The sequence below is a fragment of the Nannobrachium achirus genome, assembly GCF_963921795.1.
Source record: "Nannobrachium achirus genome assembly, chromosome: 4".
In the NCBI taxonomy this organism is placed as follows: domain Eukaryota; kingdom Metazoa; phylum Chordata; class Actinopteri; order Myctophiformes; family Myctophidae; genus Nannobrachium; species Nannobrachium achirus.
Window position 1 is genome coordinate 71477276 of NC_137813.1, and position 72089 is coordinate 71549364.

At 41.5% G+C, this 72089-nt stretch overlaps 1 protein-coding gene across 1 annotated transcript; it reads left to right on the plus strand.

Annotated features, from left to right (window-relative positions):
* Positions 1–30380: 30380 nt before the first annotated feature.
* On the plus strand, positions 30381–34061 carry LOC308283678 (uncharacterized protein). Its single transcript, XM_080724147.1, has 6 exons — positions 30381–30446; positions 30981–31052; positions 31493–31564; positions 31852–31926; positions 32059–32244; positions 33493–34061. The coding sequence occupies exons 4-6, from the start codon at positions 31857–31859 to the stop codon at positions 33666–33668; spliced, it is 432 nt and encodes a 143-aa protein (XP_080580273.1). The 5' UTR covers positions 30381–30446; positions 30981–31052; positions 31493–31564; positions 31852–31856; the 3' UTR covers positions 33669–34061.
* Positions 34062–72089: the final 38028 nt, after the last annotated feature.

The following is a 72089-nucleotide window of genomic DNA, read 5'->3' on the forward strand; positions in this document are numbered from 1 at the left end:
TTCTCCACCAAGCTCAGGTCTCCTTCAGTCAGGTTGCAGACGTCAGTAGCATTCTTTCTGACCTTTAAAGAAAGAACAGGACAGAGCAGAACAGAATGGAACTTCCATTAAAACCATTGTTAATAAAAATAAAGAACAGGACAGAACCCAATGGAACCTCCTTTAAAACCATTGTTAAAGAAAAATAAAATAGTAGTAATAATAGTAATATAATAGTATTAACATTTTATTATGTATTCTAAATTCATGTAAATTAGTATGTATTTAAATATAGTAGGCTGTTACTATTTATTTATTTATCTATTTATTAATATGTTAGGCTGTAACCTAATTATCACAATGTTCTAAACAACAAACATCACACATTATGGATGATTCATACAATTCATTCACAATATAGAATTAAGCAACTTACCTCTGGAGACAAGAGGGCAGCAGTGACAGCAGGCTGTTGCTCAAGGAACCTCTGGAGCATCTCATAGGCACTGTTCCAGCGGACAACAACATCAGTGATGAGCTTGTTGTGTTTAAGGCCAAGACAGGTCTGGTTCTTCTTCAGGGCTGCAGCTGATTGATTGAATACTGTATTAGTACTAGTTTGCATAGGAAAATACCTGACAGTACAGTTCAGTAAAGCCCTGCTTCATCACACAAGACTGTCACACAAAACTAGTGAAAATAGCAGATCTACAAGCACACAACGCCTCCTTTTCTTCCATTTTTAAAATGATAAAATACAAAACGTTTTTTATACATACATAAAATGATAGACATAGTGTGCCACTCCACTCTCGTTCAGAACAAGTGTTGATGTACTTTTGTACTATTAAGTATGCAGTATTACTTTATTTTGTGTATTTATTCGTTTTTGTGTCAGCTTGTTGGCACTGGGAAAAAAAACGTTATGTAAATTGTTTCTGAATAATAAGGATTGAGCTGCGAGGCAGCCAGACAAAATAAAATCATTCATTCATTCATTCATTCATTCATTCATTCATTCATACAATATTAAGAAAAATGTTAAATATATTAGGCCTTTTTTACCTGCTGGGGGGCTTCTGTGGAAGAAGGCTGTAATCCTCCGGACTTTCCCAAGCAGTTGAGCAATGTTAGGCAGCTTTAGGGCACGCTGGACGGCAAGATTCAACACATGAGCAAAGCACCGAATGTGTTGATAACCAGTAATCTCAACTGCGAGGCACATATTTGACGCGTTGTCGGTAACCACGGCTGGGTCTTTGTCTGTGAGCTTCCATTCTTCTGTAGCCTTCTTTAGCTCTCTTGCCAAGTTGACGCCAGAATGAGACTCGTCCATCTCCCGAGTTTGAAGGACGTAGTTTTGTAGCTGCCAGTCCACATCAATAAAGTGACCAGTAAGGGTTAGAAAAGACTCAGTGGCTCTTGAAGTCCAACCATCGCAGGTTAGTGAAACTCGCTCAGCAGACGTCATTTCTTCTTCCACCTTTTCTTTGGTTTCTGCATACAATGCGGGGATGACGGTTTCTGTGAAGTGTCTACGAGACGGGATCTCATATCTTGGCTCGAGTACCTTCATCATGTTGACAAAACCGTCGCATTCCACAACACTGTACGGACGTAGGTCCTTACAGATGAACACGCCGATAGCTTTGGTTATATCTTGATGCCTTGGAGACCCAAAGGGAAGCTTTGCTTTTGCTTTAAAGGAGTCAGTGATCGTAGGCTGATTTGGGCTAACTATTTTGACCCCCGTCGCTAGCTCGGGATGATGATGGTCAAGGTGGCTCTGCAGATTCGACGTGTTGCTGGTGTATTTTACCTTGTGATGGCAGTGCTTGCAGATTGCATGTGTTTTGTCCAGTGTTCCGTCATCATTCTCATAAAAGCCAAAGTGGGTCCAGACTTTACTATGAAACTTTGCCGGTGGATCTTTTATTTGCCTCTCGCTGTTCGCAGCCATCCTGTGTGTGTGTGTGTGTGTTCGCTCGTTCGTTCGTTCATTCAGTTAGCTTGCTACTTGATAGCTACACGCTGTTGTGTTTACTGTTGTGTTCACAAAGGCAGAAGCTGTAGTAGACGGTGTACTTCCGCCCGGCCGATTTGAGCCTTGTTTATTTGATTAGCGCCACCGGAGGACCAGCAGCAGCAAAGTACTGCACTCTGTGGCACCAGGCGAATTCATAGAGCTCATGGACGTTCTAATAAATTATCGATATTTGCCCGGCAATTTACCGATAATTATCGCGGGCGATAATACCGCGGTATATCGAAATATCGATATTTTGTCCCAGGCCTACTTTACAGGTCTGTAACTCTGAGAGTGTACGAATGCCTTTTAAATCAGTAGCTCTCAAACTGTTTTGTAATTTCATAAATCATTATACAAAGTTTTCAAACACTTTCACAATTTTTTCAAAATGTAATTGCCCATTACTTGGTAAAGAAACCTTTTATTAGCCAACAATAGCAAAGCAAAGCAAAGCAAAGCAAAGCACAGTACAGCACAGCACGGGGAAAAGCAAAGCACAGTACAGCACAACACACCACACAGCACAACTTGCCGTTGAGAATTTACAGCTGGCCTTCAATTCTCTACAGAATGCCCTGGTCAATCTAAGGCTTGCGCTTAATACAATTAAAACCAAATTTGTGTTGTTCTCTAGAGCTATTAACATTGATTTTAATAGTCTACTTCTAAAATCTACTAGTGGTTCCACGATTGAGAGGGTATCTGAATATAGGGAAATCTCGCTCTTTTGAACGTCCGTCATTTCGACAAAGGAGCGTCGGGAGGGTTAGCGACTCACCCCACAGAGGTTAGGTTTAGACACGTAACAGCGAAACGCTCCTTCTGAATATAAATAGCTTGGCATCTGGCTTGATGACAAACTCTCCTTTAAATTCCATATAGCCGATCTTGTTACTAAACTTAGACAAAAAATTGTTGGCTGGGCAAAGCAAAACACAGAACAGCACAGCTAGGGAGCAAAGCAAAGCACAGCACATCCCAACTGGCCAAAGCAAAGCAAAGCACAGCCCAACTGGCAAAGCAAAACACAGCACAGCACAGGGGGTCAAAGCACAGCACAGCCCAACTGGCAAAGCAAAACACAGCACAGCACAGGGGCAAAAGCATAGCAAGCACAGTACAGCACAGCCTAACTGGCAAAGCAAAGCACAGCACAGCCCAACTAGTAAAGCAAAGCAAAGCACAGTACAGTAGTAGTATGTATCAGGGATGCATCCTGGGGAAATATCTGGCCGTGTGTGACCCTTTGTCGGTGAGCAATCTTGTCTGTGAAAACGACAACGAGCCTATTTCAAGAAAGTCACTTGTGCAGTGTGAAATACTCTTAACGATCTGATGACTCGCCAACCACGGAATATCCTACAGTGAGTTCGAGCCCTATTGAGCAAAGCAAAGCACAGTACGGCACAGCACAGCCCAACTGGCAAAGCTAAACACAGCACAGCACAGGGGGCAAACAAAGCAAAGCACAGCACACAGCACAGGGGGCAAAGCAGAGCAAAGCAAAGGAAAACACAGCACAGCACAGGGGGCAAAGCATACAGCACACAGCACAGGGGGGAAAGCATAGCAAGCACAGTACAGCACAGCCTAACTGGCAAAGCAAAGCACAGCACAGCCCAACTAGTAAAGCAAAGCAAAGCAAAGCACAGTACAGTAGTAGTATGTATCGGGGATGCATCCTGGTGAAATATCTGGCCGTGTGTGACCCTTTGTCGGTGAGCAATCTTGTCTGTGAAAACGACAACGAGCGATTTCAAGAAAGTCACTTGTGCAGTGTGAAATACTCTTATGCTGCATTCACACTGAGAAAAGCCAAGCTAATGGTTTGCTTGGTAATTCAATGTAATCTCAATGCAAACCAGCTTTTAATGCTCAAGATACTCAAAACAAAGTTTGGAAATTTTAAAAGCTGGTTTGCATTGAGATTACATTGAATTACCAAGCAAACCATTAGCTTGGCTTTTCTCAGTGTGAATGCAGCATTAACGATCTGATGACTCGCCAACCACGGAATATCCTACAGTGAGTTTGAGCCCTAGGGAGCAAAGCAAAGCACAGTACAGCACAGCCCAACTGGCAAAGCAAAACACAGCACAGCACAGCACAGCACAGGGGGCAAAGCAGAGCAAAGCAAAGCACAGCACAGCCCATCTGGCAAAGCAAAGCAAAGTACAGCACAGCCCAACTGGCAAAGGAAAACACAGCACAGCACAGGGGGCAAAGTATACAGCACACAGCACAGGGGGGAAAGCATAGCAAAGCACAGTACAGCACAGCCCAACTAGTAAAGCAAAGCACAGCACAGCACAGGGGGGAAAGCATAGCAAAGCACAGTAAAGCACAGCCCAACTAGTAAAGCAAAGCACAGTACAGCACAGCACGGGGCAAAGCACAGCACAGGGGACCCGTTCAATGTTGCTGCCGTTCAAATGCACCAGCACAGGGGAGAGGCAAAGCACAGCACAGCACAGTACAGCACAGCACAGCACAGCACAGCACACAAAGTAGACTAGTCAATCTAAAGTTTGACCCAAAAGAAATTGCAATAGTAATGGTTCAAGGTTTTTGCCAGACCCAGGGGGTCGGCCTACATAAGGCTTTGTCGGTCGGTCTGTCGGTCTGTCGGTCCCACTTTTCCTCAGTGTGCCTGTCCCTCTTTTCCTCAGTGTGCCTGCTCATCTGCCCCTCCCTTCCCTTGCTCGGCTGATTGCCTTGAGTGCCGTCACCTGTACAGGACCAGCTGAGTTGAGTTGGCTGACGAGCTGCTGACACTATAAATTCCTCAGCCCATCTACAAGCTCACAAACATTTCCAGCTGCTCAGCCTATACAATCCTGTGTGTTCATGTGTTAGTTCAGTGCCATACTAGTCAAAACAGCCGATCTACAAGCTCACTACGCTTTGTTGCTGAGACTATAAAATCCTGTGTGTTCATGTGTTAGTTCAGTGCCATACTAGTTTTCATTGCGGGTCTGGCACGACCAGGTGACCTGGTCTAGTTTATGATCCTTAGGGTCATCCAAATAACATATTAAAAATTGTGAATTATATATTTAGTGGATCAAGGTAAATTCAGGTGGTTCATGTTTGAGTCCATTCACTTACTATACAGGAAAAAAGACCCCCCAAAACATCTTCTTTAAGTAGGATGTGAGGGGTCTAACTAGGGGTTTTTCACTGAATCCATTGCAAGCATTTGTTTTGCACAAAAAACATTCGTCAGGTTAAAAGCGGACACCACAAAACGGAGTTAGCCCGAGAAAAGTGATGACTCATCACTAATCCATGTTATGTTATGTTATGTTTTATTTATTTGAATATGGACATCACAATCACATTGGACGAACCAGATGCATTGATATAAGTGATTTTAGCACAAGTACTAATTCTCATCACCTGTCCACAGGAGGCTTTTCTATTTTACATTAGTCAAATCTGACACCCAATCAAGTACAGTAAACGTTAATACTAATCTAAAACCCAATCAAGTACAAAAACAATAATACTAATCTAAAACCCAGTCAAGTACAAAAAAATATAATATGTGGTTACCAATAAGAACAATCTGACCCTTCAGCTTGTGGGACATACAACATCATAAATAGCCATAATCAAACAAGTCACACAGCAAGTAGAAATTCAGAAACTATTCATGTGAACACAGTTGATTTGATTTCAACCATAACTTGAGTCCTCTGTAAAAGAATTTACCATCCATCTCTAGTTTTAAAACAGTAGGCAAGGAGTTCCAAAGGTCTACCCCCTTAACTGAGAAGGCAGACTGTCCAAATGAGTTACTGCAGGTGGGAACAATACAGTCACCATTTGTTGAAGCTCGTGTTGCTCTACCAGAGCTTGGACGTCTCTGTATCAGTCCAGAGAACAGAGGCGAGACATGATTATGTAGACATTTAAAAACCAGTTTGGTTGTACAGAAACTCACAAAATTTTCAAACGTAAAAAGGTTGTGTTTTCTTATAATGCCACAGTGGTGATATCTCATTGGTTTCTGATCCATGATTTTTATAGCTTGTTTGTATATTGATGTTAATGGTAGTAATGCAGTTTGGGAAGCTTGTGACCATGATGTAATGCAGTATGACAGATGTGAGAAAATCATAGCGTGCATGTGGGTGGGTGACGTGACGTAACGTTTTCGCTGTCCTCGGTGTCAAACATGTATAAATAAAAAATATATTTGTCAAAAACCTTCTGAATATTGTGCAGGACATTAAGCTTTATGTGAACTTACTCAAGATTCAAACATTTCATTCCTCATTTCTTCAGAATCTTCAACCAAACATGGCAAAACTCATATGGTGTGACTGTCCTGACCTTGTTTCTCAAAGTGGGAACTTGAATAAAACTAAGAAAAAGAATTGCTAAAAATCATTTGAAAATGAATTTAGGCTAAAAAGAATGTCTATTTTGAGCCTATATCTTTTCAAAGTCAAAGCATAATGTTTTCAGTCATTTCTGATCAAAAACATTTTGTCCCCCAACCCAAAATCATTTGGTGTGACACTAGTTTGGAAAAATTAAACAGGCAATTATTTGGACACCTATTGGCTAGAGAGGTCCTTCTTCTGTAAGGCTATTCAGCACTCCCAGCACAACTGCAAGACAGGTGTCTGAGGTGAGTTATGATTTTAACATTTTCATGAAATGCCATCTTGTTGAAACGTTGACAAACTCACCATTCTGGATGTCTTTTGGTGTGACACCTTTTCTTAAAAAAAAGCTTAAGTTATTTGAAGTTTTGGTCATATTTCCATGTAGATCTAGGCTGCTTTGTTATAGCTAGCATGCTGTTAGCATGCTAATGTGTACATAGTAGCCTCAAGGTAAACCTAAATGGAGAAAACAGTAATATGGTGTGACACTTAATCATATGGTGTGACATGTCTGCTTGTCACACCATATGACTTGACTGTCACACCATATGATTTATACTGTATTTAACTACAGATATAACAACAAATAACAAAGTTCCATGTTTCTTTTGTACATTTAAACATTTGTTTTAAACATTTTTACATAAAATGTAATTTAGCTTCATTCAGTGATACTTCAAATTCATCAGACAGAGCAGAAACCCCTTCACAGAAACCTTAACATATTGTTTCAATCTAAACAATATTTTCTCTTTGTCTTAAACTATACATTCCATTTTCTTTTGTCAGCTGGAAAATGACAAGTGCTGAGAGAACGAGAAAGTACAGGGAGAAACTAAACAATGACCCAGCAAGGAGAGAGGAGCCAAAGGGGCGAGACTGCATTTTCTACGAAGAGCAGGAGGTTGTCTGTGGCATAGCAGAACCGCAACAAGGCAGCCGGTTTGCTACCCTCACCAAATACGACTGGCTGATGTACAATACAGTCTAAATGTATAATCTAATCTGATCTAATACTTTTGTACTTTGACTCACTGGACTGGACAGTGGACAGTGTTAAGGTAGGACCCAAGACAAAACTAGCGAAAATAGCTGATCTACAAGCTCTCAACACGTTGTGCTGCGAGAGCTTGTAGATCAGCTATTTTCAGAGTTGCGCAACCCAGCACTCTTTAGCTAGTGGAGATGTGGTGTAATGTCATGATTCCTAATTACATTTGTTCAACACAAAATGCTGTGTTCAAGTTCAGGAGACTTCGGAAAAAAGCAATTTACCTGAATGCTGAGTTCTGTTTCCACTAATTGGTGTTAATAAAATGTTGCCTTCAATGCCTTGGCTCCAAGTGTGGCTATGCGCCTTATTGTCCCTTTAGGATCCTTCTGCCGTGGGCCGGCAGAAGACTTAGGTGTGCGTAGCATTCCTGTGCACATCCTCATCATCCATCTACTACTACAATTCTTTCTTATCCCATGTTAAAGCCCTACAATAATATCCTGTTCAGAAATATTAAGGCCATGTTATCCTGGGTAATTGTTTAATCAATCAGTAAAGTTCAGTACTCACTAATAGGTAGGTTAAAACACAGTTTGCTTTGACACATGAAGATATGATCATACGGTGTGACACTAAATCATTTGGTGTGACATTCCAAATAGTGAGAAATCATACCTTTATTAATGATTAAACCAAAAAAATGTTTATGGATTACATAGAGAATATTATCAGGAAGAGTCACAAATATTTGTGTAATTTTAGAGAAAGTTTTGACAGAATACATTTAAAATATGTTGTAAGATCATGAACATGGGCCTCACACAGAGTGTCGATTATGAAAAAAATATACAGATATAATTAATTTTCAAAAAACTATAGTGGATCACTGGTTAGTTATGATAAAGGACTTTGATAAAGTGAGTAACTTAAGAAAGATGTACTCCATTTTCATTTTATGAACAATTATTTTCATGTCACACCATATGACGATTTTAGGCACAAGTACAACAAACTGCTGAATAAAGTCTGATTCCAATAAAATATCTAAAAACAAAATGTATTTCCATAAGGTTGAGAGTGAGTAGAACAAAAGTAAATAACTTTTATGCCTGCAATTTAAAGTTTTTTTAAAAACACATTTTTTGGGGCGTCACGTCACTGACCCATATACAGCTGTGCAGTTTGACATGTTAAATCCCTTCTTATGTGACGGAAACAGTTTAAATTTGGTTTGACCTTCTTGCATATATGCTTTATCTGTTTTTCAAATTTTAAATGTTTGTCCAGTATAATGCCTAAATATTTGACTTCACTCATTTCAGAGATTGTTTCATTTTTGATTATTACCTCAAAAGTATCTGTAACAGGCCTGTTACGTATTGAGATACACATTGACACTGTTTTCTTTACGTTTAAGGTTAATTCTGATGACTCAAGCCAATTAGAGATGTTTTCTAGTTCCTTTGTCAATTGTGCAGCTGCTATGCTGGCTGTTTTGGCAGACACGTATATGACAGTATCGTCTGCATACATCTGACAGCTAACACCTGGGCAGGTTTTGGGAAGATCATTTATGTACATTGTAAACAACAGTGGTCCAAGTACCGATCCCTGAGGCACTCCCATACTATTGGGAAGCAGTGACGATTTCTCCCCATTTACCCTCACACACTGTTGTCTGCCCCCTAAGTATGACTCCAGCCACTGTAGGGCGCCTGCTGACATGTGGAAGTGCTTCAGTTTTGTCAGTAACACTCTATGATTGACAGTGTCGAAGGCCTTCTTCAGGTCCAGGAACACTGTCCCCACAACATGTCCCTTCACCAGTAGACTCTTGATCCTGTCAATTAAATAGCAATTGGCTATTTCTGTGGAGTATTTGGGTCTAAATCCAAACTGCTGTGGATGCAGCAGATTGTTAGACTCCAAATGCTCAGTCAGTTGCGCAGCAACAGTTTTCTCCAATATTTTGGAAACCACAGGAAGGATAGCAATAGGCCTATAATTGCTCGCCATGTCCTTGTCTCCTGATTTCTAAATCGGGGCAATTATTGCCGTTTTCCAGCTCTCTGGGAACCGATTTGTTTTTATCGATAAATTTACTAGGTGTGTAATGGGCTCCAACAGACAGTTCTGATTTCTCTTGATTAATTCTGCATATAAACTATGTATATCTTTCGACATCGAGTTGCTCATATTTGCAATGTATTTTTTCACTGTGTTGCTTGATACTTCTTTGATTTGGAAATCATCTGGGTGGACAGTTTCATGCTGCTCAGAGGATAGCTTTCCTGATTTAAATTTACTGGACAGTTCCTTTACGGACTCAATGAAAAAATTATTGAAGACATTTGCCATGGCCTCATTGTTTTCAATAATGACATTATCTACTTTTAGATTATTTAGTTTTGGGTGCTTGTGTCTGCTCGAGTCTGTTACTCTGTTAATATGCTGCCATAGTTTTGTAGTGTCCGTTTCTACCCCAAGGAATGTTTTTCGTGCAAAACAAATGCTTGCAATGGATTCAGAATCATGAAAAACCCCTAGTTAGACCCCTCACATGCTACTTAAATAAGATTTTTTTGGGGTCTTTTTTTCCTGTATAGTAAGTGAATGGACCTAAACTTGAACCCCCTGAATTCACCTTGATCCACTAAATATATAATTCACAATTTTTAATATGTTATTTGGATGACCCTAAGGATCATAAAAAACCTTGAACCATTACTATTGCAATTTCTTTTGGGTCAGGCCCTTTTTTAGCTTACTGTAGATTGACTGGCCTAAAGCACAGCACAGCACAGCACAGCACAGCACAGCACAGCACAGCTAGGGAGCAAAGCAAAGCAAAGCAAAGCAAAGCACAGCTTGGGAGCAGAGCAAAGCAAAGCACAGCACAGCTAGGAAGCAAAGCAAAGCAAAGCACAGCACAGAAATTGTAGCTCTACTTAACTACTGTATCAATGTTTGCTAAACAGACATAAGGCTTGGTAATCTATTTTCAAGTAGATTGTGTTTTATTTTTTCCATCCCCATATATCTTTTTACAGGTCTGTAACTCTTAGAGTGTACAAATGGAACCAAATGGACCTTTACAGGTCTGTAACTCTGAGAGTGTACGAATGCCTTTTAAATCAGTAGCTCTCAAACTGTTTTGGAATTTCATAAATCATTATACAAAGTTTTCAAACACTTTCACAACTTTTTCAAAATGTAATTGCCCATTACTTGGTAAAGAAACCTTTTATTAGCCAACAATAGCAAAGCAAAGCAAAGCAAAGCAAAGCACAGTACAGCACAGCACAGCACGGGGAAAAGCAAAGCACAGTACAGCACAACACACCACACAGCACAACTTGCCGTTGAGAATTTACAGCTGGCCTTCAATTCTCTACAGAATGCCCTGGTCAATCTAAGGCTTGCGCTTAATACAATTAAAACCACATTTGTGTTGTTCTCTAGAGCTATTAACTAGTTCACAGCCAAATCGCCAAACGTCGCCATTTTGAGGAGGCCCAGCCAGCCAGATCGCCAAACGTCGCCTTCCTGATGATTTTCTGATTTTTTGGGTATTTTTTTGACATTTTTAGAGCCATAAATGACCATTCTAGCTTCATTTAAGCTTCAGCAATGATAATGCGATGGAAATGATGTCATCGATGACGTAACCCGGAAGTCATTTGCATATAGCATAGCATATGCAAATTTTAGCATTGAAAGCCAACGTTTTTCTTATCAAACTTTACCATATGTAGACGGATTTTCATTCAGAAAAAAATGAGAGGCTGACAGAGTGGTCACCCAGCATCATGGTCGAGTGTTTGAAATAAACTGATTGCGCCCGTGAGGGCGTGCACGATGCTGTTTGTTTGGGCGCTCCGGCCGGCCGTCAGTTCCATTATAAACACAGGCTGCAGGTCATTCTCATTCAGTCTAATGAGTCAGCCTGATCACTTAGTCGTTGGCGCACTCTTGTGGTATACAAATAGACTGCAGTTTACAATTATATTCTGCGCATTGATTGTTGTATTGTAGGACTGAAAAAATAATAATAATCCTGGCAGTATAGGCGCACAAGCATATTGTAAATGGCTGGGAGAGTTAACATTGATTTTAATAGTCTACTTCTAAAATCTACTAGTGGTTCCACGATTGAGAGGGTATCTGAATATAGGGAAATCTCGCTCTTTTGAACGTCCGTCATTTCGACAAAGGAGCGTCGGGAGGGTTAGCGACTCACCCCACAGAGGTTAGGTTTAGACATTAACAGCGAAACGCTCCCTCTGAATATAAATAACTTGGCATCTGACTTGATGACAAACTCTCCTTTAAATTCCATATAGCCGATCTTGTTACTAAACTTAGACAAAAAATTGTTGGCTGGGCAAAGCAAAACACAGAACAGCACAGCTAGGGAGCAAAGCAAAGCACAGCACATCCCAACTGGCCAAAGCAAAGCAAAGCAAAGCACAGCCCAACTGGCAAAGCAAAACACAGCACAGCACAGGGGGTCAAAGCACAGCACAGCCCAACTGGCAAAGCAAAACACAGCACAGCACAGGGGCAAAAGCATAGCAAGCACAGTACAGCACAGCCTAACTGGCAAAGCAAAGCACAGCACAGCCCAACTAGTAAAGCAAAGCAAAGCACAGTACAGTAGTAGTATGTATCAGGGATGCATCCTGGGGAAATATCTGTCCGTGTGTGACCCTTTGTCGGTGAGCAATCTTGTCTGTGAAAACGACAACGAGCCTATTTCAAGAAAGTCACTTGTGCAGTGTGAAATACTCTTAACGATCTGATGACTCGCCAACCACGGAATATCCTACAGTGAGTTCGAGCCCTAAGGAGCAAAGCAAAGCACAGTACGGCACAGCACAGCCCAACTGGCAAAGCTAAACACAGCACAGCACAGGGGGCAAACAAAGCAAAGCACAGCACACAGCACAGGGGGCAAAGCAGAGCAAAGCAAAGGAAAACACAGCACAGCACAGGGGGAAAAGCATAGCAAGCACAGTACAGCACAGCCTAACTGGCAAAGCAAAGCACAGCACAGTGCAGTAGTAGTATGTATCGGGGATGCATCCTGGTGAAATATCTGGCCGTGTGTGACCCTTTGTCGGTGAGCAATCTTGTCTGTGAAAACGACAACGAGCGATTTCAAGAAAGTCACTTGTGCAGTATGAAATACTCTTATGCTGCATTCACACTGAGAAAAGCCAAGCTAATGGTTTGCTTGGTAATTCAATGTAATCTCAATGCAAACCAGCTTTTAATTCTCAAGATACTCAAAACAAAGTTTGGAAATTTTAAAAGCTGGTTTGCATTGAGATTACATTGAATTACCAAGCAAACCATTAGCTTGGCTTTTCTCAGTGTGAATGCAGCATTAACGATCTGATGACTCGCCAACCACGGAATATCCTACAGTGAGTTTGAGCCCTAGGGAGCAAAGCAAAGCACAGTACAGCACAGCCCAACTGGCAAAGCAAAACACAGCACAGCACAGCACAGGGGGCAAAACAGAGCAAAGCAAAGCACAGCACAGCCCATCTGGCAAAGCAAAGCAAAGTACAGCACAGCCCAACTGGCAAAGGAAAACACAGCACAGCACAGGGGGCAAAGTATACAGCACACAGCACAGGGGGGAAAGCATAGCAAAGCACAGTAAAGCACAGCCCAACTAGTAAAGCAAAGCACAGTACAGCACAGCACGGGCCAAAGCACAGCACAGGGGACCCGTTCAATGTTGCTGCCGTTCAAATGCACACAGCACAGAGGGGGGAGGCAAAGCACAGCACAGCACAGCACAGCACAGCACAGGGGACACAGTAGGCTAGTCAATCTAAAGTTTGACCCAAAATAAATTGCAATAGTAATGGTTCAAGGTTTTTTATGATCCTTAGGGTCATCCAAATAACATATTAAAAATTGTGAATTATATATTTAGTGGATCAAGGTAAATTCAGGTGGTTCATGTTTGAGTCCATTCACTTACTATACAGGAAAAAAGACCCCCCAAAACATCTTCTTTAAGTAGGATGTGAGGGGTCTAACTAGGGTTTTTTCACTGAATCCATTGCAAGCATTTGTTTTGCACAAAAACATTCGTCAGGTTAAAAGCGGACACCACAAAACGGAGTTGGCCCCAGAAAAGTGATGACTCATCACTAATCCATAGTTTTGTAGTGTCCGTTTCTACCCCAAGGAATGTTTTTCGTGCAAAACAAATGCTTGCAATGGATTCAGAATCATGAAAAACCCCTAGTTAGACCCCTCACATGCTACTTAAATAAGATTTTTTGGGGGTCTTTTTTTCCTGTATAGTAAGTGAATGGACCTAAACTTGAACCCCCTGAATTCACTTTGATCCACTAAATATATAATTCACAATTTTTAATATGTTATTTGGATGACCCTAAGGATCATAAAAAACCTTGAACCATTACTATTGCAATTTCTTTTGGGTCAGGCCCTTTTTTAGCTTAGATTGACTGGCCTACTGTGCTTTGCTTTGCTTTGCTTCCTAGCTGTGCTGTGCTTTGCTTTGCTCTGCTCCCAAGCTGTGCTTTGCTTTGCTTTGCTTTGCTTTGCTTTGCTTTGCTTTGCGTTGCTCCCTAGCTGTGCTGTGCTGTGCTGTGCTGTGCTGTGCTGTGCTGTGCTTTAGGCCAGTCAATCTAAGCTAAAAAAGGGCCTGACCCAAAAGAAATTGCAATAGTAATGGTTCAAGTTTTTTTATGATCCTTAGGGTCATCCAAATAACATATTAAAAATTGTGAATTATATATTTAGTGGATCAAGGTGAATTCAGGGGGTTCAAGTTTAGGTCAATTCACTTACTATACAGGAAAAAAAGACCCCCAAAAAAATCTTATTTAAGTAGCATGTGAGGGGTCTAACTAGGGGTTTTTCATGATTCTGAATCCATTGCAAGCATTTGTTTTGCACGAAAAACATTCCTTGGGGTAGAAACGGACACTACAAAACTATGGATTAGTGATGAGTCATCACTTTTCTGGGGCCAACTCCGTTTTGTGGTGTCCGCTTTTAACCTGACGAATGTTTTTGTGCAAAACAAATGCTTGCAATGGATTCAGTGAAAAACCCCTAGTTAGACCCCTCACATCCTACTTAAAGAAGATGTTTTGGGGGGTCTTTTTTTCCTGTATAGTAAGTGAATGGACTCAAACATGAACCACCTGAATTTACCTTGATCCACTAAATATATAATTCACAATTTTTAATATGTTATTTGGATGACCCTAAGGATCATAAAAAACCTTGAACCATTACTATTGCAATTTATTTTGGGTCAAACTTTAGATTGACTAGCCTACAGCACAGAAATTGTAGCTCTACTTAACTACTGTATCAATGTTTGCTAAACAGACATAAGGCTTGGTAATCTATTTTCAAGTAGATTGTGTTTTATTTTTTCCATCGCCATATATCTTTTTACAGGTCTGTAACTCTTAGAGTGTACAAATGGAACCAAATGGACCTTTACAGGTCTGTAACTCTGAGAGTGTACGAATGCCTTTTAAATCAGTAGCTCTCAAACTGTTTTGTAATTTCATAAATCATTATACAAAGTTTTCAAACACTTTCACAACTTTTTCAAAATGTAATTGCCCATTACTTGGTAAAGAAACCTTTTATTAGCCAACAATAGCAAAGCAAAGCAAAGCAAAGCAAAGCACAGTACAGCACAGCACAGCACGGGGAAAAGCAAAGCACAGTACAGCACAACACACCACACAGCACAACTTGCCGTTGAGAATTTACAGCTGGCCTTCAATTCTCTACAGAATGCCCTGGTCAATCTAAGGCTTGTGCTTAATACAATTAAAACCAAATTTGTGTTGTTCTCTAGAGCTATTAACATTGATTTTAATAGTCTACTTCTAAAATCTACTAGTGGTTCCACGATTGAGAGGGTATCTGAATATAGGGAAATCTCGCTCTTTTGAACGTCCGTCATTTCGACAAAGGAGCGTCGGGAGGGTTAGTGACTCACCCCACAGAGGTTAGGTTTAGACATGTAACAGCGAAACGCTCCCTCTGAATATAAATAACTTGGCATCTGACTTGATGACAAACTCTCCTTTAAATTCCATATAGCCGATCTTGTTACTAAACTTAGACAAAAAATTGTTGGCTGGGCAAAGCAAAACACAGAACAGCACAGCTAGGGAGCAAAGCAAAGCACAGCACATCCCAACTGGCCAAAGCAAAGCAAAGCAAAGCACAGCCCAACTGGCAAAGCAAAACACAGCACAGCACAGGGGGTCAAAGCACAGCACAGCCCAACTGGCAAAGCAAAACACAGCACAGCACAGGGGGCAAAGCATACAGCACACAGCACAGGGGCAAAAGCATAGCAAGCACAGTACAGCACAGCCTAACTGGCAAAGCAAAGCACAGCACAGCCCAACTAGTAAAGCAAAGCAAAGCACAGTACAGTAGTAGTATGTATCAGGGATGCATCCTGGGGAAATATCTGGCCGTGTGTGACCCTTTGTCGGTGAGCAATCTTGTCTGTGAAAACGACAACGAGCCGATTTCAAGAAAGTCACTCGTGCAGTGTGAAATACTCTTAACGATCTGATGACTCGCCAACCACGGAATATCCTACATTGAGTTCGAGCCCTAGGGAGCAAAGCAAAGCACAGTACAGCACAGCCCAACTGGCAAAGCAAAACACAGCACAGCACAGGGGGCAAAGCAGAGCAAAGCACAGCACAGCACAGCCCATCTGGCAAAGCAAAGCAAAGTACAGCACAGCCCAACTGGCAAAGGAAAACACAGCACAGCACAGGGGGCAAAGCATACAGCACACAGCACCGGGGGGAAAGCATAGCAAAGCACAGTACAGCACAGCCCAACTTAGCCGCAAATTGCAACACTAGATTTTTTTTTAATAATCGGTTGAATCTAGGGTTGCAATTTCTCCCATAGGGATCCAATGCATCAAAACAGTTTTTTGCTGTCTGATTGTATTAAACGACTTCAAACTCACCAATAGTGTGGCTCCGTGGAAAGCTTGGAATGTACTCTTGCTATCTGCAAAGTGTTTGTTTCTGAAAAATCCACAGTAGACATGTTAGGAGCTACTTTCTATCCAAGAAATTTGGTTCAGGTGATAATTTTTTCTAAGTCCTGGAGTTTGGAAGCGCTCGTGGAAAATCCCTCAACGGTCCTGTGACCACCTGGTTCTAAATGTCACATTATGCAGGAGGCAGCGGGAAATGGCGTTATAGAAGACGAGCGCTTCCGAAGTTCAACACTTAGAAAATAAACCATGTCTGCTCGGATTTCTTGACAGAAAATAAATCATAACAATTATACAGTGGATTTTTCAGAAACAAACACTTTGCAGATAGCAAGAGTAAATTCCAAGCTTTCCACGGAGCCACACTATTGGTGAGTTTGAAGTCGTTTAATACAATCAGACAGCAAAAAACTGTTTTGATGCATTGGATCCCTATGGGAGGTATTGCAACCCTAGATTCAACCGATTATAAAAAAATCTAGTGTTGCAATTTGCGGTTAAGCCCAACTAGTAAAGCAAAGCACAGTACAGCACAGCACGGGGCAAAGCACAGCACAGGGGACCCGTTCAAATGCACACAGCACAGGGGCGGGAGGCAAAGCACAGCACAGCACAGCACAGCACAGCACAGCACAGCACAGCGGACAAAGCAAAACAAAGCACAGCACAGCACAGCACAGCTAGGGAGCAAAGCAAAGCACAGCACAGCTAGGGAGCAAAGCAAAGCAAAGCACAGCACAGCTTGGGAGCAGAGCAAAGCAAAGCACAGCACAGCTAGGAAGCAAAGCAAAGCACAGAACAGCCAAACTGGCAACGCAAAACACAGTACAGCACAGGGGGCAAACACACAGTACAGGGGGAAAAGCACAAAGCAAAGCACAGTACAGCACAGCACTGCTGCCACCAAGACATGTCCAGCCAAATTACAAATTCAAATTGTAGCTCTACTTAACTACTGTATCAATGTTTCCTAAACAGACATAAGGCTTGGTAATCTATTTTCAAGTAGATTGTGTTTTATTTTATTTTCCATCCCCATATATCTTTTTACAGGTCTGTAACTCTTAGAGTGTACAAATGGAACCAAATGGACCTTTACAGGTCTGTAACTCTGAGAGTGTACGAATGCCTTTTAAATCAGTAGCTCTCAAACTGTTTTGTAATTTCATAAATCATTATACAAAGTTTTCACAACTTTTTCAAAATGTAATTGCCCATTACTTGGTAAAGAAACCTTTTATTAGCCAACAATAAGATGTCAAATGTTTTCCTGGTTTAAGTATTACTGACTTCAGGCTGACTTCAGTGATCATCAGAGCATGTGACAGTAGGGTTAGACTTTTCATGTCCCTGCATGTGAAGCAGACACATACTTACAGCACAGCACAGTACAGCTAGGGAGCAAAGCACAGCACAGTACAGCCCAACTGGCAACGCAAAACACAGCACAGGGGGCAAAGCATAGCAAAGCACAGCACAGCACAACTGGTAAAGTAAAGCAAAGCACAGTACAGTACAGCACAGCACAGGGAAAAGCAAAGCACAGTACAGCACCTAGCACAGGAGGAAAAGCAAAGCACATACAGCACAGCACACAGCACTGCCCAACTTGCTGTTGAGAATTTACAGCTGGCCTCTACAGAATGCCCTGGTCAATCTAAGGCTTGTGCTTAATACAATTAAAACCAAATTTGTGTTGTTCTCTAGAGCTATTAACATTGATTTGAATAGTCTACTTCTAAAATCTACAAGTGGTTTCACGATTGAGAGGGTATCTGAATATAGGGAAATCTCGCTCTTTTGAACGTCCGTCATTTCGAAAAAGGAGCGTCGGGAGGATTTGCGACTCACCCCACAGAGGTTAGGTTTAGACACATGTAACAGCGAAACGCTCCCTCTGAATATAAATAGCTTGGCATCTGGCTTGATGACAAACTCTCCTTTAAATTACATACAGCCGATCTTGTTACTAAACTTAGACAAAAAATCTTTTACTGCTACGGACGTTCCCGTTCGCCCCATTTTTCACGGTGGCACGATGCCAATACGGCTCGTTCTTTCTTACCTTGTTTTGATGTCTGTATAATGGGGGGTCGCGCGGATGTGTACAGTGAAAACATCTCCCGTAACGCTGCTCTCAAAAATCCACTTCACGTAAACATCGATGTAGTCCCAAATCACTTCCTGGCTTTTTTCTATGGACAGGAGCTAGACAGCGTATTCCTATGCTGTGAACCACACCGAGCAGCATGGGCCAATTCCATTCAATTTGTTGCATAAGGCTGTCCTCTGCTGCCAGTATGGCCAAAGTACACATTATAAAACCCATTATAAAATGAATTTGTTTAAAAAGAACCAATAGATAATTTTCTATAACATCTCAAAGGAAAGCTGCATTTTGCTGGGACCACCCCCAATAAATAAATAATAACATCTGGCAGTAAAGAGCCTAGACGGTGTCTACCACTCTGCCTTGAGGTGGATTACTGGTGATTCTTTTGGTAGCCACCACTGTGCACTCTATGAGAATGCAGGCTTATAGAGCATCTCAGTTGAAGCCCCACCCCGTCTTCACTCAGGTGTCGGAAGAGTTTTCCCCATTCATTTCTTCCATAGACATTTCATAAAGTATTTATTTAAACGTTTTTAAGCCTTGGACAAAGCCACCTCAGCAGGTGAGGAATCATGACAATATTCATTTTTTTTTTTATGCAACAATTAATTAGAAAGCTGAAAAAAAGGGCAGGGCACAAGACTACACTCCCAGAATGCATTGCGAATGGCACTTGTTTCCTGAAATATATCCCTTAAATCACGCTCAGTTTAGTTATCCAGGCCAGCATATGGCCTGACATGTAGTGATTGTCATCTCTGTGGACGCTCTTATCGTCATCTTTAACACAGTGCATCCTTTTTGTAAAAGAAAGACACTCGCCCACGGAGCAATAATCTGCCGGGCAGACAGGGGGCAGTAGCTATTCTCGCGGCAACCGCAAGATATAGAAAAAGAAGAAGAATCTACATACGTCGATTTCACCGGATGTATAGTTTTAGCAGTATGGGTAATGCAGTTCTTCTCTGTGCGATCTTTATTAAAACATGTTTTTACCAAAACTAGAGTGATTGCATACATACTCGGGGGTTCTACAGGAGCATATAGAACCATTTTACAACCACCAGCCTAGTGGTAAGTGTACATTGAAATGCTACGACTTTGTGGCTGATAATGAAAAACCCTATGGTAAAAATGAATGGCCAGTTAGCTTCCGATACCTCACTGCGATGCTCTATACTCTCTGACCACCCGCTTCGAACGTTATCAGAACATAGAATGTCCATTATCAGCCTTTATTAACTGCATAGAATGCGCCCATTATGGCCATATTGCCCATACTGAGGAACTCATTATGTTTTTATCAGACATAGTCTCCGTTGATTCTGTTCACGTCCCATGGAAAATGCCCATACTCTCGTTCAGGCACTATGTTTTAATCAGACATTCTGTCTGTTGATAATGTAACGTTCTATTACATCACATCGGCCGATATGTCAGTCACGTGACTGCTGTTTTTTTTTGTTTCGTTTTTTTCAACACTGCTCCCATAACCTTTATTCTCAGTGTTATATGCAATATTTTACGAAAGTTTCTGCATTATATTGTTCACTGATACAAGACTGACAGTCTTATTATAATTATCTTCAAAATAGCGTTGGTACTTTCTCCCTTTTTAGTCCTTACGTCAACATAAACATTCAGATTTCAAAGATACGGCGTTTGCTCAATAGCCAAGGATGTTACAATTATGGACGGCCCCTCACATGTACGCATAATGTTCCGTGTTGTTTAATAATAATCATTTTTGATCCGATCGGTGGCTTTTAACAACGCGACCCCATCGGCCGTTGGGGTGTATTGCACCTTATAACTCCTATCACTGATCTGATTAAAATGCTTTTTACTAAACAATACAGAATGCACTCGTGCCGAGGTTGGGCCGTATATAATTGTAACATCTGTAGCCCCGGGGAAATAACTCTATATTTGAAATCTGAACGTATTTGTAGATGTACGGAGGGAGAACCGCGGTGGAGTTGGATTCAGGTTGGGTGGAGGGAGAACGTGCAAAGATTATTTTTTTGAAGATATCACGTTGGGAATGCGATCGATCCCAGGCTGAGACTGACTACTGTATCCGGTTATTTCCACGCGTTACGACGCGTTGGCACAGACAGAGTATTTCCGTATCCTGTCCAGGGCGGAAGTAATGTGTAACGCGAAATTATCATAGAGTTATACTATGGCCGTTCTCTCCCCCCCCCCCCCCCCCCCCCCCCCGTACACTGATTGCGTCCAGTTTGCACCTGGGAATTTTGCACGCACTGGCTAGTCTGGAGCAGGACTGCACTACTGCACAGCACAACAACAGGTAAATGTATTAAAACGATATGTAGATATGATATAGAAATAGTTGTTTTCGGTTATTTAGTTAGTTAATTAGTTAGTTAAACTTGAAGGTATTAAAGTAAGCCAATGGTTACATGAGTTTATTATCATCACATGGATATGGTTGGTGGTTTGAATCGTTCATTGTTGTTGTCTAGGGTCTGCTAATGACATTAGCTTCATCATTCTTCCTAAACCAGTTGATTCTCAAATGATTTCAATTAAACATTGAAAAATGTAAACCCTAAACATATATCATCTCTGTTTTAGGCCCAATGGCAGAACAAGGTAAGCTTTCTGGTTGTTAAAACGTTTTTCCTGTTCCTTTGTAAGTGGCATGTTAATGAGTTTCAGTAAGTTTGAAGCTGTAATACCAACATTATTTTATTGACAGTAGCCTATGCCTTGTCTTTTACCATAACCACATAAACCCTAACGTCCTTGCTCTGGGTGGGCATATAACCTAGGTTCCGTGAAAATTGAATATTTGTGAGGGCTAATAGTGTTTCTCAAACTTTAAAAAACATCAAGCTGCAACTCAGAAAGTGTACTTCACTTAACTCTGACGGTGTACAAATGGAACCAAATGGGCCCTAACTGGTCCATTCGGTTCCATTTGTACACTGTCAGAGTTACAGACTTTTAAGGGGCAATTTAGACCCCCCTAAAGGAACCCAGATAGTCCATGTAATCCACTCCACTCTGACAACCACTGGGTTAATTTACTGTATATTGCAGTGGTTTTTAACCAGTGGTCCAAGGACTACCAGTGGTTCTTAAGGGGGTTCACACCTTTTGTGTGAATTGAGCAGTGCTAACTTATTTTCTGTGTGTGTCCTATAAATGACTTTATTCTATAAAGCCCATGTATAGGAGCTGCAATTTATTTTTATTGACCAGGCAGGCTTCACTCATTTATTTGTATTGACTGAAAACGGGTACTTTTTCCTCTGGGGTTTGCCATAGGCAAGCAGTATAGCTTTGAAACGCTTGCACCCGCTTCAACCGTGGCGCTTTGCTTGCCTATTAATCATATCGTCATGGAGATGACATATCTTATAAAGTCGTGTGTAGGAGCAGTTGCGCTGCTGAAAGATTGACCGTTATTAGATCTTTAACTCTTGAGAACGTTGAGAAAGTTAATATTGTTAATATCTGCATAATTTCATTTATATATTAAGAATTGTTAAACCACTGGTATATACGATCAACATAGGCCGATTACTCATTTGCTTTGTCTCTTTTGATTATTCCACAAGGGACAAGATCTGAGATAGGCGCAAGCCAAAAATCAGATTTAATCCAATTTTATAACGATGGCATGACCAGCACGACTTCACCGTTGGTGGACAGGGCAGCTGAGGCCTGTGGCCTGCCAATTAATGTCGTCAAAGTAAGTCTTTCCTTCATGTGATAACATCACAGATAAAATGTGCTCTCCCCACAGTGGTGTATTTCAAATTGTATGTACTTTTACTGTTGCATATGTCTAGGTGCATATAAGTAGTTAAACTTGTTTTTGTTTGGCTTACTTCACTTTTCCTTAATGACTGTTTCTGGCTGTTTAGAACTGGATCGGGAACCATAAAAGGGGTTTCCTTCCCCCACGCCCCCCTAAGGCCAAGACCAAGAAACCGTCAACTAAAAAAATAAGTGGTTACAACCTGTGTGTTGGCGAGTGTCGCAGAGGTGAGAGAATAAGACTGGTCTCAATTGTTTATCTTAAACCATTTCCAATTAGATATTCACTTTGTTGGGGATAATATTAGGGGTTGAGGAACAAAGCTTCTATCTGAATTGTGAAAGTAAATTAATTCATTAAAACTTGTGCCTGTTTTCTCACCTTGCATTTATTCTATGGTGGGGATGGGCAGTGGGCAATATGGATAAAATCAAATATCTTACCATATTTAATACCATATTTTTCACCAAATGGTTCTATTGATATTGCAGCAATATTGTATAAGTGTTGTGAATAGGAATGCACAAAATAAAATTGCCAAATAACAACCACCGAACATGTAAGTTAAGAAAACGACATGATGTTACTGTAATATAGCCTATTAACCAGGAAAAGGCAACATTTATGGCATATCCGAATATTATAGAAGGAAGTAGATTGCCCAGCCCCATTCTTTTGCCCAATTATTCATCATAGTCATATTGACCTGACAGTGAAACCGCTCCCAGAAATGTTGCCTATATTTGGATTTATATTCAAATCTACTAGTTATGTACTATTGTCATTTTTCCGTCAGTTTCTGATTAACATGTTTTGAGACCCCATAGAAATTCATAAATGGGCTTTTTGTCCCTCTGTCCATTCAGATAATCCATCCGTGTCACTTAAGGAGGCCAACTCCAGGTGGTCAAACTTGGCCAACAGTGTAAAGAGCAGCTACCATAAAAGAGCGGACACCATAAATGCTGCTCAGCAGCCCCTCAGTGATGAGGAAAGAGAGCTTGCCATCAGGCGGCATCATAGGCAGCTTTGGTGTGAGGTTTGTAATAAATATGAGCTCTGCTTCTTGATCTGTCTGGGGAAATCTAAATTCTTTAAATACGTGTTTTTTATTGTTTTCTTTTTGTTTCTTTTTTTCATAAATTAATATCCTACTGATTAGATTGTCACCAACAAGGAGCTTGTCGATTGGCTTTTTTCATTACTTAAATTGGAAAAGTCTGTGGGTTTTTGGGTTGAATAGGCGTAGAGATCTACTTGGGCGTAGGGAGGAGACTCTGGTTATTTGCATACATCCTGGGGTGGACTGGCATGATCTGGAACAGGGCATTCCTGGTGGTCCACTCAGTTTTTGGGGCAAACAACTACATTTACCTTTAGTGATACATTTTGAACGGCCCACCGGGCATGCCCTGTGCCAGATCATGCCAGTCCACTCCTGAAAGTATGCATGTGACATCACTACGCCCAGGCTCGATAAGCAGAGATGCATCACCTCCCTTCACTTAATGAGGCTGTCTTCTATAGTGAGTGATCATCAAGACTGCCACCAAAGTCTCTTCATACTCCAGTAAAGGTGAAGACTATCACCGCGGTTTAGTTTTTTTAAGTATCACCTTTTGAGGTGAAGAGTTATCATCTTTTTAGATGGAGGTGTGAAGGGTGCTGTTTCTACCCCCAAGAAGGCCATGGTCATAACAAAACTAATCCCCAGTTTCTGGATGGTCACTTACCCGTTTCCTGTTCCAGTTAAATTTCTCTCACTTTTGTTTGATTGGCTTTGAAGCATATTTGAACTGGAACCTTCGCCTTCACACTCAGATCTACTTCCGAGCCAATAAAACAAGGCTTTTCAAACACAGCCCAAAGTTCTCACTATTTTATCTGTGTAATACTTGTTTGTTAACTAGAAACAAAATTTCTAAGAAATTTCAAGTGTGCCTGCGACTCGCCAAGTTTCGAGACGGCCGGATAAAGTCAAGTTTTGAAGACTTGGTGCGGGTCAATACGGCCAATATTCAAACTGCCATTGCGGAAAAACCGTGCGACGCATTCGAATACGGTTTGAACCACGATAAAGTCGAAAGCCGTGTGAGCGTGTCAGTATGCCAGAGTAATGTAGGTCCAAAGTGAGGTGATATTTCTGATTTCCCCCATTGATAGTCAATGGGGTTTTTTGGCGTCGTTTTTTGCGAATTACGTCGCCACGGTAACGCGTTTCGGCATGAAGAGATATCGCACCCTTGCCCTGGCCGAGACGCACGTTTTGATGTATATATCGCCAGGGTTTCGTCAACCGTGCGGGCGAAATAACGCGGCGTTGTTTTGTGGGAAGAATAATATAGAAATAAAGATTAAGTATTTTACAATCCAAGAAGTGTTTTGCCATTCTGGCAGGCACACTTAATTACAGTACCCTTTTCCCAGCACTTTTTTTTTCATCTTCATTTATGGCTCTTAAATGTTACCTACATTTTGTTAAAGGTTCACACTCTTGAGGTTTTGGGGGTGGAAAGTGTAATCCTGCTTTACGACACCCTGAAAGCAAAGCTTGAGGTGGAGGAAATCGCCAGCAAACGGGCAACATCTTTCTTGGACGCCACTGACACTAGCGATGACTTTGCACTGCATTTTAAAGGTGCATACAGATCATTCACACCGATAAACCCACACTTGTCTATGGGGGAGTTGATTTGTTAATTTTCTTAATATTTTTTTTTCTCCCCATTACATTTTGTAGGAGCTTGTTCCTCCAAGGCATCCGCAAAGGAAAAAACTGCTGCCCTTGTAAAAAGTGTTCAGGATCTTTTTAATAAGAAATACCGTAAGTATGTCTTCAGTGCTATCCAATGAGTTAACTAATGAGCTATTCTCAAAGCTACAATAAGGACTAACTCAAATCAATCAAACATTATGTTGACCAATCAGTATGGTAGTTATTTAAAACACATCTATGGTAATATGTTATGAGCTACTATCACATCTGCAGTGTTTGGAGGTGGCCTAATAATACCCCCTACAGACCCTGGTGTTTGTGAGGACACCAGAGTCAAGTCACTGACACTCTTATAACTTTGACTGTCAGTTATTTGAAACAGACACCACCACCATCGTAACTGTAGTTTGGTCTTTGGTGGTATTGTATTTTTTCTTTGGGGATTCCCACAGAAGACGATGAGCATGAAACTCATGTCCATTGCAGCTGAAATGAAGACTGTTAGAATGCACTCACCAATCACAGAATCATTGTGTTCCCAGACTACAATGATCTGTTTAAGTGGCTTCAGGGGTTTGGAACAGGCACGCTCTACTTTGGAACTCTTGATGAGTCTCTAGAGTGTCAGGGTGCAGATTCTGGAGGATACAACAATAAGTTCAATGAATATCCGCACTCTCTGGTGATGTCTCTTTATATATTTAAATATATAAAGAGACATCACGAGAGAGTGCGGATATTCATTGAACTTACTGTTTAAGTGGCTATCAGCTGTTGGTTTCATATAGAATGTGTTTTTGTATTTACATTTCAATTTGTCATTTTAGAGGAGGCTGGGGAAAAGGGTCGGGTGCCCTATAAAAGTCTTGGGAAGACGGTCCATATAAATGCTACTGGGCTACCAGCAGACATCGATGAACTGCGAAAGCCAGCTCAGTATGGCAGAAAGCAACTTGAAAGTATTCTGAATGCTTCTGAAACTTTGACATTTCACGTAGGTAAGTGATCTTATGATTGGCACAGACTTGAATCCTAAAAATAAAAAGTTAATGGTAGAACCTTAATGGGTAGAGCAATATGAGTAAGGTTTTCCTGCACCATTGGATATGCATTTTATCATTGTCATAATACTGTCCCCTGCAACGTAATTGGTAAGCTAAACTTTGTTGTTTGCACCAGTTATCTTTGTATCTGTGTCAAAATGATTTTTACATTAGTGGTGAAAAAGTCCGACTTTGCTCTTTGTAGTTCACCAGTCTGCTGAGGAGCCAGTAGACCCTTCTGTCCCTGTTTCTTCACCTGTCAATGGTCAGTCTTTAAATATATCATTTGTAATGTCTATACTAGGTTGAATGAGTGATCTTTATTGAAATCCAGCTTATTACGTTTATATAATCCCCAAAAGAAGTGTTGTACACTGATTTCTTTTATTATTTGAAATAATCGCATACTTTGTTAATTGAGTAGAAGACAGACAATATGGCTCTGGGTTCTCCATAGTTTTAATTTATCTCATTGTTTAATGCATCTCATTGTGTTAATATTAGGTATTTTGTCAGTATTTTCATATTTTATAGGTTCTATTTTATAGAATTATGGGCTTTTCACACGGAGCGTGAAACGCAGGCACTCTCACATGGATCAGCACCTATGTTCTAAAAAAATCACCGCGGATTCACACGACAACCTGGGCGTCGGGGCTTTTGCGCCTAGTGTGAAAAAAAGATGAACATTCTCCAGCTCTCCTACAGCTCCAGTGTGCGACAATTTCACTGCACCGTGCGTTGCGTTTTTACGCTTGCATTGTCGCCCCTCGTTTTCTGTGTGCGTCCAAAATAAACACACGCCTCTCACTGGAAATGAATTACCAAGGCGCATCAGACGCGCTCTGTGTGAAAATCCCTTTAGTTCTACCGGTAAATATCATCAGTACTCCAGTGATGACAAGGTCTGGTCCTTTTCGTTCACAGATGAGGGGTGTGCTGAGTTGGAGTTGGAGTTGGAGCTGGTGCCAGTCCCTTATGGTCAGTTTTACAAAAGGGTTACTTACAATGGTTAAATTATTTAGTTTTTTTTAGTAGTTATTCACTTTTATCCATAATGAGATGTTTCTTGTTCGACTGCTTATAGGTCCATCTGTGGAACCTCAGCCTGAAACAGCCATGTCCATTCTGTCCTCAACTGAACTAGGTATGTTTCTTTTATGCAGCACTCCTCTAACCGCTTGAACTCTAGCATTCCTCTTTCGTGCATATTTTGAAAAATAGCAGATCGACAAGCTCACGATGCATTGTGAGCCTGAGCATTGTTTATTTTTGGCACAGATTTGATGTTGAGGTTGATCATTTAATAGATGACTGTAGTTGACTTAAGTATTTGTTTCATTATAAAGTATAAAGGGTTTAAGTGTTGACGTTTCTTGTGATGTGATCGAGGTTCGGCAGCTGAATTATCATTACAGCCTTGTAATGTGACAAAATGGTAGGGGTTTCTGAAAAAGGGAGGGTACTCGTGTATAGGTTGTCTTTGTCAATGCCGGTCTATATTGTAGAGTCTGTTGACCTTTTTCTCTCCAGGCGGTGATGGTTGCTGGGAGACAGGGGAAGATAGCACTGCATCCGTGCTGCCAACTGTGGATGGTCAGTATCGTAATAGGATAATTTAGCATGGCCTTATTTCAGTTATATCGGCCAATGTTGTACTTTCGATGTCTTGCCTTGACACCTTCTGGCCCCCAAACTCTGGAACGAACTCCCCATTGCACTTAGGACGGCAGACTCACTCCCGATCTTCTGCCGGAACCTGAAGACCCACCTGTTCAGACTCCACCTTGGCACTTAGTCTCACTTAGACACCATGCTAGATAGTGGTATTATTTAGATAGCATGTTAGGTAGAGATGTGTTTTAGTTAGCATGTCAGGTAGGGATGTGTCTTAGTTAGCATGCCATGTAGTGATGTTTGCCCCTAGGATTACCTATGCCTTAGCCTATGCATTTCCTGTTTGTTGCTTATATGCTTATTTGTTGCTTTATGCTTATTGTAAGTCGCTCTGGATTAAGAGCGTCTGCTAAGTGCCTAAATTGTAAATTGTAAATTGACACTGAGTATGGCAAGGTAAAATAACCTGCCTGAATGTATTGATCCAACCTCTAACCTCTACTATGAGTCTCTCACATTGACGTTGGGCCTACACTACAGATTGTGATCTTCCTCTCTCCAGGTGGTCACTGTTCCTCAGAGCTGATGCACAATATGCCAATCACTGGTCCATTGATTCCAGTTGTGGACGGTCAGTATTAAAATTGGGGATTTTCATTTGTACGACAAGGTGATGCCCACCGACGCACAGCAGAGGGGGGCATCACCTCAGAGCTTATGGTAATGAAAAGAAAATATATTCCATAGTTGATAGCAACATTTAGTTGTAAATGGCATTGTGTGTTTGTTTTATGTCATGTCGGCTGCTACAGCATAAAGCTGAGCATTGAGCACAGCTGCTGCTCTAAGGCTTTGATTAGGCATGCTGTCTGTTATTGAGAGTGGAATGGTGATTATCCCAAAATAATGATTGCCCATTGACAAATCAGATTTGAGCATTCAACCAAGCCATGTAATAAGAGTGAATTAATTGATTCGACTGCTGGCCTCTGTGTGGTCCTTTTCATCTCTGATTCAAATAACTTAAAGGAGGACTTCACCGATTTTTCAACCTATCTTCATGTAATTGGTCCTCACCAATGTTCATGAAACATTGGCACATTTTTTCCCACTTGGTCTGTGTCTCATAGGAGGGCTGTGGGCAGTTCAGAAACTGGACTTGCGACCTCATCGATTGAGAATCCAAACTAATAGAAACGCCAGGATTTTAATTCATGAAAAGTTATCATGTTATAATGAAAGCCATCGTTATCGCAATAATAAAAATATATATTTTTAACCACATGAACCCCATATGGGCATCCCTCAGGGCTCAATTCTAGACCTTTTCTGTTATTGAAGGGAAAGCTCCCGTTGAAGATAGTTGATTGACAAGCTCACAATGCGACGCATTGTGATAGTATAATAACAATTTTGTCTACAAATAAAAACTAGACTAAAATGTTAAGGGAGGAACTAGTGGAAAGGACAAGTCATTTTAGACTATGAATAAAACTAAATGAAAATGCTGCATGTCTTTCCTCTATTTTCAGATCAAATTACCTCAAAGAAACGCAGAAGCCAGAAGTCTGACACTTCAGTTGCAGCGCTGACAGCTGGCATTGGTGAGTTGACCTACTAGTAGGTTGAATGGCAGATGCTTTTATTCATTCATTTTTAACTTGTGCCTAGGGCTGTCACGATATTACATTTTACATGACGATTAATTGTCACTCAAATAATTGGCGATTAACAATTTAATTGTGTTTTTGTCATTGATAATTACATTTCTGTTTGGCTTTTAGTCTTTGAAGTTGCACATTGCAGATATGACACATAACCTAAATACACAATGAAATTACTGACATATTTGACAACTTACTACTTAAAAATAACATTTATAGTGGAAATAGCCGATCTACAAGCTCACAATGCGTCGCGATGCGACGCATTGTGAGCTTGTAGATCTGCTATTTCCACTATTTCTGACATTTTTCAACATTCACGATAATGACGATTATGACAAATTAATTGCGATAATGTCAAATAATCGCGATTAGACGATTATGTAATAATTGTGACAGCCCTACTTGTGCCTGATTTGAGATTTATTTATTCTACATCGATTCTATTCTACCTCAAATTATTCTATCCCTCAGATACAATCCCTTCAAAGAAGCAGAAGAAGACAAACAAAATATCGTCTGCGTCTCCCTCCTCAGATGGAAATGGTCAGTTGTTGTGTCTGTCTCTGTCTCTGTCTCTCTCTCTCTCTCTTTCTCTCTCTCTCTCTCTCTCTCTCTCTCTCTCTCTCTCTCTCTCTCTCTCTCTCTCTCTCTCTCTCTCATATGGCAGGGAGTGAGTAACCCTTTAGCCCAGATATGAGATTGAAGATCATCGATTTTGCTCTATTCCAGTCTAACCATTTATCTTCCTCAACAGATGTATATTATTTGAATTGATTAGATAATGCATGGATTAAAGTTCTCAGTTCCCAGGGCTGATTTCAGTCTTTTGGATCTCATAGAATTCAATGTGTCTTCTATGGCGGCATGTCATGCACCGAAAATAGGCAATGGGAGGAACTAGTGGAAAGGACAAGTCATTTTAGACTATGAATAAAACTAAATGAAAATGCTGCATGTCTTTCCTCTATTTTCAGATCAAATTACCTCAAAGAAACGCAGAAGCCAGAAGTCTGACACTTCAGTTGCAGCGCTGACAGCTGGCATTGGTGAGTTGACCTACTAGTAGGTTGAATGGCAGATGCTTTTATTCATTCATTTTTAACTTGTGCCTAGGGCTGTCACGATATTACATTTTACATGACGATTAATTGTCACTCAAATAATTGGCGATTAACAATTTAATTGTGTTTTTGTCATTGATAATTACATTTCTGTTTGGCTTTTAGTCTTTGAAGTTGCACATTGCAGATATGACACATAACCTAAATACACAATGAAATTACTGACATATTTGACAACTTACTACTTAAAAATAACATTTATAGTGGAAATAGCCGATCTACAAGCTCACAATGCGTCGCGATGCGACGCATTGTGAGCTTGTAGATCTGCTATTTCCACTATTTCTGACATTTTTCAACATTCACGATAATGACGATTATGACAAATTAATTGCGATAATGTCAAATAATCGCGATTAGACGATTATGTAATAATTGTGACAGCCCTACTTGTGCCTGATTTGAGATTTATTTATTCTACATCGATTCTATTCTACCTCAAATTATTCTATCCCTCAGATACAATCCCTTCAAAGAAGCAGAAGAAGACAAACAAAATATCGTCTGCGTCTCCCTCCTCAGATGGAAATGGTCAGTTGTTGTGTCATTTATAATATGTGTGGAGTAAATGCTAGGCTACTCTGACTAAAACTAGGGCTAAGTATAATAACAATTTTGTCTACAAATAAAAACTAGACTAAAATGTTAAGGGAGGTACTAGTGGAAAGGACAAGTCATTTTATGCTTGGTTACATGCTGAAAATAGATCTACACACTCACGTTGTGGCCTGTATGTCGGCTATTTTCAGCATGTAACCAAGTGTATAATCACCCATTACAGCGCCATCAAGGCCTGCCCGAAAAATAAGTCTACTAAATCAGCTGTTGATAGTCGACTAAAACTGCATGATATTTAGTTGACTAAAACACATTACAGATGACTAAAATATGACTAAAACTAAATGAATTTTATTCAAAAGACTATGAATAAAACTAAATGAAAATGCTGCATGTCTTTCCTCTATTTTCAGGTCAAATTACCTCAAAGAAACGCAGAGGCCAGAAGTCTGACACTTCAGTTGCAGCGCTGACAGCTGGCAATGGTGAGTTGACCTACCTAGAAAGCAAGGCTGAATACCATCAATTTGCCATTATGGCCACACGTTTACCTGGTCTGCTCCTTTCATGAATGCCCGATCCTTAAACACGCTATACCTCGTTGTAAAGGTGACAAGTCAACGAAAAAAGTGAAAAAAATGCAATACCAATTGGTTTTATTAAAGGGGAGATATAATCGACCAAAGTTAAGTTTACAAACTTTTGTGGCAGAGAGAGAGAGAATGTGTTTTCATGTTCTTATATTCTTGCACATCTTTCATCCATTTCTCAGATCAAATGACCGCAAAGCAACAAGGAAACCAGAAGTCAGTTGACGTTTCTGTAGCAGCCCTGAGAGCTGTCAATGGTGAGTTAACCAATAGTAGGTCACATGGCAGATGTTTTCATTCATTGGTTCATTTGTTACATGTTAGGCATGATTTGAGATTGATCTCTTATAGCTCTATTCTATTCTACCTCAACTTATTCTATTCTTCAGATCCAATCCCTTTGGAGAAGAACAAGGCAGACAACACATTGTCTGCCTCAGACCCAATCCCTTCGGAGAAGAACAAGGCAGACAACACATTGTCTGCTTCAGATCCAATCCCTTCAGAGAAGAACAAGGCAGACAACATATCTGCGTCTCCCCCCTCATCTGGAAACGGTCAGTTGTTGTGTCTCAGTAAGTTTATTTTATGAAGCGCTCGGTTTCTTCAAGTTCAACGCCCAGGTGCACCATCACCACCCAGTTATAATGAGGGTACGGTTAGAGTTAGGTTTACGCATACTTTTATTGAGGTCAAGGTTAGGGTTTGGTTCAGGCTTAGTTATAGTTTTACGGAGGTTAAATTGAGAATATTAGGGTTGGGGTTAACTCTCACGTCAACCTCAGTAAAACTGGGACGCACGCACGCTGTCTGTCTCTGTCTCTGTCTCTGTCTCTGTCTCTGTCTCTCTCTCTCTCTCTCTCTCTCTCTCTCTCTCTCTCTCTCTCTCATATGGCAGGGAGTGAGTAACCCTTTAGCCCAGATATGAGATTGAAGATCATCGATTTTGCTCTATTCCAGTCTAACCATTTATCTTCCTCAACAGATGTATATTATTTGAATTGATTAGATAATGCATGGATTAAAGTTCTCAGTTCCCAGGGCTGATTTCAGTCTTTTGGATCTCATAGAATTCAATGTGTCTTCTATGGCGGCATGTCATGCACCGAAAATAGGCAATCTACAAGCTTACAATACGTCGCGCTGTGACGTATTGTAAGCTTGTAGATTGCCTATTTTCCGTTATTTGCTATTCTAAGATAACCCCGATTACAGATATTTCGTAGAAGAAAATGAAAACCTTATGAAATTTTCAGTTTTCCCACAAATCACATATTAGCACTTGGTCTAACAAACCTGTTCAGTCTTGAGAATTTACTTCACTTTAATCCATGATAATGATATTTCAGTACAAATCCCTCCTGGTTCTGACAAATGCAGTCTGGTTCTGGCTTGACCACTGTTAAAGGGATCCCTGGCTAATAAGAAAAATATGCCTTAATACATTGTACTTGTCCTCTATAACTAAAATGTTTTTCTCAAAATAAATAATGTGTTTCTCAAATAAATTAAATATTTAAGGTGTTTTAAACAATTTATTTTTGTTATAGAGGGCAATTATAACATATTGAGGCATATTTGTCTCGTTAGCCAGGGATCCCTTTAATATTTACTCCATAAATAATAATAACATAACTTGAGATGCTACAGACAGCCGCTCAACTTACAGATACAAGTGACTGAGATGCAGTTAATTTCACTGCATTTCATACACGTTAACAATGTTTTTTGTAAGTTGAGCTGCTGTCTGTAGAATCATTATTTTTGGAATGCTGGCAGATGATGTGCTTCCATATCATTAACATCGTTTATCCATCCTACAGATTCAGTGACCTCCAACTCAGACACATGCTGCGTGTGTTCTCGTGTGTTCAACGACCCGCACCTCAACGTGATCAAGAAATGGCGAAGCTGGCTGCTATGCACGTTGTGTGAGAGGTGGTCTCACAAGGCCTGTGATTTTAAAAACAATTTGTGTAAAAAATGCCAAAACCTATAATTTTAGGGGCTCGGCACAGTGTACTGTGTAGTGCTGGCCATTCAACTGTTGAACGCATTATTGGCAACATTTTAACACATGCTAAATCAACTCACAACACTGTTTGCTTTTAATGTGAGCGGGGCAGACTGAGTCCACCTTTTGGCCCTGGCGACATTTTTGTGCATTTGCAGGCCCCTAAAAGGCATTTCAGAACGTTTTGGTGCATTTATAGAGCCCCAAAGGGCATTTTGGTGCATTTTTAGGGCCCCAAACTGCCCCAATATTGAAGGCCCACCGGGCATATGCGCTGTACACCAAATGGCCAGTCCACCCCTGAGTGTGAGGCATGAGTGTGAGCTGTTTGGTTGATGTGAAAAATGTGAAACCTTTGTTTTTTCTTTTCCTTTTGAAGATGCCAAGTACCGTAAGAGGATCATTTTTATTTTTTATATGTTAACCCTAAGTGGACCTGATAAAAGGGCCTTTCTGTGTGGAGTATGTATGATTGACAATAAAGAAAGCGTTAACAGTCGAGTATGTTGTAAATTCATTTATGCTAAACTAATGAAGGAAATGAAATGTTAACCCAATTACATTGTAACTGCTTTCGAAGTAAACATATTGAGATAAGTTGTGTATCTAGACAAATGGTATGTGATGAGGTTTCCTGTCCGAATGTATGAGGGAACGATTAACGGCTTAAATATTAATGTGTGCAGTCTACATTTTAATGTCTTTGTACATATGACATGATTTAATGTACTGCTACTTTGGATTTGATCTGATATTGCCATTGATTTGTATTACACCAACTCTGCTGAAAAGATAATCACAAATGAGATATATGTTGGTGGTGGTGGGGGAGGGGGGGGGGGGGTGACACTACACAGACTACTTGACAGTAACTACACATAGAGTTGAATATACCCAAGTGAATAAATGATTTAAAAAGGTGAAGAATCCAGTCCAGGTGGTTAAGCGGTGCTAAAGTCATGGCCTTCAAAGATCAACACCTCAAAGGAGCCATAAATGGCAAACTTGACCAATAAGCTTTGCTGGACCGACAACAGCCATGTCCTTAAATGTTTGCAACTGGTTTCTACAGATGTTCAGTCTATCTCAGCGGTTGTCAACCTTTTTGACACGAAGTGCCAAGTTTTCATTTTATTGTGAGTCAGTGTGCCATATTATCATTGCAACACACCACATCAAAATAGAAAATCTCCAACCGATTTAGATTGTCCATAGGTTATATATGACAACCTGTTCTTTCTTCTTTGGGAATATTGTCGTTCACATCAGGATGTAATGACCATTAGACTATAGACAAAATTAGACAATAACATCTATCTCCTAGACTCCCTCCCCAGTCAGAGTTAGGAGTTAGAATGAATGCAGAATTATGTGTTGGATGTGATTTATATATAGATGTGAGGGGACTTCATTTAACTGACTACTCTTTAAAAAATAATAATAGGAATACGCCTTTGATATTAATAAAAATCCTACGTGTCTCTTATCTCATAGAGGGTGATCACTGCCAATGTGCCAGTGATCACCCTCTGCTGTGCCGATGTCGGCACCCGTGCCTTAGGTTTCCACCCCTGGATCTCAACAAACTGAACAAGCTGATGAGAACAATGTGGTAGTTGCACAGAGGAGGATCAAGAATGAATGGTTTTGTTAATTTTGAACATAAACAAGATAAATGCTTGAAAAGGAGTAGAACGAAGTGTAATCATGTAAACCCTTCCCCCTCGCACCTATGCATTCCATACTATTAACTGAAGAAGCTTTATACCCTGAAGAACTCCTTCTTCCCAATATATGGCCGGGCCTAGCCACATGGCAGCCTGAATCTCATGTGTCTCAGATCAGATCTGCAAGCTCTGATTCAGGCTAGATTCAGACTGTTAGTGTCAACCCGTCCCATCCTATGATGAACTGGGGGTTGACACCCACCTCAATGACATGAGAAAAGGTGACTTGGTCAGTCCTTTGTGCAAGTAGCCATCAAGCACCACCACCCAGTTCACAAACGCTCAATCTCTGTTCTTGGATGAATGTCACATGATTAGCTCTGGTACGTTTGTGTCAAGACAACTGGGAAGTAGCCTACTCTATTATCCACACTACCTGTACCATCAGTTGCCATACAACTGGAGTGGCCAGATGGCCAGGTTTTTAAAATGGTGTACACCTACAAATCAACACGAAGACAGAAGAGTTTATGGTGCTATTACTGAGGGAGGTTGATGTGTACGCCTGTGGGTGTGTACGAGTCACGGTGTGCCTTACTGTAATTTAGTTTTTTGTATGTATTGCTGTAAGCCTGTATGTCCAAGACAGATTTATCCCATGGGAGATGAAAGTTACCTTGAACCTTGTTGTAGTTGTTGTAGCCTGACTGACAAGGCAGCAGCCTATTACAGTCATATACAGTCAATAGTCTATTGATACATCCATACATCTAGTCATTGACAATGGATATGGGGCTACAGTAGATTAAATTCATAATTTAATGGACAGGCCATTCAAACAAGCTGGTTCTTAGCCAATATGCTAGGTTTTTCTGGGGTACATGTCTCCGACATGTTTCCATTCCGACATGTCTCCATGTGGGACCTGCAGTCTAGGTCACACTTTGCAATGGCTTCTGCATTTCCTCTATATATCTGACTAGCTCACCAGTAGATTACATTTACAGATTACACTGCATCTTTACAGTATGCGTACGACACCCACTAGGCCAGGAGACATCTACTCTTATCATATTGTATCACAGGTGTACATGTGATTGTGAAATATAATGGTTACTGTAGGTATAAGCAACCATATCATTACTCGGTCAGTTCTATGTCCCCCAGGTCATACTGTATGTTCCACACTTAAACCACTTTTACCAGTGGGGTACAGTCTGGACCCACTCCAGTTTTCGGGTATCATGTCTGTGTTCTCCAGGTACTTACCCAACCCTAACCCTAACTGAAAGAGTTAGGGCCTAACCTAACCCACTATAGCCGCTTTTCGACAGCAGTTTTAGCACCACACCACACCACACCACACTACACCGCACCACACCACACCACATAAAAATATCTACATTTTCCATTACACAAAAGTACCCCTATCGGTAAGAAACAAATTGACCCTTTTAACTGTGATTATAATACATAATAAATTTGTATTACAACTATCCTAATTATAATGGATTATAACTGTGATTATAATACATTATAAAGTATTAATGTATTACTGTGATAATTATAATATACTATAATAGATTATAATAGTGGTTATAACACAATAGAATCTATTATCATGTATTACAACTATATCCTGGTGGTCTAAATGAAAACCCAGTGAGTGATCAGTCATTAATGAAGTGTTTGGCCCTGCTTGGCCTAGCTCAGACCTACTCTAGAGTGGATACTTTTTAGTACCCCGTTTAGTACCACTTTCACACCACTCTACCCAGGTCCTTGTAGTGGAAAACCTCACACAAGTGGGCGGTGTGGTGTGGAGTGGTGTGAAGTTGGGCCTGTGGAAAAGGGGCTTATATAGTATGTCAGTCCAGAGCTACAGTACTAACCTCTACATGCATAACCCTAACCTAGGGTTAGGGTTAGGCTATGGTCTAAGGGCTTCACTATTCGTTTATTGGCAATCAGATATGTTTGCTCAAGTTCTGCCAGACAGGAAGGCAAACAAGAGAGGCAGGCAGGCAGGCTGTTTACTTTCCCAGAGCTAGTAACCTCTGCACTGAGATACATTTAGACCCCTCTTCCATTGTTAACTCTAACCCTAGCTGGGGTTAGGGTTAGCTTTCCGGAGCACATGGAGTGAATACAAAACCAGAATCAGCTCATTGCAATGATTATCCAAACGTTTCCTCCCACAGGGACCTTCGGAAGTTGAACACTTACCCTAGGACTGCTGGTGACAACCCTCCAACGTACCTAAAGTCTGACTTAGGTTTAGATTTAGTGTTAGAATCAGGTTTAGGGGTTAGGTTTAGGGTTAGGGTTAGGGTAAGGGTCAGGTTTAGGGTTAGTTTTCGGAGGAACGGTGCATAGGGTTAGGGTTAGTCTAGGGTTAGGGTTAGGCTAGGGTCTAAGTGCTTCACTGTGTGTTTATTGGCAATCAGAACTGTTGACCATTCATGCCTGGCCTGCGTGGCCAGTCACAGTATTCATGTGTTGTGGCATATATATATATATATATATATATATATATATATATATATATATATATATATATATATATATATATATATATGTATGTATATATATATATATATATATATATATATAATGTATTTTATTTAGCAAATAGACAGTATGTTTCCTTGTGCCAATAAAGCCCCTTGAATTGAGAGTGTGTGTGTGTGTGTGTGTGTGTGTGTGTGTGTGTGTGTGTGTGTGTGTGTGTGTGTGTGTGTGTGTGTGTGTGCGTGCGTGCGTGTGTGCGTGTGCGTGTGGTGGTGGGGGAGGGGGACTTTGGACGCAAAGAAGAAACCATGACTAGTGTTGCCATGTCTGCATGTCTGCTCATAAGATTTCATTCTAAATATAAGGTAAAAAATATAATAAAAAAGTAGCAGGTCTACAAGTGCGGCTGTTCTCAAATAGCTGTGTGGTAGAGTTTTCTTTTATTTATTTTCTTTTGAAAATAATAATAATAATAAATGGCCTGGGTCTCTGGGGCTCGTGGTGGAGTCATGCACTGTGGCTTCTTTTGGGTTGGTTTTCATGGACCCAGGAGCTTACATCTATCACTATCTGGCAACCACTAACATAATGACGTCAAATACAGGAAGTCAGCATAACAAGAGCAGTGCACACATCACAGCGCTAACAGAGCTGCAGCACGACGAAGGCGGGGAATAACTAAATAAGAGTTAAATGCGTATCGTTTTTAATATTTTTATTGTCCATCTTGGCGACTAGATTCATCAATAAGGTAAGGTTTATCTAGTGTGTGTTTATCTGACCACCGTCATGTTGTTTAGCATTTACTTACTACAATGAATGAATGATGTGGGGGTTGGCGGAGGGCACGCGTTTGTCCGAAGCCACAAAGATCCGACATAGGGTGCTGGACTTTTGGGTTAAGTTTACCCTTAAGGTTACCCTTAACGTAACAACCTTAAGGTTAGGGTTAGGGGTTAGGTTTAGGGTTAAGGTTAGGTTTAGGTTAGCGATTAGTTTAGGTTTGGTCTGATTTGTGCAGGCGTCGGATCTCTGGTGCATCGGACAGACGCCACGCACCCGGTTTTTGCGCGCGCGCGTATGAGGCTGTAATCTTCCATGTTTTCACATGAAAACGTATCTAAACGGAACCCTATCTAAACCTACCCGGTATTTTATCCTCAAAACAATTATGTAATGGATAGAGGTTAGGTGTTTCCCTGTTTTGGACGCGCTTGGAGTTTGGATTGGGGCAGTGCTTCTTTGCAAACTTCTCACAAACAATGGGTGGGTGTATGCTTCGCCGTACAACGGCATCGCATGCCGAAGTGTTTGCTTAGCTCCCATTGCGTCGCTTCGCCAGTGAGGCTTTCAGTGTTAATGACTGTAGGATGGGAATACTGATCAGTTTCTCTTTCCACGGTAGCTCAATTTTATGTAAGAGCAGCCATGTTGGTGAGCAATGATAAATGGACATCTGTGCATTATCTGATGTATATTCTACCAATAATATTGAGTAATGTACAATCTTTTACGTGTGTGATATATATATGTATATGTAGATATATATGTATATTGTGTGTGTATGTGCGTGTATATATATATATAGATATATAGATATATAGATATATAGATATAGATAGATATATAGATATATATAGATACATATATATTTTTGCCAGACCCATGAAATGGGTAGGCCTACATAAGCAAATGTCGGTCTGTCTGTCCGGGTTTTCTATATAAAGGGTATATATGATGATGACATGATGATGACATGCCTACAAAAGGCATGATGTCATAAATAATGATGACAAACAGGGGGTCTGGCACAACCAGGTTGACCTGGTCTAGTTTTATATATATATATGTATTTTGTTTTCTTTTTACAGATTCCATTCCACAATGAAGTCACCATGTCTTGTTTCAGAACGAAAAAGATAAAAGTCCTGAGGAGGAGCATTAGTAGTGGGACTGCTAAATACTCATATTTGAAAAACAACAAGCATCCCAGGTCAAGTCAATTAAGCTCACCTGTCTGTGTCACATCAACCACACCTCTAGAACAGAATGATGAAGACAGCTGTGGTACTAGTGCAGAGTCTGGCTACAGCAAATCCAATAGGAAGAAGATCCAAGCCTGGGATTCAGTTAGGAGTGATTTGCTGCGTGTCTCTTTTGAATGTGCCTCACCATTGTCAAATGTTTGTGGGATGTGCCAAGAACATGCTGAATATCGCTGTCTGGAGTGCAGCAGCACAGCTGTTTTCTGTGAGAATTGTGTCAAGGCGATCCACAGGAATTCTTTACACCTACCCGAGAAATGGAATGTTAGTACTTATTCATGACATTTACATTATAGAATTGCATTTTGTTACAGCAGCGTGGTTATCTGAGATAATCTGACATTAATCTAGAGTTGGTTTTCCTGTTTGCCCCTTTTCTGTAGAAAACCTGTTATGAGCCAGCCTTGTATGGATTTGCCTTGCAGTTGTCAGAGGAACACATTTCCCATTCAGTCTACACTAGGGACATAAAAGTTGTCGTGAACACAGGTTTGTTTGACAAATATAGTTAATATCTGTAAAAAAAAAAAAAAAAACATTCCCCAATTAAAAAGCATATTGTGATGTAAATGCATTTTCAAATGCACAGTGGGTAAAAAAAAGTATTGAACACGCCAACCTTTTTCACAGTAAACATAATTCCAATGATGATATTCACATGATTGTTTTAACATACATAGAGATGTACACACAAATGAAGTCCATACATAATTTTGTGGTATAAAGTGGAATAGCACAGAAAAAAGTAATGAACAGACTACAAAAAACCCCGATATAGTTAGGAAAGGAAAGGCTAGCCACCATTTGACTTATGTAGTATTCCTACCTCCTATCTGTGTAGTATTCCTACCTCCTATCTGTGCAAACAAATATATATTTTTTTTTCTGTGCTATTCCACATTATAACACATAGAATTATGCATGGACTTAATCTTTGTCATTTCTTTACATATGCAGATTACTTGAGTTTGAGTATATCTCAATGTATGTTAAAACAATCATGTGAATGGCATCATTGGAAATATGTTTACTGTGAAAAAGGTTGGTGCGTTCAATACTTATTTTACCCACTGTACATGTATTTAATTAATAATTGAAAAGAAGCAATCCTTTGACTATTTTACTCCTTCTAGGCAAGCTGTCCAGCTTCACTGTCAGCCTGTGTACATGTGAATCAGAAGTGTGTACACTTCTCAAATATGGGCTGTGGCCTGCGTCGCCTGAGAGACCACAACTGGCTTTTTCAGTAGCTCTCCTTGAACTCTTTCTTTACCTCTCTCTGGAGTGCCAGGTCTCAGTTGAAGGTTTTTGCAACACCTTGCGATGGAAAAATAACCTGACGCTTGCAGAGGTAATGTATATACAGGACCTTCTCAGAAAATTAGAATATTGTCCAAAAGTTAATTTTCTTCTGAAATATAATTTAAAAAGTGAAACTTTCACATATTCTAGATGCATTGCGCACACAGTGAAATATTCAAAACCCATTTTTGCTTTTATCTTGATTTTTATGGAATGCAGCTCATGAAAATCCTATCTCAAAATATTAGAATATTACATGAGACCACTCAAAACAGTGATTTCTAATACAGAAATACCAAACATTTGAAAAGTATGTTAATTTATGCACTTGATATCACTGTTTCCCAAACACTGGGTCGAGACCCATTTGTGGGTCACGGAAACATTTTTATGGGTCCCCTCATAGTTAGTTTCCTACATTTAGTTTTTAAGTAGGCCAAAAAAAAGCAAAGATTTCCATCGGCGCGAAGCAACGCGTTGTGAGCTTGTAGATCTGCTGTTTTCACTAGTTTGGGTCCCGGGCAAAAGGTAAATTTCTATTTTGGGTCACGGGCTAAAAGGTTTGGGAACCACTGATTTAGATTTTCTTTACTTCTTTACAGGTTAACAAGCTGTACAGAGCCCTAGTTGGGGAATCTGTATCAGAGTTCAGACACCACCACTACAGACGACGTACCTCATATGCATTCGATACAACCTGCCCAGCATGTCCAAAGGTTTGAGTTCTACATTCATGCTGAATGAAAAATGTTGCATAGTGACTGCACGTTTCCAAATCATCCTCTCCACATCATCCTGTCATGATGGGTTATTAAATAACGATGCAGTGAAACCAGATACTAATTCACTATTTATATTTATATTTCAGACTGACGGAAAAATGATGGTGTCCATGGACGCCAACTTCGGTCTTGTCCGAAAGCGGAGCTCGGGCAGGAGTGAGGTTGAGCCATTACATGGTAACACCATGTTTGTGAAAGCTGAGGATGTTCAGCCCTACCTCCTCTCCCATCCTGACTGCTCCAAACCAAATGACGTGAGTAAATTTTTCGCTCACTGCTGTCAGGTGTCAACACTCCCCTTGAGTTGAGTATGTTGTCAGACTTAAATCTCCTTATGTAATCAGGATTGTAGCGACTTCAAGGCAGGAAATCTGCTCCGGTCCCAGAAGCAACAAAAAAAACTGGACGTGACGGGGGTGTTTGGAGCATGCTGTCGCCATGAAATGCCCTTGGTATTCATTAACATGAACCAGGGAGAACGGTGAGCTGCTAAGCCAAGCTATACATGTTTTTAAAGGATTTTAGATTCTGTTCGTTTAGCTCATCATGGAACATTTTAACCATCAGAACTCTCTTTTGTTTCCAATAGGCTGGCATATGCAATGTATGTCATTAATGACTTGCTAACAACATGCCAGGGAAAGAACATCGAACTGCATGCCATCTATGACATAGCATGTGTTCTATCAACACATTGGGAGGTGAGCAATTTCTTAACTGTATTGAACACCTGTTCAATGTTGTCTTAAGAGTATATTCTTAAAAGCTTTATTGTACTGTTGTGTTTCATTAGAAGAAAGGAGGAGGGATACCGCCTGGTGTGTCACTAGCGGTGCCCGCGTTCCATGTTTATGGGCATAAGTTAAACTGTCAGGTAATGGGTTTGTCTGTGATATTATTGTGATTGATATATATAGTACTTTTTAACTTCTTGGGTGCCGATCGACTTTTAGAACGACAGTCTCATTTTGGACTTCTCTGCCGAGCGACTTTGATCGACTTTTGTATAAAAGCATTGTTTAAGCCATTAATGTGGGTCAATAGACGGAGCGGAACGGTTTCCTTACCTTCAGCCAGTATCAACACGTAACCCGTGAAAAAAAAGGATACGATTATGACGTCACCTTTAAACCATAGCCTGCTGTTTGCCAGACCCATGAAATGGGTAGGCCTACATAAGCAAATGTCGGTCTGTCCGGGTTTTCTATATAAAGGGTATATATGATGATGACATGATGATGACATGCCTACAAAAGGCATGATGTCATAAATGATGATGACATCATGAGGGCCCAGAGGGTTGGCAGAACCGGGGTCTGGCACAACCAGGTTGACCTGGTCTAGTTATATTAGCTTCCGCTAGCCGTTAGGCTCAATGCAAACCATCCGAACCTCACGCAGCTTCACTAGGTCGGATTTGGATTCTGAAACTTTCTGTGTGGCATCTGTATACGTTCCGGTGTCCATGCCGATGGTGGTTTTAGACGATCAAGCACGAATTGAACAGTATTGAGCTCAGATAGCAACCGCGGATCTCCCCATTGAAAGTGAATGGCGTGATCTCATCGTCCCATCCTTGATTCTTGTAATTTCAGCCTTTAACATGGAAGCGGCTTGGTATGTCTATGGTCTATGGCTCGCTCTAGTGGCCAAATTGTAGTATTGTACATTATATGAATTGGCTTTGATTATGATGTGAAAAAATCATAAAATATAGCTATTTCCTGGCGTTATAGGCGCATATTCATATTTAAAGTTGGCACCCAAGAAGTTAATGCTGCTGGGGAAGCACTAAAAGTGTTAAACATACTTTGTACACATTCACAAATGTACACACAAACCACTCACTTCTTACCCATAGTGCAGCAATTGTTCTATTCTATTGTTCTGTATATTGTGATGTAAAATAACCTATACTATTATTATAATATTGACAGATCATGTACAGTACAAGGAGGATTCAGGGGTATGGGCTGACAGATGGAGAAGCGATGGAGAGATTATGGTCCTTCCTGCGTAGATTTGCACGTGTCACAAAAGAGATGACTCCATCACACCGTCAAGACCTGTTGACCGATGCACTTCTGCATTTCAGGAGGAGGAAATTGGAAGATCTAGGTTTGCCCACGTTTTTTACTTTGCTGAAAATGTTAGGCTGCTTCTAGATGTTTTTCATGTTTTTTTTTAATTAATAACAATGCTCTGGTGTTTGGTGGTGTGTGCACATACCAAAGGCAGGGATTTTGAGACCATGCATTTTGTGCCAGTTTAAGACCCTCAGTTTAGGGTCAGTTTGACCCTAAAGTTGTCACTTTCTGTTTACAGCTGTACAGCTCCATCATCGATGGGAGAGAGCAGAAAAGGTGTTGAGTGCTGCAGAGGGTGACCTTTCTGCCATCATGAGCGAGGCCCCAGGTACAGTTTTCTTCTACAGCGCACACTTGTTGACTCAACTTGTTGACCAACTTCAGGGTTCCCACGGTCATGAAATTTCTGGAAAAGTTTTGAAATTAGAAAATAAAATTTCCAGTACTGGAAATGTTTTGGAATAGAGCAAATCCTGGTCCAGGTCCTGGAAAGTCCTGGAATGTTTTGTCTATGCATTGTTTTTGGCTATTTTTGTAAAAAATAAAATCAAAAACATATACAAAATATGTAACAAAGCTTCCGCTGAAAATAGCTGATCGACAAGCTCACAATGCGACGCAGCGCGTCGCATTGTGAGCTTGTCGGTCGGCTGTTTTCAGCGGAAGCTTTCCCCACAAAACCGATGTTTGTGTTTAAGTGGCTAATGTACTGGCAGTGAAAACGAAAACGAGTGAGAACATAGGAATTAGACTCATCATTGCGCTGATTATTATTATATATGGGCCTGGAAAAGTCCTGGAAAGGTTTTGGAAAATCATTGGAAAAAATGTGTGGGAACCCTGCAACTTGTTGTCTCAAGTAATGGTGGGATCATTTTGTCCACGTTCATGACAAAAAAATAGTTCAAATGAATCATCATGCAGACCAGACTATTATGCGTTTTTTCATGTCATTTGGGTCTATGTCTTCTGTCATCATGCTGATGTTATGTGTGCTGTCATGGGTCTATGGGATTTTCCATTATATGGATATACATATGACACAATCTTCTTCACTCTATAAACCCGGTTAAATTTGATTAGAAGAAGGAACCATTTACACTATTTACCAGGATTGCACCTCTGTATGGTTACTATGAATTAATGTTTTTCTCTTTTCTCTTTTTTTTTTTTTTTTTAAAGAGTGTATTTCCGAGCATGATGTACAGCGGTGGATGGAAAGGGAGACAGAACTGGCTAAACTTTCCCTTAAGAAGACAAAGGCAAAAGGTACTAAATTAATGTAGTGCAGATATTGGTTAGTTCATTTCTCTGTGTTAGTGAGTTAAAGTGGCCGCTTGGGGATATTGAAAGTTCCCAGTTTGATCGCAGGCTACCCCCATTGTCCAAATGTCCTTGAGCAAGACTGAACCCCTAATTGATCCCCTAATTGATAAAAAAAACTAGACCAGGTCAACCTGGTTGTGCCAGACCCCGGTTCTGCCAACCCTCTGGGCCTATAAATTTAATGGTACATGGTACAGACCCCGGTTCTGCCAACCCCCTGTCTGTCATCATCATTTATGACATCATGCCTTTTGTAGGCATGTCATCATCATGTCATCATCATATATACCCTTTATATAGAAAACCCGGACAGACAGACAGACCGACATTTGCTTATGTAGGCCTACCCATTTCATGGGTCTGGCAATAAAGAAGATATATTTAAACTAGACCAGGTCAACCTGGTTGTGCCAGACCCCGGTTCTGCCAACCCTCTGGGCCTATAAATTTAATGGTACATTTCTCTGTCTGTCATCATCATTTATGACATCATGCCTTTTGTAGGCATGTCATCATCATGTCATCATCATATATACCCTTTATATAGAAAACCCGGACAGACCGACATTTGCTTATGTAGGCCTACCCATTTCATGGGTCTGGCAAAAACACTCTCCAGCAGCAGTATTCAAGTAAAATGCATGGTCATTCTCATGCATATTGTATTGTTATAAAATGTTGAATTCCCCCTCTTTATTTCCAATGGATGCAGAGGTTCATTGCAATTAAATTGTGTCTTTATCTCTGTTTCTAGACAGTGTTCCCAGTTGGAAGAGGACATACCTCACAAAATTGATTCAGCTTGACAACATCAGGTGAGACCAATAAGGTTTCTACTTGCATTACTACTTGCTCAATTATCTTGTCTTTTTTAAAACACGCCATTACTGTGTTGTTGTTGTTTTTTTTTTTACTGTATGTCAAATGTGGTGCCGCCGGGGTTATTAGCCGTGTTATTTGCTTGGGTGTAGTCTCTTTTACCTTCCTTGTCCCTCGCCCTGATCTGTGGTCTGACATCCCACACGGCGACAGTTGTACTAACTGCACTGCTTTACTAACTGCACTGATGTTAACCGTTGAGTAACAAATGCATTTGTGTTGACATGTCCAGTGGGCTTATTTGTCAACATGTGCAGATGACTGCATGTTGACTGATGGTCCATACATGGGCATATGTTTGTGTGCCTGTCACAGACACGCCACACAACCAGTAGTGCTTTGGGGGCCGGACGGGACCGGACGCCGTGTGGCCGGAAATATTTCCCCACATGCACGCGCACGGACGGCACCGAACGGTGCACGACCGTGTAAACGCGTGCATACCCCCCCCCCCCCCCCCCCCGCGAGAGCCGCGACAACCCCCCACCCCGCGAATCCGCGATAACTACAAGCAATACTTTAATCAGTGGCTACTCTATGCATAACAGGTTTCTAGTGGGTGAATGTGTGAGCGTCCTCAAGCCTCTATTCATATGGATTTACAGTATAGCCTACTTAGGTTTCCAGCTGTGACTGCATGTGCATGTGTCGATGTGTGTGTGTCCTCATCCATTACTGTGGTATTTAGTGTTTGAGATTCGTTCAAGGCAAACTTTGTTTCTCTATCCTACTGCAGCGCTGTATTTTCTAAATGAATTTAAAGAAAGTAGAACATAAAATCTTAAGTAACAATGCAAATGTAATTAAGACTAGAAAACTATTGTTTTCCCACCATTAGATCTGCTGACATCCTTTCTATCTAATAGCCTCTAGAGGCGCGTGCACGCGCGTGCACGTGACGTCAATAAATGACCGTCCGCCCGGAAAAAAAATCCCAAAGCACCACTGCACACAACATGAACTTCAATAGAGTTGTTTTTGCCATACTGGTGAAGAGTATGTTAAGAATGGAAAACACCATACACCCACATGATGCAAAACTCTTAAGTTGGCACACCGATAACATTTGTGTTCCTCAGTTCTTTCATATTATTTTTTCCCATTGTAATGTTGTCATGCTGTAAACTTCTGAGATGATTGTGTACAACTTATTGGTCGATGCCAGTAATCCATAGCATGATGTCACATATTGCTTTAACAGACTTTCACGATATCTCACCAGTTCGATATGACTGGACACCTGTGCTCTAATGAGCACTTTTTCTATTTGGTTAAAATTGTGGGAAAGATAACAATCCCACAATTTCCCAGGAAATGTGGGTTCATTATTAATCCCAGGAACAGTACTTTTCTAGTTTCACAAGTTCTTTTATCAACAGCATTTTTATTTCAGCACACATGCAGAATTGTTGCTGCGATAAATATTTGTCAGGAGTTTTAACAAACCTATTTTTCTATGTAGAGTGGATCCTAGTTATCCTACAGAGTCATCAGAGGAAATGCAGTAAGTAAGCCAAGATATAACATTTCAAATCTGACCGTGTGCTCTACTGTCTACCGGCAGCATTTATTTATCTTTGATCCTTCTTGTGTTTAGGATAGAGAATTGTCTTCACACAACAGAGCGAAAACACCACATCAAGAGGAGATGGCGTAACTCAGACGTGGAGTTCCAGTCAACTTTAAAAGACCTTGACTTGGAGGTCAGGGGTCAACTCCTCCTGAAAGCACGCGCGGAGGCAAGGGAGAGAGTGAATCTGCTCCATCTCAAACGCAGATACCCAGGTAGGATAATAGCATGCTTTTGATATTGCCACGTAACAAATGCATGGATTCAAGTTCTCAGTCGCACCAACTGATGTCACACTAATGTAATCTAAAATGAGTGAAAAGTGTGAAGTCTTCGATTGCAGTGGTTCTCTACCTTTTCATGCCGTGACCTCCACAATAATCATACGAACTGAAGGGCCCTGACAATCATTTGGAATTTAGGGAGTTGAGGAATTGTATACTTGTCAAAGAGCTTGTAGCTATTTTCACAATTCTTTGCCTCTTTCTTATTTATTAGACAATTAGACCAGTGTTTGACTAGTTCTTTTCCCCCCCCCACAATTTTAGGTGTTTAAAAGGTCTTAAGTCCTCAAATTGTCACCTCACGGTCACCCCCTCCAAAAAAAGATCACGTGGGGACCCAAACCACTGTTCTATTGAACCATGTTGTGCAGCGCAAATAGCTGTTCTACAAGCTCTCAATGCTCACAGATGCATAGAAAGCTCGTACAAAGGCTTTATTTGATCTAATATAGAATTTAAGCAATATGTTCAGAAGCATCTTCCATAAAATCTTAATGGTCTTGATATTTCATGTAAAAGGTTGGAGGGTTAAGCCCCAATCTGTGAATCTCTTCACCTGGTACTTGGTATGTAGTACAGCAGGAACAATATTATTTGAACGTAATTTCACATTTTGTATATGTGTTAAATGGTAGGAATCAGCACTGTGGGTCAGCTTTTTCACACTGTTTCACCAATCTCTAAATGGGACTATCATACAAACATTTTCAGTTGTGAAATCTCATTTTGCTACATGCATAGATTAAATCTAAACACATCTGAGCCGTTTAAATCTGAAAGGACTGATCACATGTCACTGCTTAAAGTTTTTGGGTGTGTTCTTTTTTTGTCACTTTCCAGATGGACAGGGGATTGCTGTCAGGCTGTCCAAACAGATAAAACATAGCAACACCAGATTGAGAAAGACTGTCTCAGAGTACAACAATCTGCCATGGCCTCCACAGACGGCCTCCTTCCCATCACAGTTCCAGTTTGAGCACGCAGCCGATGTCTCCTTCCCTGTTTATTTGACCTTAGATGAAAATGTGGGTGAATTTCAAATTCTGTCTAATATCGCCACTATACTGTACACATACTTAACCTGAGTCCCCCAGGGCTCTATACTAGGTCTTTTAGAATTTCCTTCTACAACAAAAGTCTATGCTGAAAATATTTTTGCTAAATGTTGTCCTAGAAAAGCGAGACTAGAGCAGTGGTTCTCAAACCTTTTCATGGCAAAGACCCCCTAATTGATAAAGAATTTGGCTGTGCACCTCCATTGGAAAATATTTTGTGCCAGTAATTATTTCTATTTATCTTGTATAGGCCTATCTGCTATTTTTAAATGGCCACGATAACACTTTGCTGGAGACAAACGCCTCCAAGGACTCCCTGGGGTTCCCGGCCCCCCTTTGATAACCAATGAGCTAGTGTTAATGGATGGGTTTTCCAAAGGAAAAAAGCATGTACTTGGCCTATGCAGTGCTTTGTGCCCATTGGGATGCATGGGCACAAAGCACCTGCATAGGCTAAGTATGTGCTTTTTTCCTTTGGGAAACCCATCTGATATTGTTAATAATAATATGCTTTATTGGTGATACTTTTTGCTTTACTACAGTAGGTGAGTTGTTTTACTCTTATTTTTACAGACAGAAGAGGGTGATCATCTAAGAGGGCTCAAAAGGCGTGCCATTGATGCCCTACACTTGAAGACCCGTGCCTCAGAGGAAAAGGCCATGCTGAGAAAGGAGATGACCACATATTTCGAACACCTTCAACAGCAAAAAGCTTCACTTCAGGCATCGATTGATGACAACATGCACCCTGGTGTGAAAGCGACCATTGTTGGCAACATTTTGCTTTTAGAAAAGAAACTGTGTGACGCTGTGTTGCTGTTCCAGCGTCACATTCCACTCACTGCTCTGCCGCAAGCCTACCTGTCAGAAGAGGAACAGGCCCCTGACTTGTACTCGCCTCTGTGCGAGGAGATTGATGATGATGATGATGATGATGATGATGATGATGATGATGATGATGATGATGATGATGGTGATGATGGTGACGGTGATGACTAAATGTCTCATTTTGATTTGGGGAGGCCTATTTACAGGGTTCCCACGGTCATGACATTTCTGGAAAAGTTTTGAAATTAGAAAATACATTTTCCAGTACTGGAAAAGTTTTGGAATTGAGCAAATCCTGGTCCAGGTCCTGGAAAGTCCTGGAATTTTTTGTCTATGCATTGTTTTTGGCTAGTGATTTTGTAAAAAAAAAAAAAATCAAAAACATACAAAATATGTAACAAAGCTTCCGCTGAAAATAGCTGATCGACAAGCTCACAATGCGACGCAGCTGTGAGCTTGTCGGTCGGCTGTTTTCAGCGTAAGCTTTCCCCACAACCGATGTTTGTGTTTAAGTGGCTAATGTACTGGGAGTGAAAACGAGCATAGGAATTAGACTCATCATTGTGCTGATTATTATTATCTATGGGCCTGGAAATTGCGCTGGGCTAAACTTCCAGCTATAAGCTACAAAATACAACAGCTCCAAGCGGGTGGACGCACCACGCTAGATTTCGTCACCGACCGTGTTTAACAGGACTGAGGAAAAGCAGCAAAGCGTCAAATATCTGTGCAGTTTTGTGGCGTTGCGGCTTTCCGTCTCTACATGTGAACATAGCATAATGGTGTACAATGCTGCTATTGTTTAATGTGTACGTTGTGTTTTAAAATGATGTTGACTTTATACACTTTTGCATCTCTCATTTTCATTAAAGCCTCAACCTGCAATTTCTTCAGCTGCTTAATTTGTATAACAGCAGGAACCACAGCATTAATGTGGAGGACTACATTAAATCACACATTGTAATAAATAGCCTAACACTTTGAGATTTGTTTGAATCCCTGTAGTTCTGGGTTTTTCAAGGTGGGTGTCTTGATGTAAGTCCAGGCTGTCAGAACACTGCTTATATTTGGATCATTTCAGTGTCACTTGCACTGTGGTGAGTTTAGATCAAGCTATGAGCTTGTAGATCGTGTGTACAATTTCCTGCAGAATAGGGATGCTGGGGTTTTAACCACATGAACAACACATGGGTACCCAGAGCTTGTCGGTTGGCTATTTGTCAGTGGAAGCTTTCCTCACAATACCAATGTAGTTTAAAGGTTTAAGTGGTTCAACACCAAATATGTTACATATATGGCCAGATGAAATGTACGGTTGAGCCTCTCCCTCAACTACAGTATTCATTCACAGTATCCCTTAAGCAGATAGTGTTGAGGATTTTTAAACATGTTTAAATACTCAACTTGGATAGATAGATAGATATCTCTATAGATAGATATCTCTATAGATCGATAGATAGATATCGATAGATAGATATCTCTATAGATAGATAGATATCTCTATAGATAGATAGATATCTCTATATATAGATAGATATCTCTATATATATAGATAGATATCTCTATATATATATATCTATATCTCTATATATATATCTATATCTCTATAGATAGATAGATATCTCTATATATAGATAGATATCTCTATATATAGATAGATATCTCTATATATATATATCTCTATATATATATCTATATCTCTATATATTTCTATACATCTCTATATATATCTATATCTCTATATATATCTATATCTCTATATATATCTATATATCTATCTATATATCTATATATATATATATATATATATATATATTTTTTTTTTTTTTATTTTTTTTTTAATGTATTATATATACACACACATTGCTTGCTATCTATCACGTTTACAATATACTATTGCAGCTACTGGGTTAGTCTCGTGTTAGAAAGAACTATTCCTCTCTCTCCGTTGTTAATATGACAAACGTGGTGGGAGTCTAAACCAGAGTTATAAATTTCAACAGTCTTCGACAGTATTGTGCTGCACTTCCGCCCTGGACAGGATACGGAAATACTCTGTCTGTGCCAACGCGTCGTAACGCGTGGAAATAACCGGATACAGTAGTCAGTCTCAGCCTGGGATCGATCCATTCCCAACGTGATATCTTCAAAAAAATAATCTTTGCACGTTCTCCCTCCACCCAACCTGAATCCAACTCCACCGCGGTTCTCCCTCCGTACATCTACAAAGACGTTCAGATTTCAAATATAGAGTTATTTCCCCGGGGCTACAGATGTTACAATTATATACGGCCCAACCTCGGCACGAGTGCATTCTGTATTGTTTAGTAAAAAGCATTTTAATCAGATCAGTGATAGGAGTTATAAGGTGCAATACACCCCAACGGCCGATGGGGTCGCGTTGTTAAAAGCCACCGATCGGATCAAAAATGATTATTATTAAACAACACGGAACATTATGCGTACATGTGAGGGGCCGTCCATAATTGTAACATCCTTGGCTATTGAGCAAACGCCGTATCTTTGAAATCTGAATGTTTATGTTGACGTAAGGACTAAAAAGGGAGAAAGTACCAACGCTATTTTGAAGATAATTATAATAAGACTGTCAGTCTTGTATCAGTGAACAATATAATGCAGAAACTTTCGTAAAATATTGCATATAACACTGAGAATAAAGGTTATGGGAGCAGTGTTGAAAAAAACGAAACAAAAAAAAACAGCAGTCACGTGACTGACATATCGGCCGATGTGATGTAATAGAACGTTACATTATCAACAGACAGAATGTCTGATTAAAACATAGTGCCTGAACGAGAGTATGGGCATTTTCCATGGGACGTGAACAGAATCAACGGAGACTATGTCTGATAAAAACATAATGAGTTCCTCAGTATGGGCAATATGGCCATAATGGGCGCATTCTATGCAGTTAATAAAGGCTGATAATGGACATTCTATGTTCTGATAACGTTCGAAGCGGGTGCTCTGACCAAGAGGCGGGACAAACACTGGTACTTGTTTTTATTTAAAGGTATTCAAATAAAAATGGTATTTATATAAAAAGGTATTTCCTGGAACTTACTTGCAAAATCTTTCAAACGGTCCTCCCTGCCATCTCTTGGCAAGTTCCACTTTCAATCATGATTGCACATGTTTCACTTGATTTATTAGCTCTGTTCTTTTGTAAATTGTTCCGTTTATTTTTAATGTTTTAATATTGTGTTTTTTTCTGTATTGTAACCTCGGCTACATTAAAAATGAGGGCTTGCCCTCAACTGTATTTCGAGTATAAATAAAGGTGATGATGGCAAAGCAAATCACAGTACAGCACATAGCACAGGGGGAAAAGCACACCACAGGGGACCCGTTCAACGTTTTTTTCCTTTTTGTATTTCCATGAATAATTATACAAAGATTTCGAAAACTTTCACACATTTTTCAAAAGTTTTATAATTTCAAACATGCACAAGAAGTATACCATCTTCAACTTGCCAAAAAAACAATTTTTATTTAATGCAACGTTTCGGTCAAAGACCTTCTTCAGGCATCTGCTGACAGGTAGTAGCAGCACAGCTATATACACGCACACAGAGTTTTATCACACCCAATCACTGATAGGGATGAGCCACCCAACAGGTGGTAATCATTAGACTAATTTTATCTTGTCATCACTGTCAGTAGCTACACAATAGTTCTACTAAACAGTGAATCACAGTGTATGTCGGTTTTATAAAAAATGGAATTGCCCATTACTTGGTAAACCAACCTTTTATTAGCCAACTGTAAAATGTCAAATGTTTTCCTGGTTTAAATATTACTGACTTCAGGCTGACTTCAGTGATCATCAGAGCATGTGACAGTAGGGTTAGACTGTTCATATCCCTGCATGTGAAGCAGACACATACTTACAGCACAGCACAGGGGGCAAATTACAACACAGTACATTACAGCACAGCACAGCACAGGGGGCAAAGCATATAGTACACAGCACAGCATAGCAAGCACAGTACGGCACAGCCTAACTGGCAAAGCAAAGCACAGCACAGCCTAGCTCTGGTCCATAGCGTTAGTGGAGTTCTCCCTAACGCTATGTTCCTCTTCCTCCGTATTCCTTGGCGAAACCGGAAAACCCTGCCGTCTGGTCCGAAAATAACAAAAACTGTTTCGCCCCTCACCAAACCAAAGGTATCATTGGACAGTTGAAAGCTTACTCTACTTAGTGGACGCGGGCTGAGCCCCCCACCACACGATTAAAATACATTTCTAGGACAAAATGAAAAATATTCTACCGGATGGAGACTCCATTTCTTCTCGTTTTTCACTATTTGTCGTCGCCATCAAGGTGCCAACTCACTACTGCCGCGCAGGTCAGAGGACCGAATTACACAGAGCATTAGTCTCACTGGGTGTTATTCAACTCTGTGACGTTGGAAGCGCTGTTTCGTAAAAACGAGGAAGAGCGTCTCCATCCGGTGGAATATTTTTCATTTTGCCCTAGAAATGTATTTTAATCGTGTGGTGGGGGGCTCAGACCTCGTCCACTAAGTAGAGTAAGCTTTCAACTGTCCACTGATACCTTTGGTTTGATGAGGGGCGAAACAGTTTTTGTTATTTTTGGACCAGACGGCGGGGTTTTCCGGTTTTGCCAAGGAATACGGAGGAAGAGGAACATAGCGTTAGGGAGAACTCCACTAACGCTATGGACCAGAGCTAAGCACAGCCCAACTAGTAAAGCAAAGCAAAGCACAGTACAGTAGTAGTATGTATCGGGGATGCATCCTGGTGAAATATCTGGCCGTGTGTGACCCTTTGTCGGTGAGCAAATCTCGAGCCGATTTCAAGAAAGTCACTCGTGCAGTGTGAAATACTCTTAACGATCTGATGACTCGCCAACCACGGAATATCCTACAGTCAGTTCAAGCCCTAGGAAGCAAAGCAAAGCACAGTACAGCACAGCACAGGAGGCAAAGCACAGCACAGCCCAACTGGCAAAGCAAAACACAGCACAGCACAGGGGGCAAACTAAGCAAAGAACAGCACACAGCACAGGGGGCAAAGCAGAGCAAAGCAAAGCACAGCACAGCCCAACTGGCAAAGCAAAACACAGCACAGCACAGGGGGCAAAGCATACAGCACAGGGGGGAAAGCATAGCAAAGCACAGTACAGCACAGCCCAACTAGTAAAGCAAAGCACAGTACAGCACAGCACGGGGCAAAGCACAGCACAGGGGACCCGTTCAATGTTGCTGCTGTTCAAATGCACACAGCACAGCACAGCACAGCACAGCACAGCACAGCACAGCACAGCGGACAAAGCAAAACACAGCACAGCACAGCACAGCACAGCTAGGGAGCAAAGCAAAACAAAGCTTGGGAGCAGAGCAAAGCAAAGCACATCACAGCTAGGAAGCAAAGCAAAGCAAAGCACAGCACAGAAATTGTAGCTCTACTTAACTAACTGTATCAATGTTTGCTAAACAGACAAGTAGATTGTGTTTTACTTTATTTTCCATCCCCATATATCTTTTTACAGGTCTGTAACTCTTAGAGTGTACAAATGGAACCAAATGGACCTTTACTGGTCTGTAACTCTGAGAGTGTACGAATGCCTTTTAAATCAGTAGCTCTCAAACTGTTTTGTAATTTCATAAATCATTATACAAAGTTTTCAAACACTTTCACAACTTTTTCAAAATGTAATTGCCCATTACTTGGTAAAGAAACATTTTATTAGCCAACAATAAAATGTCAAATGTTTTCCTGGTTTAAATATTACTGACTTCAGGCTGACTTCAGTGATCATCAGAACATGTGACAGTAGGGTTAGACTTTTCATGTCCCTGCATGTGAAGCAGACACATACTTACAGCACAGGCGGCAAAGCAAAGCACAGTACAGCTAGAGAGCAAAGCACAGCACAGCTAGGGAGAAAAGCACAGCACAGTACAGCCCAACTGGCAACGCAAAACACAGCACAGCACATTACAACTGGTAAAGCAAAGCAAAGCAAAGCACAGTACAGCACAGCACGGGGAAAAGCAAAGCACAGTACAGCACAGCACACAGCACAGCCCAACTTGCTGTTGAGAATTTACAGCTGGCCTTCAATTCTCTACAGAATGCCCTGGTCGGCAATGACAAGAGTTGATTTCCCGTTCTGCCCTAGGCTTTACATACTGGGCGACCCGAAGCAGGTTGCCCATAGAGATGGACCGATTGCAAAATTCTTGGCCGATTCCGATTTCCGGTTTTATTAAATTCTGATCTGCCGATACCGATTTTTCCGATACCGATTTTCTATCTAAGAAAGAACAATAATTATACAATACACCATATATTTTTTGGCTTGAGTACCCTTTCCATGATTTTTTTATCTAAGTACTCCCTTTCCCAGACAACATTTTGCTTATATAACTGCAATTAAAACCACAACTATGGTAGGCTATATGCATAACACCCCTGTTCAACAATATAACATCACAAATAAGAAATGGAATGAGTTTCAAACAGTGCATCCTGAGCAGATTTATTTTCAACACTGACAATAAGATTCAGTCAGTTTTCATGTCAATAACTAGTAATCAACAACTGATCAACAAAATTCAAAAACATCTCAGTTGGCTGGTATTCTACCATGTAATTTCTTCAGTATCCCATGCAGCAGTGCATCCTGAGCAGATTTATTTTCAACACTGACAATAAGATTCAGTCAGTTTTCATGTCAATAATAACTAGCATAACAACCAATGTAATTTCTTCAGTATCCCATGCAGTACCTCTGGGTATCACCAGGGGTACTCGTAGTACCCCAGTTAAACACTGGAATAGTTGACTTTCAATGTCACAATCAACAATTTTTTAAGCAGCACTTGAACTCAATCTAGTGCAATGTTTGTACTTGAAAAATGAAAGCTGGTGCTCAAAGTAAATTGCACCACATTTTAGCAGGCCTTTGACCTCTCTTAACATCTCAAAATAAAGTGCAGCATATATAGGATAAAACAAAAGATAAGATGCACTATTTATCCATTTCAAAATAAAACAGCTGCTTCAGGTAAAGGAAAGGTAGCTTTAGGTACTTGTGAACAAAGAACTCTGTAAATTGCACCACACAATTGCAAGCAGCACTGAGTTAACTTAATAAAATAAAACAAACTTGAACTCAATCTAGTGCAATTTCTGTACTTGAAAAATGAAAGCTGGTGCTCAAAGTAAATTGCACCACATTTTAGCAGGCCTTTGACCAAGTTTTAACATCTCAAAATAAAGTGCAGCATATAAATAATAAAACAAATATCAAAACAAAAGATAAGATGCACTATTTATCCATTTCAAAATAAAACAGCTGCTTCAGGTAATGGAAAGGTAGCTTAGTTTAGGTACTTGTGAACAAAGAACTCTGTAAATTGCACCACACAATTGCATCTCATCGCAATTAAATAAAAAGATTAAGTGCACTGGTACTTTTCAAAATAAAACAGCTGCATCAGGTAATAATGAAAAGGAAAGGTAGCTTTAGGTTGTGAACAAAGTACTCCATCTAATGCAATCAGTGCCAATCACTTAAGGATTAGGGTCAGGGTTGGGATGTTTAAGTGACTTAAACATCAATGGCAGGTTCTACTTCGCAAACAGAAGCATCTCTGCCTTCTCACCAGAAAGCCTGTTTCTTTTATCAGTCATGACATTACTAGCCGAGCTAAACAAGCGCTCACTGTCGACGCTTGTAGGTGGAGCAGAGAGATAGGCTTGGGCAAGCTTAGCAAGTGCAGGGAAGCGTGTTTTGTTTTCACGCCAGTATTTCAGTACATCATCTACAGTTTTATCTTCAGATCTCTTGATGGGCAACTCAGACAGGTAACGATGTAACTGCACAGATGCTGGGCTGCCCAGCAGCTGCTCTTCCTCATTGTTGGCACTCTCCTTCAGTATCTCTTCGTGCACCGAATGCAGTAGACTTGCCTTTTTGGCTGGAGGTTCGATGGCAGGTTCCTCAGGAGGCTCAACACGTATGGGTCTGTCCACTGTGTTTGTCCAGCATGTTCAGAATCACCCTTTTCACTTCATCCTTTACTCCTGTTGAGAAGTAGCAGGTTTTGTATCTGTAACAGACAAAAAGACAATAAAAAAAAATCAGAAATTATATTATATAGCCACATCAGTCAGGAAATACATAATGTCTGTTGTGCATTCTGCACATACAAAAGAAAATACCCTTTTATTTTAAATAATTCGTTTTATGTTTTGATATAGGCTACCCAAGCAAACACATTAGCATTTTAAATGCTTATAGTATATTCATTTAAGATTAATTAAGAATAGTAGTAGGCTAAAACATTATTGGCAGTAAGTTATAACTTGCCTGGGATCCAGAGTAGTAGCCACAGTGTACAGTGGATTCTTCTCGATGTCGGCAAACCTTCTCTGGACCGCTTCCAACAGCGTGGCTTTCATAGTGCCCACACCGCGGTCGGTGTCTGCTGGTCTCTCCAGAAGGCGCTTCAGTGCAGTGATTTCGGGGATAACAACTGCGGCGGTAGCTGACGAGGAGCTAATTGTCTTAGAGCAGCGTCTCCAACATATAGAACGTGCTGTTCCATCTAGTGGGGACATCTTGTTGCAAGCGCTTCACGGGTTGAACCAAATCCCTTTGGATAGCGTGGAGTTTGTCATAGCCTTGCGGTGAGTGTTTAAAGTGCGTCACAATTCTCCTGCCTGTTGCCACAGCGTCAATGATCGAGCGTTGAGAGTCCAGTGCATCATTCACCGCTAACTGGAGTGTATGTGCCATACACGGTAAACTCGGCAAGTTGGCATCTCTCACAGCCTTGGTGATATTCCGAGCGTTGTCACGCACCACAGCATGTACCCTCGCCTTGTCTATTTTCCACTCCTCCAGCATCTTTTCCAATTTGCCTCTTAGATAGTCCGCGGTGTGGGACCCAGGGCATTCTTCACAGTGTAGAAGGACTTTTTGTCGCTCAAATTCATCATCCAGCCATTGAGCAGTCAGACTCAACATTTGCATTAAGCTCACGTTAGATGTCCAATTGTCCGAGGTGAAACTGACTGGGGATTCAGTGAGGTCGAGCAGTTTGTGTACATGGCTTGAAACGTCGTCATACAACCCCAGCAGCGCTTTATCAGAAAAGTATTTCCTATTTGGCATTTTGTAACGTGGACTCGTAAATTTCATCAGATTTCCAAAGCCTAAATCATGTACCATGGAAAACGGCTGGTCATCCAGTGCCATCATCTCTATTATTTTCTTGTTGAGTGCTTTGCTCTTTTCAATAGCTGTATTCCAATCCGAAGGGTTTGCACTTTGAAGTGCGCATTTGAAGGGCTATGACGTCACTGGCCCGCGCCAAATAGCAATCTACAAGCTCACAATGCGTTGCGTTGCGACGTATTGTGAGCTTGTAGATCTGTGACCAGTGACGTCATAGCCCTTCAAATGCGCACTTCAAAGTGCAAACCCTTCGGATTGGAATGCAGCTATAGTTGTTCTCGAAAATAGGAGCCACAGTGGAAGTGGAGGGTTGTGGTTCCTGGGGTTCTGCTGCGCGCGGCTCTGCTGCATTCTTGCTCCTTTTAGCAGTAGTATCATCCTCTTTGTATTTGCTAAACAAAACGGGGTGATTCTTTTCCAAGTGGCGTCTCAAGTTTGTTGTTCCAAACGTCTTAGGGGTCGATCCTCCACGGCTTACTTTTTGCTTGCAGTCAATGCAAAGAGCGAGTTTTGGATCATCCTGGCACACAGTGAAATAAGTCCAAATCCGCGACATGTTTTCTTCATGAGTCTGTTAGCGTTAGTTCGCTGCTGCTTTGTTTTGGTCAGCGTGCGTTGAACCACATGTTGCGTACTGCGCTTGAGTGTCATTTTTGATCGGCGGAAAACCGGAAATGACGTTAGGACCGGCCGGTCACCGATTGAGGCAGATTTTATATAATACCGGCCGATTTTCGATACCGGCCGATACCGATGTCCATCTCTAGTTGCCCACTGTGAATATGCAGATTTCATCCTGACGGCTATCATGATCGGTAGACAGGTTCTGATGAGGGGTTGGAAGAAGGCGGGGAGTCCCTCTTTCCAAGAATGGTATGGAGAGATTGGCAGGGTGGCTGCTTACGGGGAAATGATTTATAGGAGGACTGATAGAATGGATAAATACATCCGTAAATGGGGAGGTTTTATAATGTGTATGGCCAATAGGACGTGAGACGTGGTTATGGCGCAATATACTGTTATACTGTATTATGTACAGTATGTGGCTGTTACCCGGGATTGTTTGGCATTGTTTTACTTTAGTTTTACTTAATTTTTTTTTGTTTTGTTTTGTCTTGTGGTTGTGTTTATTGTATTGTATTGTATTGTGTTTTGCTTTGTTTTTGTCGGTTTTATGGTTGCTGTGTACTTTGTTCCGTGTTATTGTGAAAAATATATAAAAAACAAAATAAACATTGAGTCATAATAAAAAAAAAAAACTAAGGCTTGTGCTTAATACAATTAAAACCAAATTTGTGTTGTTCTCTAGAGCTATTAACATTGATTTTAATAGTCTACTTCTAAAATCTACTAGTGGTTCCACGATTGAGAGGCTATCTGAATATAGGGAAATCTCGCTCTTTTGAACGTCCGTCATTTCCACAAAGGAGCGTCGGGAGGGTTAGCGACTCACCCCACAGAGGTTAGGTTTAGACACGTAACAGCGAAACGCTCCCTCTGAATATAAATAGCTTGGCATCTGGCTTGATGACAAACTCTCCTTTAAATTCCATATAGCCGATCTTGCTACTAAACTTAGACAAAAAATTGTTGGCTGGACAAAGCAAAACACAGAACAGCACAGCTAGGGAGCAAAGCAAAGCACAGCACATCCCAACTGGCAAAAGCAAAGCAAAGCAAAGCAAAGCACAGCCCAACTGGCAAAGCAAAACACAGCACAGCACAGGGGGTCAAAGCACAGCACAGCCCAACTGGCAAAGCAAAACACAGCACAGCACAGGGGGCAAAGCATACAGCACACAGCAGAGGGGCAAAAGCATAGCAAGCACAGTACAGCACAGCCTAACTGGCAAAGCAAAGCACAGCACAGCACAACTAGTAAAGCAAAGCAAAGCAAAGCACAGTACAGTAGTAGTAGTATGTATCAGGGATGCATCCTGGGGAAATATCTGTCCGTGTGTGACACTTTGTCGGTGAGCAATCTTGTCTGTGAAAACGACAACGAGCCGATTTCAAGAAAGTCACTTGTGCAGTGTGAAATACTCTTAACGATCTGATGACTCGCCAACCACGGAATATCCTACAGTGAGTTCGAGCCCTAAGGAGCAAAGCAAAGCACAGTACAGTACAGCACAGGGGGCAAAGCATACAGCACACAGCACAGGGGGGAAAGCACAGCACAGCACAGCACAGCACAGCACAGCACAGCACAGCACAGCACAGCACAGGGGACAAAGCGAAACACAGCACAGCACAGCACAGCTAGGGAGCGGAGCGGAGCAAAGCAAAGCACAGCACAGAACAGCCAAACTGGCAACGCAAAACACAGCACAGCACAGGGGGCAAACATACAGCACAGGGGGGAAAGCACAGCACAGCCCAACTGGCAAAGCAAAGCACACTTAGCACAGTACAGCACAGCACTGCTGCCAACAGGACATGTCCAGCCAAATTACAAATTCAAATTGTAGCTCTACTTAACTACTGTATCAATGTTTGCTAAACAGACATAAGGCTTGGTAATCTATCTTCAAGTAGATTGTGTTTTATTTTATTTTCCATCCCCATATATCTTTTTACAGGTCTGTAACTCTTAGAGTGTACAAATGGAACCAAATGGACCTTTACAGGTCTGTAACTCTGAGAGTGTACGAATGCCTTTTAAATCAGTAGCTCTCAAACTGTTTTGTAATTTCATAAATCATTATACAAAGTTTTCAAACAATTTCACAACTTTTTCTAAATGTAATTGCCCATTACTTGGTAAAGAAACATTTTATTAGCCAACAATAACATGTCAAATGTTTTCCTGGTTTAAATATTACCGACTTCAGGCTGACTTCAGTGATCATCAGAGCATGTGACAGTAGGGTTAGACTTTTCATGTCCCTGCATGTGAAGCAGACACATACTTACAGCACAGCACAGGGGGCAAAGCAAAGCACAGTACAGCTAGGGAGCAAAGCACAGCACAGTACAGTCCAACTGGCAACGCAAAACACAGCACAGCACAGCACAGAGGGCAAAGCATAGCAAAGCACAGCACAGCACAACTGGTAAAGCAAAGCAAAGCAAGGCACAGTACAGCACAGCACGGGGAAAAGCAAAGCACAGTACAGCACATAAAACGAAAGTTACGTATGTAACTACGGTTCTATGAATCCCGAATGACCGCCAGAGGCGGTGCTTAAAGCACTGAATATCTCCCTTCGCGCATGCGCATTCGAGTATGAATACCAACAAAGTCACTTGTGACCCCTGGATGACCCCACAGAGGGTATATCATCCGGGGTTATCCAATGGATCATTTCCTACAGAATCTTCTCGCGAGACCACGAGGATTCTGAGTGACCCAGTGCTCTGGCGGTCATTCGGGATTCATAGAACCGTAGTTACATACGTAACTTTCGTTCTATTTCATCCCTGCTGACCGCCAGAGACGGTGCTTAAAGCACTGAATGACGTATACCAACAAAGTCACGAGGAATCCTGATTACAACCCTCAAAGAGCAGAATCGGAGGATTCTGGGAAGAGAACCACCCCCAATGGATAGGGAGTGGCAACAATCACCCAATAGAACCTGGAGAACGTGCCGCTGACTCCCATGAGGCAGTGGCACCAATATCTTCCAGGGGTACTACTCTCAGGTAGCCCATGATGTGGGGGCACTATCATTAGAGTGGCACCCTATACCAGATAGCAGGGGACGATTACTCGCCTTGTAGGTGTGGCTGATGGCACCCACAATTAAAAATGGGGCAGGCGCTGTCTGGGGAGCGCAATATCTGGGCCGTCATAGCCACGGAAGAGCTGTTCTAGCCGCCGAAGCATGTGGCAGGGCTAACTTAAGCTCTATGGGCCCACACTGGGCACAACAGTTCCAGCTTGTCCACCCACTCTCGTGGTGGAGGTTAAGCTGGGCAAGCCTTACAGGCTGGTTGAGGTGCGACTGAGACAGCACCATTAAGGAGGAACGCTGTGTTCGGCCACATAGCGACACCTCAGCTGTCTGAGTTCTACTTCAGACAAGAGTCACTGACAGGCAGGGCGTGTAGCTCACTGACACTGTTGAGGTAATGGGCAGGATGAATGCCTTCTCACATGATACCAACCTAGACTGCCTGTGTCAAGGGCTTGAAAGGGAGGCCCGCAAAGGGTGTCCCGTACCATGGGAAGATCCCACGATGGAAGTTCTCAAGGCTCTTGAAGGATAAAACCTCAGAGCCCCCTCCGGGAAAAGGGACACTTGACTATTGTTCCCCACTATGGCTGTGCCATTGTCGATTCTACCATGTCTACATGATCTTGCTGCTATGCAAAATTTTAGAGTAGACGGAGAGTGGCCCCAGTCTAGGAGGGACTGGTGAAACTCTGGAAAAGTAGGCACAGAGCAACGCACTGGGTCATCACTCTGACCCATACACCAGTTGGAAACAGCTCCATCTGTTATCCTACTGTAACCTGGTGGATGGCCCTGGCCCTCTAGCATTCAGGACGGTATGCCTGCCTGGATCCGCACAGCTGCCCTGCAGCGGTTCAGTTGAAGGGGTTGAGGATTGGGATGCCAGACCCGACCTCCAAGGTCGAGAGGAGACCTCTCCTGTCCCGGAGGTGCTATGGCTGTGACTTAGTCTGTGCAGCCAGGGAAACAGTCCTCCCTGGCCAGAAGGGAGCCACCAGTCGAATGGTGTGACCCTCCTGAAGAACTCTTAAGCACTGGTTGTATCAGTGGAAGCAGTAGAATGCATGTGTAGTGCCTCCGGGCATGTGCACATTTCAAAGGAAGGCGCCCTTCGGGCGGCAACCTACTTGGGGCTTTTGAGGTGATTCTACTCACCCGGTAGATAAATTGCCCTTAGGCTAATCGGGCAGGGGGCTGCCCAAGTCATGAGGTCCATGGATGCCTGCAGCAGCCGTGCAGACCTGGTTCCGCCCCGATTTACCAGATACACGGTCATGGTGTTACGTGACCGCATGAGAATGTGCTCGCCTCTCAGGCACGGCAGAAGGCACTGTAGAGCCAAATGCACCACCTGGTGCTGGCTGTTATAGTAGTGGCATTTAAGGCCACAGGCGTTATTGATGTTACAAATCAATGTTATGGTCAGAGATGTTCTAGGCAACATCTCCCCTTATTTACTGAGCCCTAGATGGGCCATGCAGGACGGGTGACGTGCTGCAACTTGGACACCTAATTCTGGGATGGTATGCAGATCAGCCAGTTGCCCAGGTACGACAGGACCCTCAAACCCTGAGACTGCAGCGGCACAAGCGCCGCTGCCAGACACGTTGTGAACACCCTCTGGGAGAGGGAGAACCAGAAAGAAGGCATCCTGAGCTTCCAGTGGTGGCCTTGATAGGCATAGCACAGAAACTGCCAGTGTTGACAGGCAGCGGAAACTGTGGGTATCAGTTTGCAGATCATCTGCTGTGATCAACATATAAGATGACATGACCTTAATATACCTCTTGGGTCCCCCCAGACTCGAGGAAGTATGTCGATTAGAACTAGCCTAGCACAGCTAAACAATCCACCCATGTTAAAACAAGGTGGGGACGCTATACTATACTGCAGTTAGTTAGCTGCATTAGTATATAGCCTGGCCAAACCAGGCTAGATTAGAACCTCCTTGTCTGACAGAGGGTCTACAGCCTCGATGGCACCCTTCGTCAGGAGGACGGATAACTCCTGGTCCAATGTTAGGATTTTTTTGCCGGGTCACTGACTGCCTTCTTTTGACCCAGCCAGATGTGGGGGGCTGGTGTCGGAACTGACGCTTATATCCGGCGTTTGAGGTGGCAACCACCAACACGTCTAAGGTGTAAGCAGCCCAGTATCTGAGCTGCAGATGGGAAAGGTATCTGACAGCTGGCCCAGTAGCCTCAGCTGCCGCCTGGTCTACCTAGCCTGCATGGTTCGCTTCAGTAGTTTCATCACTGCTGAACCAAACCCTACTTCCAGCTCCACTGGGAGACTACAGAGTTCTCCTAGGTGCCCCAGTCAGGCTTAACTGTTAAAGCCACACTCTGGGATGAGTTTGAACTAGGATGGGCATCATCAATCTGAGTTCATGGAAATAAACCCCATGCCTCTGGTGACACGTCACTGAAGGTGATGGGGTCAGCATTCACATTGCCCTTTGCAAAGACGTTGAGAGGCATTATAGGGAGTTGCCCAAGCACCTCGCATTCAAACCCCCTGCCACACAGCCCCCTCGGGGAACGCAATGCAGACTGTGATGACAGGCTTGATAGCTGGCCTGCAACCCAGGCGAGCACTTATTAAATCATTCATGGCTGACAGGGGTACAGGCATGAGGAACATAAAAGGCAGTGGAGGGCGGCCAGCGCCTGGCGAGGGTGCTTGGCCTGGTTAGGTGCTGGCATTCCAGGGCTATGCGAGTGATAATGCGCATGGAGCTGTACTATGTCTCAGTCAATGGCTCTGAGCTGAGGAGTGGGAGCTCGGCTCTAAGGCCTATGCATCTTCCTTATATTCATGGAAGTGTGTAGCTCAAGCTGCAAGGAAGATCATATCATCCTCTGGTGTCAGCTGTGGCATTGGAGCAGTAGGCACTTAAACATCCTCCAAAGGTAAACAGGTTGGCGGGCAATGGCCCTCATGTAAGCCAACTCAGCAAATAGCCAATCCAACATGGTTGAAGTCAGACCTTTTCTTCCTGGTACACAGGGCAGAGGTCATGGCCGGCATCCGGCTGGGGAGGAACCTCACACGAGGTGCAAAAGTGGGAGCTCTCCATTGTGGCGGCACCGGTTTCTCTGCACCGGCCAACACACACCAGTCCCAACTAGCCCAGAGCGCGGACGCCACTGGTTGCTAGACAATATTGACCATATGCTGGAGGGAGGGAGCGTGTAACGCTGCCTATACCAGCAAAGGCCATAATTTCAGCAGGATAGACAACTCTTCAGCTTACCAGAGCGTGAACGTCACTGTTAGCTGGAACGTCGACATTAGCTAGACTGTAGAACCTGTATGGTGGGGGAGGAGCGCGTACGCTACTTGTACCACCAGCAGTTGCCCACTCATAAATAACCGGCTTGCAATAGCCGTTAATCTGCTACCATACATCTTGCTTTCAATGCTTTAAATGCTTATTGTTGCACTGCTTGAGATTTACAAGTTAAGTGCATTAAAAAACCAGAGCGTGAAAGCTGCTCTTAACTGGACTGTGAAACCTGTATGCTGAGTGGAGAGGTAGCGCGTAGGCTGCCTGCATCAGCAGAGGCTGTTAGTTGGTCTGTGGACCACTTGCTGGGGGGAAGGAGCGCTTACGCTGCCTGCACCAGCAGAGGCTATTGTTGCCTAGAAAATGTCTCAACAAAGATTATAAATATATATTACTTAAATGTAACAATAGACTACTGGTAGCTAGCTACACAGTAGATTAGCTGCAGTAGAGGCTATAAGCTGGGGGGAGGGAGCGCTCACGCTGCCTGCACCAGCAGAGGCCGTTGGTTTGGTCTGAAGACAACCTACTGGGGGAAGGGAGCGCTCAAGCTGCCTGCACCAGCAGAGGCCGTCGTTGCCGAAAATTGTATGTCAACCAAAAAAGTTATATAAAAAATATAAAAATATAAAGTTAAGCTATGGAGTACCAGTAGCTAGCTACCAAGTAGGCTAGCTGCAGCAGATGCCGTAAGCTGGGGGGAGGGGGCGCTCACGCCACCTGCACCAGCAAAAGTTTTAATTACAGCATTTAATCGGCTCTTCAGATAATCAGGACTGTTAACTGGAACACCGCCGTGCTGTTAGTTGGAGCCTGTTCGGTGTGAGAGGAGGAGCGTGTACGCTACCTGTACCACCAACAAAAGCTAACTAATAAACAACCAGCTTACAACCTTCAATAAAGGTTTGGATGCTGCCATCTATGTAGCAGTGTGAGATGCTTCTTATGCCAATGTCTATTGTAGCACTTTGAAATCTATCCAAATGTAAAGTTGTTTACTATGCAACTTACAACCAGCTTATCATCACCCTCAATAAAGGTTTACTTTGGATGCTGCCATCTATGTAGCAGTGTGAGATGCTTCTTATGCCAATGTTTATTGTAGCACTTTGAAATATATCCAAATGTAAAGTTGTTTACTATGCAACTTACAAACAACCAGCTTATCATCACCCTCAATCAAGGTTTGGATGCTGCCATTTATGCAGCAGCATGAAATGCTTCCTTTGAAAGCTACCCAACGTAAGTTGGTATATTATTATAAGAAAACGGCAAGTGAACACAGCTTAATATTGACAATTGTCAATTCTTGTTAAGCTTGCATTTACCAGTAAAAGCTAATCAAGTAGCAAACTAACAACACTACTTCCAAACACGCTAGTCGTAGTAGTCTGAGTTACAGATCCATGCTGGGATGAGAGAGCGTTATGCAATCTACACCAGCCAAAAGTTTAATATAATTTTTTGGAAATTAAGCTACGAACAAACTACTGGTAACACCACCAGTAATGGGAACATCAGGGACAGAGTTGGGTGTAACGCGTTACAAAGTAACGCGTTACTGTAATAATACTACTTTTTTCGGTAACGAGTAGTGTAACGGCACTACTCCTCCGAAATAATAATAACACTACAAATACTGCCTGGTCGCGTTACTCGCTACTGGCTACTTTCGTGCCAGCAGTTCCTGCTTCTGCCTTCAGCAGGAACCAATTGCAAACATCATCACATGTCTTTTAGAACATTGGAACTGCCATTTCCCTAAAATAACTAACCAAAGAAGAGGTAATCAAACACATTTGATTACACATTTGATTTTCAGCGCAGCAGCAGCAGGTCATGGTGACACTGTGGCAATCAAGCAGCAGCCACCCGACATTTGATAACCGTCGCATATAGATTAATACAAGGGACTAAAAACAGCAAAACCCCCAAATAAGGAGATTTATAATATCAAGGAAAGAAATGAATTACCTTTTGCCTGTGTTTCGAGAGAGAGAGAAAGAGAGAGAGAGAGAGAAAAGAGAAAAAAAGAGTGGCACGGCAGTGCATCACGAGGTGCGCAAAGCCGACGTTTGAATCACAGCCTAGATTGATATCCTACATGTGACAAGATAAATAAAAACACCCTATTAAATATCCAGCGACTGCGAGCCACAGGAATGAATTAGCCTACTGGAAATCAATGCACGGTAGGCTGAGGGAGAGAGGGAAAAAGAGCACCTCACCTAGCTCTGAGACTCAGACATGACGCTCATGATGACGGACAATTAATAATTCCTTATGCAAAAACATCGCTGTTATGTTGCTTTTTTAAGCAAATGGGAAGTTTTCCGCTGCTAGAATCAGTTTGACATTGTTTTAGTGCTTCTGCTGGAGTCTGGAGTCATCTCCTTAGTTCATGCACTTTCGCCTGCTACAGTATGACCTGCTGCGCTCTGTGGGGGGAAGATCTCCGTCAGGTCCATCTCTGGACTGTAAAATTCATAGGAGCCAAATGGAATGAAATCTGCTTAAACTGACTGACATACGGATACAGAACTATAGGCTATATAATGTCAGGTGGAAACCTTGTATGTCCATAAATAAATGAATAAACTCATGAATGTATGTGAGCTGCACAAACCTAAATTACAACAAGGCCACAGGGGCTCAGAAATAATTACATTATTATAATTTTTATTTATTGTTCTTCTTCTTATTATTAATAATATTATTATTACCCTTACCCTTACCCTTATTATTATTATTCATCCAGTTTGAGGGTCCACAGCATAAAAGTGATCACAGATTAGTGAGTTATCCACAGCATAAAAGTGATCACAGATTAGTGAGTGATCCACAGCATAAAGGTGATCACAGATTAGTGAGTGATCCACAGCATAAAAGTGATCACAGATTAGTGAGTGATCATCAAACCAGTTGAGACTGCATTCCTTTAAATTGTGTCATACTTCATAAATGTCATCAGATACAGATCTGTTCCCATTGTTCCTCTACAAGCCATGCATCAACACACCTACGCTTAAGGCTTTCTCAACACAGAATATCTGTTTTATTAAAGCTATGAAACCATAAGTAGGCTAGCTATAGCCCGATCTCCTCTTGTCCTCAAGTAGCCCTGTTCTCTGCATACTAGCATGGTGGAAAGTAACTAAGTACATGTACTAGAGTAGTGTATTAAACAAATTCTGGGAGCTTTTTCTTTCTTTTCTTTTTTAATTTACTGAAGTGTTTCCAACTGTCAGTACTTTTACTTCTACTCCACTACATCTCAGAGGCAAATATTGCACTTTTACTCTAGCCTGGGCTGGCTTCCAATTTCGGGCTTTTGATCCGGTCGGGAGCGGAAGATCTCCTACGTTTTTCTGTAGTCCAAAACGGACTACACTTTGGCCGGAAACAACGACCGGAAACAGTTTTAACCCGTACTTGCGCATGCGCTAACTACATGGCTAACGACTTGCGCATGCGCTAACTGGGTTGAAACTGTTTCCGGTCGTTGTTTCCGGCCAAAGTGTAGTCCGTTTTGGACTACAGAAAAACGTAGGAGATCTTCCGCTCCCGACCGGATCAAACGGCCCGTTTAGTAAACGAAGACCAGGCTTTCCCCCAGCGGAAAGCCTGGTGATGCGAGGTTACTTTTACTCCACTACTTTAATTTAAAACTTTAGTTACTAGTTATTATTAGGGCCCGAGCACTGCCCAGTATTGCGAAGCCCTTTTGTATTTGTAAAGATTATTTTATCCAAAATTAAATGGGAAATGAGGGAGATGTGTGGCCTAAAGGGCTCGATTGCGCCATAGACTGTAGAAAATATGGATGGTGGGAAGTGTTGACGTCACCATTGGTTTCTATCCGAGCGAAGATTTAACTTTTTTTTTGCCCTTGTTTGGGTGTATTAATAGTACCCAAGAAATTCTATTGGCTGTCACGTGCAAACGCAGGGATACTTGGAGCATGTGTAAGTGGCTAAATATGTATTTTTAGACACAATAAGCCGGCAATTTTTGTATTACTAATCTGCCCATGAAGGATTGTGGAGCATCTTAGGGCTTATTGTGTCTAAAAGTAAAAATACATAATAGCCACTTGTACGCATGGCCCATGCACTCACTGAAAACAGAATCGCTGTAACGATAGAAAGAAGTAAATCAAAACTAAGTAAGGACTTTTAAATAGCTCTATAATAAATACAATTGCAGATCCACAAGCTCACAACACCTCGAGGCATTGCAGTTTTTCACAATATCTGATCTGTCTGATCGGAATTTTTTAAAATTGAAACATTATTTTTTTAATAATTCAATGAATGTCGCAGTTTTATGCAAATTATTCTTCTGCCTCTAAAAAATACATGCAAAGTCACATTTTCATGACGAAATAGCGTAGAGGGTTAGTTCAAATATCACTGAAACCAATCTTACCCCAAATGGCCAAAGCGCTCCCGCTATATATTTCTGAGCAGTTTGTAAAACGCTTAAACCTGTTTTAAGCCTGGGATTTTTTTGCAATTTGCATGAAACATTCTGCATGCAATCTAAGGACCTTTATCTAACATGCCTATGAAGTGCACAATCCTTTTTTAAATAATATTAATAATAATAAATATAGCTGCAAGCAGCGATAAAGTGGCCAAAAACTCCTCAAATCATGAACACAGCCTGCGATGTGCGTGAAATTTTGCAAGCACATTCCCACTAGGTCAAGGGACAGATGCTACCCTTCTCACATTGGCCTGTTATAGCGCCACCAGCGTGTCAACTTAAGCATAACACATTTTTGGAACAAAATGCCTCAAATCACGCATGCAGTGTCCGATGTGTCAGTAACGTCAAAGAGAGCACTGCCTGCGATCTTGACATGTTGTACTTTTATAGCCATTGTTTTTTGGCCCACAATTGTTTCGAAGGAACAATATTTTCTAGTTGAACAAAAAGATTGTCATGTCATGTCATGTCATGTCATGTCATGTCATGTCATGTCATGTCATGGTTAATGATGAAATGATGTAGTTTCTTCTTTTGGAACAAGCAAAATAGCAACAAAATAAAGTGTAGTATACCAGTAAGACTCTCTAATCAGGAGATAAGCGACCGTCAGGTCACAGCGTGATTTTAGGGCAAAATGTGTAGGAGCAGTGTCCAAAAAATGTGTTTGAAAAAATATATGGGACAGATCCATGTTGATGACATGAGTGTAGACATACTGTGTACCGATTTGCGTAATTTTAGGGCAAAATCTGTAGGGGCAGTGTCCAAAAATGTGTTTGAAAAAGTCGGCCTGATGGTGGCGCTATATGGGACAGATCAATATTGATGGCATGAGTGTAGACATACTGTGTACCGATTTGCGTGATTTCAGGGCAAAATCTTTAGGAGCAGTGTCCAAAAATGTGTTTGAAAAAATGGGCCTGATGGTGGCGCTATATGGGACAGATCCATGTTGATGACATGAGTGTAGACATACTGTGTACCGATTTGCGTGATTTTAGGGCAAAATCTGTAGGAGCAGTGTCCAAAAATGTTTTTGAAAAAATGGGCCTGTTGGTGGCGCTATATGGGACAGATCCATGTTGATGACATGAGTGTAGACATACTGTGTAGCGATTTGCGTGATTTTAGGGCAAAATCTGTAGGAGCAGTGTCCAAAAATGTGTTTGAAAAAATGGGCCTGATGGTGGCGCTATATGGGACAGATTCATGTTGACGGCTCTCTTGGCGCCACCGAGGCGGGTGCGTGGGTACCGGCCCCGGCTCTCCCGGTCGCTCCTAGCCCGAGTTACGGCATTTTATGTGCGCTGCAGTGGCGGGGGTCCTCCACTAGGGGTGCGACCACTTTTGCATCCATTCTGGAGCACCA

Coding starts and splice junctions, on each gene's coding strand:
- LOC308283678 (XM_080724147.1), top strand. CDS start 31,857: ATGACCGCAAAGCAACAAGGAAACCAGAAGTCAGTTGACGTTTCTGTA. Junction 31,927..32,058: donor AGCCCTGAGAGCTGTCAATG/GTGAGTTAACCA, acceptor TCTATTCTTCAG/ATCCAATCCCTTTGGAGAAG. Junction 32,245..33,492: donor CGGTCAGTTGTTGTGTCTCA/GTAAGTTTATTT, acceptor TCCATCCTACAG/ATTCAGTGACCTCCAACTCA.